This window comes from Zingiber officinale, chromosome 6B, assembly GCF_018446385.1.
Source record: "Zingiber officinale cultivar Zhangliang chromosome 6B, Zo_v1.1, whole genome shotgun sequence".
In the NCBI taxonomy this organism is placed as follows: Eukaryota; Viridiplantae; Streptophyta; class Magnoliopsida; order Zingiberales; family Zingiberaceae; genus Zingiber; species Zingiber officinale.
In genome coordinates this window covers 13168094-13238990 of record NC_055996.1, presented here as the reverse complement: position 1 = coordinate 13238990, position 70897 = coordinate 13168094, and the positions used below count along the sequence as shown (strand labels likewise).

General features: G+C 39.9%; 5 protein-coding genes and 1 long non-coding RNA gene across 10 annotated transcripts; 3 read left to right on the top strand and 3 right to left on the bottom strand.

Moving 5' to 3' along the window:
* Nucleotides 1-2339: 2339 nt before the first annotated feature.
* Nucleotides 2340-3168, bottom strand: LOC121990778 (uncharacterized protein ycf23-like). Its single transcript, XM_042544847.1, has 5 exons — nt 3088-3168; nt 2949-3008; nt 2768-2857; nt 2583-2690; nt 2340-2507 (listed from the first exon to the last, which is right to left on the bottom strand). The coding sequence occupies exons 1-5, from the start codon at nt 3166-3168 to the stop codon at nt 2340-2342; spliced, it is 507 nt and encodes a 168-aa protein (XP_042400781.1).
* A 34995-nt stretch (nt 3169-38163) lies between these two features.
* Nucleotides 38164-40837, top strand: LOC121992029 (4-coumarate--CoA ligase 2-like). Its single transcript, XM_042546141.1, has 8 exons — nt 38164-38313; nt 38414-38916; nt 38985-39570; nt 39653-39851; nt 40016-40161; nt 40233-40300; nt 40378-40480; nt 40574-40837. Exons 2-8 carry the CDS (start codon nt 38447-38449, stop codon nt 40685-40687), a joined length of 1686 nt encoding a protein of 561 aa, XP_042402075.1. The 5' UTR covers nt 38164-38313; nt 38414-38446; the 3' UTR covers nt 40688-40837.
* An 8618-nt stretch (nt 40838-49455) lies between these two features.
* LOC121992026 (TOM1-like protein 1) lies at nt 49456-53293 on the bottom strand. The gene is made up of 4 exons (XM_042546140.1): nt 53118-53293; nt 51736-52295; nt 50396-50638; nt 49456-50070 (listed from the first exon to the last, which is right to left on the bottom strand). The coding sequence occupies exons 2-4, from the start codon at nt 52252-52254 to the stop codon at nt 49660-49662; spliced, it is 1173 nt and encodes a 390-aa protein (XP_042402074.1). The 5' UTR covers nt 52255-52295; nt 53118-53293; the 3' UTR covers nt 49456-49659.
* A 489-nt stretch (nt 53294-53782) lies between these two features.
* LOC121992025 (inactive poly [ADP-ribose] polymerase RCD1-like) lies at nt 53783-59738 on the top strand. 2 transcript variants are annotated; one of them, XM_042546138.1, is made up of 7 exons: nt 53783-53956; nt 55124-56375; nt 56558-56799; nt 56891-56967; nt 57801-57980; nt 58066-58161; nt 59411-59738. In XM_042546138.1, exons 2-7 carry the CDS (start codon nt 55303-55305, stop codon nt 59477-59479), a joined length of 1737 nt encoding a protein of 578 aa, XP_042402072.1. In that variant the 5' UTR covers nt 53783-53956; nt 55124-55302; the 3' UTR covers nt 59480-59738. The 2 variants fall into 2 exon arrangements, with proteins under 2 accessions (XP_042402072.1, XP_042402073.1); XM_042546139.1 differs by having other exon boundaries at nt 53783-53975.
* On the top strand, nt 58161-59060 carry LOC121992027. Its single transcript, XR_006114802.1, has 2 exons — nt 58161-58293; nt 58356-59060. It is a non-coding gene; the product is annotated as an uncharacterized LOC121992027 (long non-coding RNA).
* A 424-nt stretch (nt 59739-60162) lies between the features above and the next one.
* Nucleotides 60163-66133, bottom strand: LOC121992024 (lysine-specific demethylase JMJ706-like). Of its 4 annotated transcripts, none has more exons than XM_042546135.1 (11): nt 65777-66133; nt 64539-64902; nt 63672-63828; nt 63379-63598; nt 63193-63246; nt 63036-63115; nt 62662-62939; nt 62141-62536; nt 61827-62051; nt 61585-61736; nt 60163-60782 (listed from the first exon to the last, which is right to left on the bottom strand). In XM_042546135.1, the coding sequence occupies exons 1-11, from the start codon at nt 65834-65836 to the stop codon at nt 60441-60443; spliced, it is 2328 nt and encodes a 775-aa protein (XP_042402069.1). In that variant the 5' UTR covers nt 65837-66133; the 3' UTR covers nt 60163-60440. The 4 variants fall into 4 exon arrangements, 3 of the variants coding, with proteins under 3 accessions (XP_042402069.1, XP_042402070.1, XP_042402071.1); XM_042546136.1 differs by having other exon boundaries at nt 65834-66133; XR_006114801.1 differs by having other exon boundaries at nt 60646-60782; nt 61385-61736.
* Between the last annotated feature and the right edge of the window lie 4764 nt (nt 66134-70897).

The window sequence follows — 70897 nt, the reverse complement described above, 5'->3', positions numbered from 1 at the left end:
CTCCGAGCTCCATTTGCTTTTCTTGAGAAGCTTGCCCTTGGAGTTTGTTGGAGCTTCGAAGCCTTCCATTAGAGCAAACCATTGCTCTATCTCCATCATAAGAAAATTTTCGATTCTTGATTTCCAAGAATCGAAGCTTGTAGATGTGTATGGTGGAGCCACCCTTGTGTCAAATCCAAGTCCATCTTGGAATTGCATCTTGAAGTTGAGCTTCTTAAATTCTTTGACTTTGATGAATTTGCTCCAACTTCTTCACCCTCTAGCTTTTCTTGTTGAGCTTGACCCTTCCGGCGATGATTCCGGTGAAGAGCGGCCTTGCTCTGATACCACTTGTTAGGACCAAAAGTAGCTAGTCGCGGTCGCTCGGTGCGCTTCGTTGCTTGCCGTTGCTTGTTTCTTCTTGGATGTGCAGCGGAAAATACAAAGAAAACAACACACAACGCTAACACGGTTGGTTTACTTGGTATCCACCTCACAAGAGGTGACTAGTCCAAGGATCCACACCACACACGCACCCTCCACTATGAAAACACTCCTTTATGGTAACTACCAAAGGCGGAGAAGCCCTACAACACTCTCAATACAAGAAGAAGAAAGGGAAATACAAGTTAAGCAAAAGCTTACAAGATGTGCAGTAAAAACCCTAACCCTAACTTCTTCCTCTTGCAATGGATCCGCCTCTTGACTTGGAAAGCCTCCAAGATCCTTCAAGAACTGGCGATCACGTGCTTGTAGAGAGCTGTGGAGAAGCTGGCGAAGAGCTGAAGTGAATCGGAGAAGTGATGCCGAAGGAATCGAGCGCCTATCGACGCCAACGGTCGGATCCGATCGATTCAAATGTTCCGAATCGATCGCTGCTGATCGATCCACGGATCGATCCGGCGCTTATCGGAATAGTCGGATCGATCCACGGATCGATCCGGCGCTTGTCGCGCGAAGCGGCATCGTCCCGATCGAACCGGGACCTGATCGATCCACGGATCGATCCGAGCTTTCATAGAGGTGCTCTGGATCGATCCACCGATCGATCCAAGCTGATCGATCCACGGATCGATCCGGATTTTGCCCAAAACCAAGTCCCAAACCTCCTAACCAACATCCGGTCAACCTTGACCTGTTGGTACATCATGCCTAGCATCCGGTCACTCCCTTGACTGCCAGACTCCCCACCAAGTGTCCGGTCAATCCTTTGACCCACTTGGACTTTACTCGTCGTGCAGTATCCGGTCACCCTTGACCTACTTGGACTTCCAACACCGATGTCCGATCATCCTTGATCCATCCGGTTTTCCTCCTGCCAAGTATCCGATCAATCCTTTGACCTACTTGGACTTCCCAACACCGATGTCCGATCATCCTTGATCCATCTGGATCCCGGCTTCACTCACCGGGACTTTCACCTAGCTTCACTCACTAGGGTTTCCATCTGCCTAGCTTCACTCACTAGGACTTTCACCTAGCTTCACTCACTAGGGTTTCCATCTGCCTAGCTTCACTCACTAGGACTTTCACCTGGCTTCACTCACCAGGATTTCCTTCTGCCTAGCTTCACTCACTAGGACTTTCACTCTGCCTAACATTCCAGTTAGGACTTCCCAGTCAAGTATCCGGTCAACCTTGACCTACTTGACTCTTCTTCATTCAATATCTTATTGTCAAACATCTAAACCCAAACCAAGACTCAGCTTGGTTAACCAGGTCAACCTTGACCTGAGGGATGTTGCACCAACAACCAGGGCATGCTTGGAGAAGATGACTTGTTTCAGAAGCTTTTTAGATCAAAGATACGAAGTGCATTGTTATAAAACTAGATGCACGAACACTTGCTTATACGGTTCTTGAAATAAATACATTCGTAACCGTCACTAGCCCAAGCTCAATAAGGAAAATTCACGGTAAATGTGCATAGTATACCTCAGATACTGCAGATGATAGGGAAGGCCAGAAGACAGTTTGACGCAAATATTGAGATTGCCCAAGCCAATCCATGGTACTAATCCTGACAGCTCCTCCAAATCGCACTGACTTGATTGTGTCCACCCATCCTTGTTCATCAGCTTGGAACCTTTGAAATGAAAGCTGCATTGGGTACATGGAAAAAACAACAAAAAGGGAGGATAAATGATAGCCACCAACCTAATTGTTCACAAATATCTGTATAAGTTATTAAGGGTGTTCATAGAAGTTGATCCTTTAGCCGTGTCTGTTAGATGGTCAAATCTAGGCGCCAACTCAAAAATGTTGGCGTCCAAGTGTTAGTGTTCAACTACTTCTGACAATGAAGTAGTAGCAGATAATCAAGAACACAAGAGAATCTGAAAGAGTCTATATTTCTTTCACTAGTAGCAGATAATGATTAGATTAGAAAGCAAAAGAACGCATACCACACCAGCTGCTCCTGCTGTTAAAGCCATAGGTGCAGTGACAGCGCTTAATCCAGATGAGCACATAACTGGAATCTGAACTGCTCGGGAAATGGAGTATGCAGCTGCTAGCGTTGGTGTGGCCTACATTTTAAAGAGGAAAAATATCACATTTTTCATCACAAGTGTGCTAAGATTTCTTATTCGTACTGTTGTTACCTTCTCGATCAAACCAAGGACACCAGGTTTTGATGGACTTGAGTATTTCCCTCCTTCAGTTTGGATTATATCAGCACCTTCCTGTTCCAGCAACTCTGCTAGCTTCACCTTTTTAAATTGAACAAAAAACAACGAGAGATTGTGTTAGTGACAAATCTCAGTTTACGAGGAAATAAATGAGCTACCTGATCAGGGAGACTAAGCATGTGTGGCATGGTTACAGACAGTGTAATGGATGGAAGAATCCTTCTAGTTTCTCTAGTGAGCTTTAGAATCTGACAATGGCACCACAGAATAGTGACGAGATAGAAATAGCTGAAAATACTCGAGGAACTGCAAGGAAAAGTACGATCATGATTCATATACCTGTTCAGGGGAAAACTGAATTCCCATCTCGTAGAAAGAATCATAATTTCCAATTTCCACCTGCATTTAGCACAAGGATTTTAATGTTTGGTATGACAGACAATCCGATCGAAACCAGTCAAGTTCATCGCATCCTAACCATTTGGGCACCTGCTTCCACTGCAGAAGGAAATGCCAAAGGGTCCACAGAGGAAACACAAATCTGCAAGAACAAGATCATCATAAGAAAGAAGAGCTGTGGAACTCTGAAAATGCGAGCTACTGAGGCAGCGAGCAATCTGCTTGAACAAGGTAATCATGCAGCGTTGGAACTCTGTCGTGAGCATCAAAGACCAAATATTACCAAATATTAAGATCACTGACAAACCAAATAATACCTTATTTTTAACAGCTATCTATAGGCTTTTGACTTGAAGCTGGTTCAAAGAAGACAAATCAAATATACAAATACTAAGATGAAAGCATAATGAAGTAGTTAACTTTTTCTACTTTACCTGATTATAAGATCTACGGCTTCTTGCTCAAGATTTTGCTGCACGAGTAATTATTAGAAAAACAAACCCAATAGTGGAACAAAAGCTAGATAAAGAAACTAGATAATTTACACTGACGGAACTTTATAATAACATATAATACATTGCTTTGTACTTGCATATTAATCCAGAAAACATCCTTTCACCTAAGTGACAATTTTTCCAAAACATCATCATTCACAAAACATCATCATTCACTAAAAATTTTCACAAGTTTTTAAACTTCAGTGACAACTTTTCTTTGGGGTCAACTGCTCAAGGTCGATCTGGTAACTATGCACTGCATCAAAAAAATTGGCATTAACTATGATTCCACCAAAAAAACCACCATTCCATGAACTTAAATCTAAATAGAATTATGGCAACTATCATTCCATACCTATTCATAAATATGATCTTGTATGCACTCCGCCAACTCGGACCGAACCTCATCAATTTGTTCACGAGAGTACCCTATTTTTGTGAACTGTGAGCATACACAATTTATGTTAATGGAAAAAATAATCAACACTGATCACTTTACAATTTTAAATAGTTTATGTCAAATAATTTGAGATAAGCTAAATAATGTTACTATTGATTGCAGCGAATCTCTCTCAATAGTCTCAACTTCTTCAATAATTTCTCTCATAAATCGCATCACAAAAAAATCACATTGTTTCGCATCCGGTTGTTGAGGAGCCTATATATAGTAATTAGAGTCAAATTGTTAATGAAAATTATACACATTACAATATATGTTAAACAAAAGTACACATACCTTAACTACTTCCCACTTAACATTTTTCCTACCTTTCCTTCCCTTGGTTGAATTAAACAATTTTAAGGCCCTTCATACGTTAAGAATATTTGTTAAATAAGATTTTTATTATAATAAATATTTACTAAAAGAAATCTGAACTCACATTTCCATTACGTATTTTGAATCATCATCGCGAATGCGGCAACTTAGGAAATCCAGCAGGTAAATAGCATCCTTGTAAGGTTCAATAACACTAAGATTCCAATGGAAACTAGGCAAATACATAGGATTAGATCATAAAATTGAATAAATTATCGAAAGGAAGCAATTGAAAGTGATGTTTTACTTCTTGCTTACCCGACATTACATGGCACTAACACTAGTTGATCTGTTGATGCACTTGTCAGCTTATCAGCTAAAAGAGTTGCCCTTTGATTCGGGGTTTCAAGCTTAACCGATTTGTCTTGTGCCGTTTTGCCAGATATGGGAGTTTGTGAGGATTCATAAATCTGAATTTCTTTGTCTTGGTATCTTTCACCATCTTTTTATATAGACACCTATCATTGCAAAGAAAAAAATATTTAGATACTAAATAATAAAATTTAGATACAAAACACTCATAATAAGTTGGAAAAATAATGATCACTCATAACACTAAGTTATGGCTGATGATAGTAACATCCATACATGAGAACTTACTATGAGCAGTCTTGCATATTAAACATACCGGAAATGTATACATGCAAATTCTTTTATTTCTTGAGGACAAGCACATTTAAGATACTTAAAAATATACAAGAAAAAGATATGAGCAAAGTACTTCATGTCTAGAAGAACAAATGGCAGAAGGCAAACATTAAGGGCCGGTTGAAAATGAATGAGCTATATTTATGTAAAGTGTACCACATCAATTGATATTAGTAAACCTCTCAATAGAAATGATGAACTATTAACTTAATGAGAATAACATGGTATGAGAAAATTACTAGAAGTTGAATTTTTCAAGAGTAAACTTGTTCACACAACAATATTAGTAAACTTCTTGCAGTTCAAATCAGGGATTTTCTGTCTTGCTAGATATTAGAATTTCCCAGCAAACATAAAGCAATGCAGTAATTTCCCAGCATAAGTAAAGCAATGCAGTTGCAACTGAGAAAATAATATTTAGATACTAAATAATAAAATTTAGATACAAAACAATCATGTGGATTAAAAAATAAACTCATAATAAGTTGGTGAAATTGTAACAATAAACCATAATAAGTTGCTAAAATTGGGAAGCAAACATGTGATGAAAAAGTTGCTGAAATTGCTTAAATAAACTTACTTACCATATGTAGGCAACGATCAAATTTCCTGAAATTGACTCCAAATGATACAAAGAATTGATGTCCTCAAGGTCAAGAAAAAGTTCACAATCTTCATCAAACACTTCATTATCTAAGCACATTGATATACATTTTCCTCCATCTAGAGCATGCTTACTGTAACAATATAACATATGTAATGCTCTTGGGACACTTGTTGACAAAGTAGGTTTTGATTTTTTTCGTTCAAACTTCTTCCTTCTAGGCTTCTAATAATTTCAAATATAAACAAGTTAGATATAGCTAGGTTGAATAATAATAAAGTGGCAATATAATTAGAAATATAATAATAAAGTGACAATATAATTAGAAATATAATATCTCATATACCTCATCTTGCTTCACAATCTGCTATTCAGGCCAAGCCACAACAGTTCCTATGGCATCACCAATTACTTCACATTCACTTGGAATTGGATATGGCAAAGGAGCGGATTTGTCCACTGCTTGATCAATGGAGACTCGAATGCAATTCTTGGGAAATGGAATACCATGAAGCATTTTTTCCATGCCATTGAAACAAACAATTGTACCATATGCAACAATATTTGAGCAAGATTCCAATGTCAATGCAACTGATTGACCCTAAAATATTAAAAAAAACATGTTGATTATATTTAGTTTATAATGCTATAATAATAATGAATATCACTATAACTTGTATTTTACCTGTAAAACTTCGTCTTTACCCACAATCTGTACGTCATCTTCTTCAATATTCTTCTGATGAAACTTCACCGAGCAACTGCCTTTGTCATCAATTGAATTGTCCCATGCACCCCAAATCCAAATGACAGAGTTGAAGGCTTTGCAGCAGTAGGAGCGGAGAACATAGATGCACTGGAGGGAGTTGATGTAGCAGCATTGGTAAACCCAAAGGAAGGTTGGGACACAGCAGATGTCGGAGTCGCAAAAGAAAAGCCAGTTGCCAAGGTGGACGTGGTAGTAACAGGTGAGGACGAAGTAGTACTACCAGACGACACGGCATCGAACGAACTCGGAGCAAAGGAACTGCCACTTCCAAAGGAGAAAGGAGAGGTCGAAATGCTGGTGATGGCAGGAGAGGAGGTAGCGGTAGCAGAAGAAGAGAATAGAGGGGACGCAGAGGAGGAGGCAGGAAACGGGGATACGAAGGATGGAGCTGGAGCAGACGTCGTCGGGACAGAAAAGGCGGGGGGAGATGAGGACGTAGCAAACGAAGGCACCGAAGGTGCGGCACTAGCTGACGAAGCAAACAGTGTCTGAGCCGAGGACAAGGCCGGCGCCGGCGCCGGAGGGGAAGCGGAAGTACCAAACAACGGAGAGGCAGCAGTGGAAGACGAACCGAAGCCGAAGTTGGGAGTCGAAGCCCCCAATCCAAAACCAAAATTAGGGCTTGAGGAAGCGGAAGGTGCGGCGGATGCTGAGGGAAAAGGGATGGGTTTGGGAGAAGAGACCGCCTGCGAGGAAAAGAGACCGGGGGTAGTAGAGGCGGAGGATGGAGCAGATGGCGAGAAAAGACTAGAGGTAGTAGAGGCGGAGGATGGAGCAGATGGCGGGAAAAGACTGAAGGTAGAAGCGGCGGAAGATGGAGCAGACGTCGAGAAAAGACTGGAGGTAGAAAAGGCTGAGGATGCGGCCGAGACCTAGTGAGAGCGTGAAGAGAGATAGGAACCGGAGGAAGAAGCTAGGGAGAGGATCGGTAGAAGAGAAGGAAGGGAGGCGGAAGGAAGAGAGAGAAAGGGGGAAAGGCGAGGTTTGGGATCTCGACGTGGAGGAGTTGGGCCGGCGTGAGGAGTTTTGCGTGAGGAGTTTGGGTCGAGATTAGGGTTCAGAGGAGATCACGCGGCAAGGAGAGGAGAAGGCGCTCGTGGAGAGGAGAAGGCGCTCGTGGAGAGGAGAAGGAGAGGAGAAGGCACTCGTGGAGAGGAGTGGAGAGGAGAACTCGTGGAGAGGAGTGGTGAGGAGAAGGCGCGCGCGCGTTGAGGGTTTAGAGTTTAGCAAAGCGAGGGCTGCGAATTTATTTTAAGTGAGTTTAGGGGAAACATACACAACACTTTAAAAAACGTTTTTTAAAAAAATGTTGTCTTTGACCATAAACAACAACACTAAAGACAACACTTCATTAAAAACCGTTGTCTTTAGTAAAAAGTAAATACCATAGACAACGCTTTTCACTAAAAGCGTTGTAAAACAAAGAACGACAACGTTTTTATTAAAAAGCGTTGTCTATTGGGTGTTGTTGAATGCAAAAATTCTTGTAGTGTCAAGTGCCGCTCGCCCGATAAGATCAAGAAAAATTCAGCTTTGTTACAGCCGACGACACCTATTGCTATAATGTGATGCCATTCGGGTTGAAGAACGCGGGAGCCACTTACCAACGCTTGATGAACAAAGTGTTCAAGGAGCAGATCGGGCGAAATCTGGAAGTATATGTGGACGACATTCTCATCAAGTCTGTCCGAACGGCCGATCTCTTGGAAGATATGGAGGAGACTTTCCGAGCACTAAGAAGGTATGGAGTTAAACTAAATCCCGTGAAATGTCTGTTCAGAGCAAAAGGAGGGTGTTTCCTGGGTTACATAGTGACCGAGCGGGGTATCGAAGCAAATCCCAGCAAGGTGAAAGCCTTACAAGATATGCCGCCTCCAAGAAATCTGAGGGAAGTGCAGCGCTTGACCTGTCGGATAACAGCATTATCTAGATTCATCTCGAAGACCGCCGATCGGAGTCTCCCATTTTTCAAAATCTTGTGCAAGGCCACCAAGTTTCACTGGGACGAAGAATGTGATCGGGTGTTCGAAGATCTGAAGACATATTTGAATTCTCTTCTGGTACTAGCCAAGCCAGCTGCGGGTGAGCCACTTTGTATCTACTTATCTTCAACTGAACAAGCCGTTGGCTCGGCATTAGTAAGGCCGAGCGGAGAAGAGCCTGTGTATTTTCTGAGCCATATTTTAAAAGATGCTGAATCTCGCTACACTGGGCTCGAGAAACTGGCTTTCGCTTTGGTCCTCGCCGCTCGGCGCCTCCGTCCTTATTTCTTGGCTCATGCTATCATCATCCGGACGAATAGCCCATTGGGAAGAGTGCTGTTGAATCCCGAAGCGTCTGGACTGCTCATTAAATGGACGACGAAGTTGAACGAATTCGACATCCAATACCAGCCCCGACTGGCGATAAAGGCGCAGTCCTTGGCGGATTTTGTCACCGAAGTACAAAGACCAGAACTCGAAGCCATGTGGAAGATATTTGTGGACGGATCGGCCACTCGGCTCGGGAGCGGTATTGGTATATTATTGCTTTCTCCCCAAGAAGAAAAGATGCATCTATCCGTCCGGCTTGATTATAGAGCTACGAATAATGAAGCAGAGTATGAAGCCCTTATAGCCGGTGATCCAGTGGTAAGAACAGGGGACCCCGTTCGGTGAGGTCAATGCCACGTGGGAGTCAAAGTAGAAGGATGCCCGTCCGGAGATGGGAGGTCCGAACGTCCGACCGGACGGCCGTCCGGCCGGTGTCGGGCTGATGGTTAAAGGCGCCCTGTAGGAAGTCAGGGTTCTGGCGCTCAGGGGGAAAGATCGCAGGGACGAGCGGACTGCACGCTCGGCCAATGCCATAAGGTAACATACTGCTAATGGTCTCCACAAAGCACGTGATGGAGAATCTCCCCAAGTAAATCACCTCATACGTCTGGCCAGATGTTGAAGGAGCTGGCCAACCGGACGATAGATCTGGAGCAAAGGGGAAAAGGTCAAGGGACGTCTTTTTCTGACAGCAGGTATGTTTCACACGCAAGCCATGCTCCAAATCTTATGACAGGAGATTTCGCTGTCCCATCGAGGACATGCTTGGACTGTAGCAGTATGAGTCAGGGAAGCTCACTGATAAGCCCTTACGGGGGTATGGGCCATGGACACGTGTACACCTCAGTAGGCGTACACCCACTTCTTCGCTGCCCTATATAAAGGCCCTCTTACTTCGCCGGAGGTACGCACGCTACTAGTTTAGGAGCTTCGCCTGACTTGAGCGTCGGAGGGTCGCCGCCGGGAACCCCTTCCCGGCCCGACTTCTGTGTAGGTTCGCCGGAGCTTTGGAGGCCTACGCTATCGACTAGGAGAGCGACACGTGCCCAGCGTCCTTTGGTTCTGCGATTCGGACAGGATCAATTTGGCGCCGTCTGTGGGAACGCTCCTGCATCCGATCGGAAACAATGGACGAGGCTGGACGACAACACGCGGTGACACTTTCGACTGAGGAACTCGACGCTCTGATCGAGATAAGGGCCGCCAAGCTTGTGGAGCAAAAACAAAAGGCATCAGCCGAGCGGCCGGAGCAGCAAGCAACTTCAGCGTCTGGCGGCCGAGCGGAAGCACCACCTGCCACCGTCGCATTTCATCGGGCTCTATTCCGCACCCCTGAAACCGTGGCAGCCCACCGGGATAGGGGATCTTCTTCGGATGAAATGCCTAGATGAGACAACAGAAAGGGGAAAGCCCCCCGAGTGGACGTATCGCCCGAGCGGATCAATCGCCAATTTTCGAAGGCTATCCTACGAGACCCTCTGCCAAAGCACTACGCGCCTCCGACGATCGGCGAGTACAATGGAACAACCGACCCGGATGATCATCTGGGTAAGTTCGATAACACAGCTACTCTCCATCAATACACAGATGGAGTAAAGTGCCGAGTTTTTCTTACCACTCTCTCGGGCTCGACTCAACGGTGGTTTCGGAGATTGCCGGACGGATCCATCACAAGCTTCAAAGATTTCCGAACGGCCTTCCTCCACCATTTTACAAGCAGATGCCGCTCGGACAGTGTCGACGTACCTTTCATTCCAAAAGTACCATAACTTCAACCACCTACCAGCAGAAGAAATGAAGGCATCAACAGTTTCCTGTCCGTTCGATCAATGGGGAATGGATATTGTTGGTCCATTCCCGATGGCGACCAGGCAGCGGAAATTTTTGCTCGTGGTGGTTGATTATTTCTCCAAGTGGGTGGAGGTCGAGCCGCTAGCCAAGATCACCGAACAGATGGTCAAAAAATTTATCTGGCAACACATCATCTGTCGGTTCAGCATCCCTCGCCACTTGGTCTCAGACAATGGGCGGCAATTCACAGGGAAGATGCTAGAGGATTGGTGCAAAAGCTACGGCATCGAGCAACACTTCACGTCCGTGGCTTATCCCCAAAGCAACGGTCAAGCCGAAGTGGCCAATCGGGAAATTCTTCATATTTTGCGCGCTCGGCTCGACCATTTGGGAGGAAGTTGGCCAGATGAAGTGTCGGGCGTCTTATGGGCCATCCGAACGGCTCCAAAGGAAGGGACGGGCGTCACGCCTTTCCACTTGGTGTATGGCGGTGAAGCGGTCATTCCTGTTGAAGTCGGAGTCGAACCCGCTCGGATCCAAGGTTATGACGAGGGCAACGTCGAGAGGAGGAACGTGGAGCTGGATCTGGTCGAAGAAGAAAGAGCCAAGGTGTCCGTCCGGCTGATGGCGTACCGACAACGGATGAAGCAAAATACAACCGCCGCGTAATCCCCAGATCATTCCAGGTCGGCGATCTCGTCTGGAAGAAAGTCAAGTCGGTCGGCGACGTCGGCAAACTGGAGGCACCGTGGGCAGGCCCCTTCAAGGTTATTGAAAAGCTCCACTCGGGCGCATATTACTTGGAGGATGAAGCCGAGCGGCAGCTGGATCGACCGTGGAGTGCAAATCATCTCCAGCCTTATCGAGCTGGATGAAAGGTGCACGAATGTAATTCATTTTTGTGTATGTGCTAGTCGCCTATGTACTTGTAATACAGGAAGCAAAAAGATGAAAACACATTGAGCATTCTCCGAAGACCGTTCGGCGTAAGCCGTTCGGTAGGGGCATATAAATATCTGAGCGAATGTTCGAGGCGAAGACCCGCTGCTGGCAGGGAATGTATCCAGCTGGGCTCGATATCGGCCCGAACCGTTAGCCAAGGTATATATGCGAGCCGCACGCCGATAACAAAGACCCTCGGCGTATATAATCGTTAAAGTTAGTCGTAAAGGCGTCGAGCTCCGACATTAAATATCGAGACGAGGCGTCTATAAACCCTCCGAGCGGAAAAGCTCCGGCATTAAATATCGAGGCGGCGTCTATAAACCCTCGGCGGAAGACCGTCGAGCTCGGACGTTAAATATCGAGAGACGAGCGGCGTCTATAAACCCTCCGAGGCCGTCGAGCTCCGACGTTAAATATCGAGAGACGGCGTCTATAAACCCTCCGGCGGAAGACCGTCGAGCTCCGACGTTAAATATCGAGACGAGCCGGCGCCTATAAACCCTCGGCGGAAGGCCGCCGAGCTCCGGCGCGCCGGCGTCTATAAACCCTCCCGGAAGACCGCCGAGCTCCGGCGTTAAATATCGAGAGGGGCGTCTATAAACCCTCCGGCGGAAGACCGCCGAGCTCCGGCGTTAAATATCGAGAGGCGGCGTCTATAAACCCTCCGGCGGAAGACCGTCGAGCTCTCGAGACGGGCGTCTATAAACCCTCCGGCGGAAGCCCGTCGAGCTCCGGCGTTAAATATCGAGAGAGTCGGCGTCTATAAACCCTCCGGCGGAAGACCGCCGAGCTCCGGCGTTAAATATCGAGAGGCGAGCCGTCGTCTAGCGGAAGGCCGCCGAGCTCGACGTTAAATATCAAGAGACGAGGGCGTCTATAAACCCTCCGGCGGAAGACCGTCGAGCTCCGGCGTTAAATATCGAGAGGCGAGCCGCCGCTATAAACCCTCCGAGCGGAAGATCGTCGAGCTCCGGCGTTAAATATCGAGAGACGAGCGGCGTCTAAACCCTCCGGGCGGAAGACCGCCGAGCTCCGGCGTTAAATATCGAGGCAGCCGGCGTCTATAAACCCTCCGAAGCGGAAGCCCGTCGAGCTCCGGCGTTAAATATCGAGACGAGGCGGCGTCTATAAACCCTCCGAGCGGAAGACCGTAAATATCGAGAGACGAGCCGGCGTCTATAAACCCTCCGAGCGGAAGACCGTCGAGCTCCGACGTTAAATATCGAGAGACGAGCCGGCGTCTATAAACGTCCGAGCGGAAGACCGTCGAGCTCCGACGTTAAATATCAAGAGACGAGCCGGCGTCTATAAACCCTCCGAGCGGAAGGCCGTCGAGCTCTGACGTTAAATATCGAGAGATGAGCCGACGTCTATAAACGCCCGATTGGAAGATCGTCGTGTGGGTGAGGCCAATAAGAAGGATGCAATTCCTCCGGAAACTCACCTTCAATATCGATAAAACCGACTCCACGTCCTGCTCGGCTCAGAGCACAAAGGTACTTGTCGGCTTCTAGTGAGCGATCTCTGCTATCTAAGCGGAAGGTTACGCACTCGAAATAAATAGCCGAGCGGAAAGGTAACTCTAAGTACTTCGCTACACTCCCTTTCGAATGCCAGAAAAGTGATAATAGGCGAGTGGACGACACACATGCTAACTTAAAAGGACAGCGTGCAAAAGGAAAACACTGCATTCAAATTAAAACTTTAGGCCGGGCAGCCTAAGTACAAAAGGGATCATATCTAGCCGAGTGGCCGAATTACAAAAGTTACTCTATGTAATCGTAAAGGGTCTTGGGAATGCTTTCCAGGAGCGCCACTTGATCGCCTGCCGGAATGGTAGTGGACTCTGGAAGAAGACCCTTGGACTTCAGATAGTTGGTGGTCGCGGTCATAGTCAAGTCGAAGGCTGTGTACATCCACTCGCAGATTTTCTCCGAGAATTCAGGCGAGCGGATGTAGCCCTGTCTTAAGGCAGCAACTCGACTCGGCTCGACATCTTGATATTCTTTGAAGGCCGCCTGGGAGCCAGTGAGGGCCTCATTCAGACTCTGAAGCTTTGCCGCGTTGGCCGAGAGGCCCACCTTCTCTCTGTCGAGCTGCTCCATCAGCTCTTTTACCTTAAGCTCCAGGCCCCGAGCCTCCACGTTCTTTTTCTCCAAATCGGAGATGGCCGTATTTTTTCGGGTGGTGGCCAGGGTTAATTTTGTGTCGAGCGACTTGACTTGTCGCTCGGACTCGGCCAGGGCGTGGGCCTGATCGGCCGTTTTCTTCTGCTCGTCCGCCAACAAATCTTGAGCTTTCTTCAGCTCCTTTTGCAGCTCGGAGTAAGACGGGCCCTGAGAGCTGGACGGACCACCTGCCGCCTTTAGTTGCCTCAGCTCCTCGTCCACCATAGCCAGGCGGTTGGAGACGGCTATCTCTTCCACCCATCGCTGATGCAAAAAGGTGAAATTGTCAAAGGCCGAGCGGAAAAATGCAAGTGAAGCTTAATAAAAGAAAACTTACCCCCGTGGACTCCTGCATATGGCTATTGGCCAAGTTCTGGAGGGGGATCATTGCAATGCGCGCCCGAGCGTCGGCCCACATCTCGGCCAGGGGCCCTTTCAAGGTGATGGTATGCTCGGGCGCGGTTGGCCGGTCGGCTTCTGGCAGCAATTCTTCAGTCGGGAGATGAAGGGTGACCCGTACTGTGCGGCCGTGACCAGGGATTGTCCGACCGGGATCAGAAGCCAGCGCAGAAAACTGTGAATGGATAGTTGAGCTCTTGACCGAGTGTCGAGCGGGTGGGCGGGTGCTGACCGGAATAGCCTCAATGGGGGCTTCCGGCTCGTCCCATTCAGAAGGAGTCCGGTCGGACGAAATGGCTTCAACCTCTGGCGCCTTGCCTCGAGCGGCGGTGGTTGCTCGCTCGGACGGTTGGACCGTTGACGTGGCCGAGCGCAGAGGAGTCTCCACTCGGCGCCTCTTTTGTAGAGGCTGCTCCTCCTCCCGAGCGGAACCTTCCTCGGGGGTGGTTGGCTTTTGTTGAGAGGCCTGAGCGGCCGACTCAGCCTGAGTCCCGCTCTCACCTTCATGGGATCTGACCGGATGGATACCCAAAGCTTCCATTTCTCTGGCCGCCGCGGCTTCCAGAGCGGCCGCCTTTCTCTTCAAAACGCCGGCCATCACCGAATCCATGACGATGTCCGCTGCAAAAGAAAGAAAGGAAATCAGTTAGCGATCAAAGCAAATGTCCAAGTAAAGTTCTTACCGAAGCTGGCCGGAAGAGGAGTCCGTATAGGACTCAGACCGAAGATATACATCACTCCTTCATGAAGGAGCTTATTGATGTCGAGTCGCAGACCGGCTAGTATGTTTGCAGCGTGGAGGTAGTCCGGTCGGGTCTTGAACTTCTTCAGCTCGGGAGTAGGGGGCAAGTTGACTTGCCACTTTGTCGGGAAGGTGGCCTGATCGGGCATGCGGATGTAGAAAAAATAATCCTTCCAATGTTTATTGGAAGAAGGGAGTTTGTTGAAAAAGACCAAGCCGGGTCGAGCTTGGAATATGAAGGTGCCTGGCTCGGCTTGCTTGGGTAATAGAAATAAAAGAAGACCTCCGGTCGGAGGGGGATGTTGTGAATCTTAAACAAAACGACAACACCGCAAAGGAGACGGAAGGTATTGGGTACTAGACTGCCGAAAAAATTACGGACATCTATGATGAAAGGATGTACAGGAAGGCGAAGACCGGCGGTAAACTGGTCCCGGGCCTATGGGGCCGAGCGGAAGGACCGACTAAATGAATTTCGAAATCCTCTGGGATTTCGAAATTATCTGTCAAAATATCAAAGTCCCGCTGTTCGAATCGGGACTGCATGGTGGTGTACCATGGGCCGAGCGACTGGTCTTCGGGATTTGAAGAACTAGCCATTGGCCGATCGGAAGGAATCAAAAGGCAAAAAGGCAGGAGAAAAACGACAGCAAACGAAAGGAGGTTTCAAGGATCGAAACTGAGGAAAAAATGCGGAGGAAACACCGGAAAGGAGGAAGGAAAGATATAAAATCTTACTGCGAGGAAAGGGATCGCGAAAAAGGCGTCGGAGAGCGTCGGAGAGCAGAAACAGGATCGCCGGAGCTCCAAAGCACTGGAGGCAGTGGTCGAGATCGCGGAAGCAAATGAGGGAGAGAAGGAAACGAAGGCTTTATAGGGCGGAGGCCGGCCGGCCTCCACCGTTGGATCCAGGTCACGGGAATCAAAGCGTGCATCTTGCCGTCCATTTCGAATCGCTTCAATCGCATCAAAACACCATGCCGCCGCCGCCGTAGGCTGATGGCATTGCGCCACGTGGCATTCTACCATTCGGAGCATTTAATGAAAGCATGCTCAACCTTAATGTCGAAGATTGGCGCAAAACCCGAGGAGATTCGGTGAATGCCATTGTTGATTTGTTCAAGGCCATCTCTGCGGTAGGTCGATCGGAGGATACTAGCACGGAGGAGCTGCCCGGTTAGATTCACAGTCCAGTCAGTCGGACAATTCGCCTCCTTCGACTAGACTTGAAGGAGAGGCAAGTGATCCGGTGGTAAGAACAGGGGACACCGTTCGGTGAGGTCAACGCCACGTGGGAGTCAAAGTGGAAGGATGCCCGTCCGGAGATGGGAGGTCCGAACGTCCGACCGGACGGCCGTCCGGCCGGTGTCGGGCTTATGGTTAAAGGCGCCCTGTAGGAAGTCAGGGTTCTGGCGCTCAGGGGGAAAGATCGCAGGGACGAGCGGACTGCACGCTCGGTCAATACCATAAGGTAACATACTGCTAATGGTCTCCACAAAGCACGTGATGGAGAATCTCCCCAAGTAAATCACCGCATACGTCCGGCCGGATGTTGAAGGAGCTGGCCGACCGGACGACAGATCTGGAGCAAAGGGGAAAAGGTCAAGGGACGTGTTTTTCTGACAGCAGGTATGTTTCACACGCAAGCCATGCTCCAAATCTTATGATAGGAGATTTCGCTGTCCCATCGAGGACATGCTTGGACTGTAGCAGTATGGGTCAGGGAAGCTCACTGACAAGCCCTTACGGGGGTATGAGCCATGGACACGTGTACACCTCGGTAGGCGTACACCCACTTCTTCGCTGCCCTATATAAAGGCCCTCTTACTTCGCCGGAGGTACGCACGCTACTAGTTTAGGAGTCCCTTTCTCTCTATTGAGCTTCGCCTGACTTGAGTGTCAGAGGGTCGCCGCCGGGAACCCCTTCCCGGCCCGACTTCTGTGCAGGTTCGCCGGAGCTTTGGAGGCCTACGCCATCGACTAGGAGAGCGACACGTGCCCAGCGTCCTTTGGTTCGGTGATTCGGACAGGATCAGCCGGCTTACAGGCTGCCCGGCATGTAGGAGCCGGACGGGTGACGCTACATTCAGACTCTCAATTGGCCGCTCAACAACTCTCAGGCTCCTTTGAAATCAACAATGCTCGGCTCAAGCTTTACACTCAAGCCTTCGAGAAACTCAAGACCGACTTCAGAGAGGTTATTATCCAAAAGATACCCCGAGCAGAGAACCATGCGACCGATGAGTTAGCCAAACTCGCAAGTTCAATCACGCCGGTCGTCATCCAGCAGCAGGTTGAACAAGTATCATTGGTGGCGCATGTCGACCGGATGGAGGGCCTCTCGTTCCCGAGTGACTAGCGGACACCCATCATGGAGTTTCTCCGCTCGGGTGCTATACCGTCTGATCGGGATGAGGCCCAGCTACTGAGGAGGAGAGCCGGTCGGTTCACGCTCATTGGAGACCAACTATACAAGAAGGCTTTCTCTCGCCCGCTGTTGAAATGCGTAAGCTCGGAAGACGCGGCGTACATCCTCCAAGAAGTGCATCAAGGATCGTGTGGGGGGCATCCTGGCGGACGATCGTTGGCTAAGAAGATCCTGTTGGCCGGATACTTTTGTCCAACTTTACAAGCAGACGCCGCTCGAGCCGTTGCGACGTGCCTTTCTTGCCAAAAGTATCACAATTTCTCTCACCAACCGGCGGAAGAAATGAAGGCAGCTACTGTGTCTTGTCTGTTCGACCAATGGGGAATGGATATTGTGGGTCCGTTTCCTATGGCGACCGGACAACGGAAATTTCTATTGGTGGCGGTTGATTATTTTTCCAAGTGGGTGGAGGCCGAGCCGCTAGCCAAGATCACCGAGCAGATGGTCAAGAAATTTATCTGGCAACATATCATCTACCAGTTCGGCATCCCTCGCCGACTTGTTTCCGACAACGGTCGGCAATTCACAGGAAAGTTGCTCGAAGATTGGTGCAAAAGCTATGGCATCGAATAGCACTTCACGTCTGTGGCGTACCCCCAAAGCAATGGTCAAGCCGAAGTAGCCAATCGGAGAATTCTTCGCATTTTGTGCGCTCGGCTCGACCATCTGGGAGGAAGTTGGGTCGATGAAGTGCCGGGCGTTCTGTGAGCCATCCGAACGACCCCAAAGGAAGGAACAGGCGTCACGCCTTTCCATCTGGTGTACGGCGGTGAAGCGGTGATTCCTGTTGAAGTAGGCGGTTAGAACAGGGGACCCTCATTTTGAAGGGTCAACGCCACGTGGAAGTCAAAGGGTCAGGTGGCCGACCGGAGAAGGATGGGCCGACCTCCCAGCCGGTCGACCGGTGAATAACCGATGGCAAAAGGTGCCCCGACAGGAGTCGGGGTTCCGGCGCTCGATTGAACAGTAACGAAGCGCCGAGTGGAAGTCATGCTCGGCCGTAGACATAAGGTAACATACTGCTAGTAGTCCCCACATAGCACCTTACCGAGGATCTCCCCAGCATACCGATGCATATGGAGGGCCTGACGTGAGATGAGTGTCGGCTGGCCGGACGGGAGATGAGTGCCGACCGGCTGGACGCCCCGGCATGGAGTAGGGAGAGAAGGACAAGGAACATCTTATGACAGTTGTCAAGTCCTATGACTAGGTCATACTCCAAATCTAGCGGCAAGGTGTTCTGCTGTCCCATCGAAGACGTGCCTGGACTGTAAGCTTTCTGACAAACACATACCGAGGTATGGGCTGAGGACACGTATGTGCCTCGGTAGGTGTGTGTAAGTTCTTTCACCGCTCTATATAAGGAGTCTTATACTTCGCCGGAGGTACGCGTTCTATAATTTTGGCAGCCACTTCTCCATTGTTAGCTTGCCTGACTTGAGCGTCGGAGGGTCGCCGCCGGGAACCCCTCCCGGCCCGACTTCTTTGCAGGATCGCCGGAAGTTCGCACCAGCATTCGAAGACCCACGTCAGCAACCGGAAAGCGCCACGTGCCCAGCGTCCGTTGATTCAACTTTCAGACAGGATCATACTCAAATAGTAAATCTATATATATCAAATAAATAGTAAAACTATAAGTCTATTGCCTTAGAATCTCCCTAAAAATATAATAATTTAACACCTTCGGAGAAGCCAAAATAAATAATAGAGAGTATCTTTAGACTCCTTACATCCTCATAAATTCATAGGACCTAAAATGGATTGTCATTCTTTCTCCACATTATTTCTAAACATTTAACATTTGAATAACAATAATAAAATATAAGGAGAAAAAAAACTAGATCTGAACAATCAACATATTATTAATGAGACTTTTGCATATGTTAAGAAAATGTTACAAAGACAAAGTTCTGACACTAAAATATTTGATCCAATTGACAACAAATAGTATAGCAAACCAAATGTTATTAGGCCGAGACCTTTTATGTAGCATGTGAGGCAAGTGCTTCACACCTCACAAATTTGAGAGACACCAAAATCTTTTTAAAAAATAACTAATATAGGCTATATAGCTATGTCCATGCACATCTCATCATGAATATTACTTAATGACCCATGAGTGAGATTGAAGCCCATTATTCCATTTATTTGTACATAAATTAAACTCTTTTAATCTCACTTTTAAACATCATTCGATAAAATTGGGAATACTAAAAAAGGAGCATTTGGGTGAGCACTTCTCTTTCAACTTCAAGCATATTTCATATTTGAAATTTATTTTTTCAATCTCCCAAAATTTTAAAATCAGGTATTTCTTCTCTATTTTCATTGTTTGCAAAAAATATTTAGATATTGTCAATGATAATGGTAGGTTGTGTGCTGTTAATTTGTTATGGTTGTATTGCAATCATTAATTAGAAAAAAATATTTCAAATGTAAAATAAAATAGAAATAAACAAAGGATCTTGGCTGAAACAAATTGAAAGCTTGCAAAAGTGGCAAAGGTTAACATAGTTGACTCTTTTGAGTTATAACCATTGTGATTGAATTTGTTTAGAAGTCTATAGTCTAGTTCAATTGAAGTGCACCTATACTTTAGCAATGATGTGGTACTTTCTCATTTTACACAAAATGACATCTGTACAAAATCTTCAAATTCTTTGTTTAAGCCCACCATAGTTTTTAAGATTAGATAAAAATATGATTATGATTTAGCATAATGGTATTTACATGTATTATGATTTGATAAATTTTTCCTACATTTAGATGTTGGAACTATTTTAATCTATGAACTGTCGGTGCATATTAACATTTAGGCTTTTAGCAAACATGCCTTCTATAAGAAAACAATTATCTAGAGTAGAAAAAAAAGAAGAAAAAAATAAAAGGAAGAAGCTTGAATTCAAAGACCAGCAAAAACTATTAATAAGTATTTCACTAGCAACCAAAGAGCATAGCAAACAGAAGTAGTAGAACAAGTGAATCAAGATGACACTGAAAATAAGTTGAATGATCAGGAACATAGTGAATTGAATGAACTTCATAATGAAGACCCAAAATAATTTGAAAATGATAAAGGTGAAATCAATATGCCTGAAAATGACAGTGATGAAGATATAAATCAAGAGATATTGTTTCCTTTAAATGTTGATGATCCAGATAATTGAGCTACAACAATATGACTTTCCACAGTGTGTCATCAACCACACATGTTTAGGGTGTGTCGTCAATAATAATTTTTACAGCGCTTCCAATTAAATGTACTACAGATAGTATAATATTTTTTACAAATAACAACATTTAAAAATAATATGTTGTCAAATATATTTTTTTATAGCATGCAATACGCGTTATTAAAATTAAATATTAAAGCATGTTTTTGCAAGTTAGTAAAAAGATATCTTTAAAAATTATTTTATTAACAATGGCATGAGAAAAAAAAAGCACGTTGTGAATACTGCCAATACGACAAGTTAATTTTCATAGTGAGTCTAACACATCTCGCAATGAAATTTTTTCGCTCGACCACTGAACTCTCAATCCTCAAATCTCATCGTCCTCCTCCCTCTCCCTCCTCCTCTTCGCCAACCTCCACTTCTCCTCCTCATCTTATTGTCATCCACTCCTCCGCCTCGCCTCGCCTCCCCTCCCCTCCTAGTCTCTGTTGATACCGTGTTGGAACCCTCAAATCCTACTCTACGACCCCCATGATCAAAGACAAGAACAAGGGGGAGGCGTCAAAGAATGGGGAGGGTTTCTACAAGGATGGAGTCACCCCAAAGGCAAACTTTTTTTTTTAAGTTAGTAGTATGTATTGGGTTTTTATTTTTTATTGGGCTTAAGCTCTAGGTAAATTATTTTGGCCTTTATTAACTTTCTTTTATCCCAATAAAACATAGGAAACTCAAATAACTAATTAGTTTTCTCTCTTTCTGTCATAATCTAAAATTGAATGGCTATTATTGTCAGGAAACATTGTTCTCCATTCGTGCAATAGTGAAATCTCAAAAATGATTGAAGTTTTTGTTTTTCACACCATAAGGTTCATTTTGATATCAAGTTTGGGATGTAAAGCATGAACCAATTTGAAACCAAAACCCTAGATTGTGCCTCCATTTCTACTGAGTTGTTCTTCTATTTTTCAAAGTATTTGCTAATATAATTTATTAGATCTGTCGCCTAGGGTCAATAGATTTTCTGGCTACGCCCCTAGGTTTCAATTCTAATAAAGTCATTGCAGAGAAGACAAGCACGGTCGAGGAAGCGGAGGACGGGGAGTTCCCCATGGAAGAGGAGTTTGAGATGAAGGAGTTTGATTGGTGGCGGTGCTTCATGGTGAAGGCAAGGATGCTCTTCTCCCTTCCCTCGGAGCACGTCAAGAAAGGGAGTGTGCGCTCCATGAAACTTCGCCAGGTGGGTCTCAATGGTTTGCCTACTTTCTTTGTCTGCACCATTCGATTCTTATACCTAGCAATACCCTTTCCTTAAATCTCATACAATCTTAAGCGAAAAAGGGAGAAATTCTACTGGTTCGGGTAATTCTTGTGATAGTCTGCTTAAGAGTTAAACAAAGAAGCGGAGAACTAAGAGGTTCTGATTATGATGATGATACCAACCTTGATGATAAACAAGCATGGATAAATGCTGAAAGACATTAATTATCAACTATTTCAGTAGATTCATAGACTAATATTTTTTCTATCATAAAGAAAAACAACTAATTTCTATTATCTTATGGTTTGTAAGTCGCGTCCCTTTTTATATTTTTAGGTGGGAACCAGATCCAGTAGAGGCAGACCCATCAAAAGTACTCGGAGAAGGAAGGTTGGCATCCTTGGAATGATAGTTGGCATAATTGGCTCAAAGGATTAGTTAGTTAATTAATGAACATGTTATGCTAGCAGAAAAGCTCCTTAAGAAATCTGAATATGATATTGACTCAAAGATATGTACTTTAGAGCTCCTTAAGGTGTGTGCAACCTTCCTAATCAAGTTATACAAAGTCTAGGAGATTATACTACATTGATCAATGCCATCTAATGTTCTAAAAGTTCAATTGATAAAAATCTTGATTGTTTTGTCATATGTTCTTATCCGATACACTTTGAGGAGGGTATAGCATGCATAAATGTGAAACAATGCTTAATGATCTAATTGATTCAAAACAAATAAATACTAATATTAAAGACACTGTACCGCCATCATCTTCTACCTGTATGCTGAAACTTTTAATAAACACGACCATTTTTTGCCTATTCATTAATGAGTATTTTGTATATTCTGAACCAGGAGCAACACATTTGTCTCTTGACATTTTGGATTCCACCATAATCTCTTCTAGTTTTTGGCCAACCATCCAGGTATACAATTAGTTGAGTATAAAGTTCTTTACTGAAGCTGTTTTCACTTCCTTTTTCTATGTATTTTCACTCCTTTTTTACTGCTTTCAAGATCAAGAAATCATAGAGAACTCAGCGACCATATGTTCATTGTGACAATACAACTTCTTAGAAACTAGAGCATAGGAGATAGGGTTGAAATTAGGATAAATCATTGTAGATTTGTAATTATTTGTCAAATTGAGTAGTTTACAATCCAACTTTATAGATGATAGGTTTATGCCTCTATTAGCAATAAAGATGTACTTAATATTTAGTTATGGGATCCTTAGATTTTTTTTCTTTATATTTCCACTATCTCCTGTAACTATGTAATTGTGTTGACCTTGACAAAATACAGATAGAATCTCTTAATCTCCCCAATTCTGTCGAATAACTACTATTAGAGTATGGGAAGAGGTTTCATGAGATCAAAACTCCTCGTAAGCTGCTATGGAAGAAAAATCTTGGGACGGTGAAGGTTAGAATGGTTGTAACTGGATCTTTCCTGAATGGTTGTATCAATTTGTGGCAATTGTATTCTAGTGAAACAACCTTAACCCGAAGATTTTTTTTTTAGAAAGACAACCACCTGGGTTTGAGAGTCTAGAATACCCTGATTATGTCTATAAATTGAAGAAAGTCTTATATGGACTTAAGCAAGCACCTAGGGCGTGGTATGAAAGATTAACTTCTTACCTAATCTCTAAAGGGTTTAACCAAGGTCAAATCGACCCAACCTTATTTGTCAAATTAATAAAAGAAGATATTTTATAGCACAAATTTACGTAGATGATATAATCTTTGGTTCAACAAATTCAAAATTTTTAGATGAATTTACAAGCTTAATGGAACACGAGTTTGAAATGAGTCTGGTAGGCAAATTAACCTATTTTTTAGGATTACAAATCAAACAGACAAATGAAGGTAATTACATTTATCAACAAAAATATACTAAGGAATTACTTAAAAAATTTGGAATGGAAAATACTAAAGAGATAAAAACACCTATGGCAGTAAACACAATCCTAGATGATGACCCCAATGAAAAACCAGTTGATTTAAAATACTATAGGAGTGTCATAGATAGCCTACTATACTTAACTCCAAGTCGATCAGATATCTTATTTGCAATTAGTATGTGTGCTAGATACCAAACCTGTGCTAAAGAATCTCATTTGACTCAAGTCAAAAGAATCTTTAGATACCTTAAAGGAACAACAAATGTAGGTATTTGGTATCCTAGGACTAATAATTTTGAATTAATAGGGTACTCTGACTCAGATTATGCTGGATGCAAATTAGACCACAAAAGCACAAGTGGCGGATGTCAATTACTGGGTCCATCACTTGTCAACTGGTTTAGTAGAAAGCAACACTGTGTTGCCCTATCCACAACTGAGTCAGAATATATAACTATAGGAGAGTGTGTTGCACAATTATTATGGATGATGCACACCCTAAAAGAGTTTAACTTGAACCTTACAAATGTAAAAGTCTTAATTGATAACATTAGCTCAATTAACCTAACAAAAAATCCAGTGCATCATTCCAGAACTAAACACATTGAAATTAGGCATCACTTTATCAGGGATCATGTTACTAAAGGTGATATTGAACTCAAATACATTGAGTCCAAGTCCAATTTAGCTGACATATTCACAAAACCACTCCCTGAAAGTGAATTTAGCAATCTGCGTAAAAAATTAGGGATGTGTTTAATAGACTAGGATTTTTCAAAATTCAAAACTGCTTTAAAATTGACCGCTTCAAATTCTTGGTTAAAATTGTTTTATTTTTTTTAAAACTTTCCTACTTTTAGAATTTCAAAACAATTTTAACCTTAGACTAGAAAAATCCCCTTAGAAATCATGTTCCCCTAGGACTAGCATTTGAGCATCTCACCAACACTTTAGGTTTACCTTGCTTGTGATTGACAAACATAGAAAGGGGTGAGATGTATAGGCCAATTGCCTAGACTTAAGATGCTTATGCCAGTGTATCAATATTGTTAGGACCTTCGGACGCGGCTAGAGAGGGGGGCTGTGAATAGTCGACCCCAAATTCACGTTTCTTCCTACAATTTGAGTTAGCGCAGCGGAAATAACAAGTAGAAACGAAAATGGAGAAGATCAAACCTCAAACGCGATGATATAACGAGGTTCGGAGATGATACTCCTACTCCTCGGTGTGTTCGTAAGGTGGACGAATCCTATCAATCCGTCGGTGGATGAGACCCCGGAAAACCGGCTAATAAATACTCCTTCTGGGTGGAGAAACCTCGCCACAATCTCTCTTGCAACAGCAAGATCAGAGTACAAGAAATACATCAAGAAGTCAAGAACAATATGAATGTAAAACACTAGTTTGCTTGCCTTCTCGTCGACTGTTGATGAAGTAGCAACTTCACGATGCCAACAACAGCAGCAATTGATCAGTTGGAGTCCAGCCGAGGGAAGCTCACACGAAGCTTCAGCAGTGGAGAGCTCAACAAAGCTCAGATCGCAAGGAGGAAGAAGAACTAACTTTTTCACTGTTGATGTAGAGGCCCTTTATATCCTTAACTTGCGAAGAAGACAAAGAAGAAGCAGAAATCTAGCCGTTGTGACTCAACGGCTAGACCTGGACCGATCAGGCTCCACCCTGATCGGTCCAGGGCGGATCTGATCGGTCTGGGGACCGATCAGGCCCTACGCTGATCGGTCCCCAGACCGATCCCAACTCTCACAGAGAGTTGGTTTCGATCCCTGATCGGTCTGTGGACCGATCAGCCTATAGGTCTGAATCATTATCGCCTTCTTACTGATCGGTCACCAGACCGATCAGATAACCCACAGAGAGCTACTGTGTGGTTACTGATCGGTCACGAGACCGATCAGATAACTCAGGTATCACTGGATCGGTCGACAGACCGATCCAGACAGCCAAAGTATCACTGGATCGGTCAACAGACCGATCCAATACCTCTGTTGATTTTAGAGCTTCCCAGCCCTAAACCCTAACGTCTTCCTAGTCTAGAGAACGAGCTACCGAGCTCTCTCTGACCTAGTCCGGAGAACGAGCTACCGAGCCCTCTCCGACTTCGTCCGGTCCAGAGAACGAGCTACCGAGCCCTCTCTGACCTAGTCCGGAGAACGAGCTACCGAGCCCTCTCCGACTCCATCCAGTCCAGAGAACGAGCTACCGAGCCCTCTCTGACCTAGTCCGGAGAACGAGCTACCGAGCCCTCTCTGACTCTATCCAGTCCAGAGAACGAGCTACCGAGCCCTCTCTGACCTAGTCTGGAGAACGAGCTACCGAGCCCTCTCCGACTTCGTCCGGTCCAGAGAACGAGCTACCGAGCCCTCTCTGACCTAGTCCAGAGAACGAGCTACCGAGCCCTCTCCGACCTCCTATGGCAAGCTTCCATACTTGTACTTTTCCCCGTGCCAAGCTCCCTGCTTGGACTTTTCCCGTGCCAAGCTCCCTGCTTAGACTTTTCCGTGCCAAGTCTCCATACTTGGACTTTTCCACGTGCCAAGCTCCCTGCTTGGACTTTTCCCGTGCCAAGCTCCCTGCTTGGACTTTTTCGTGCCAAGTCTCCATACTTGGACTTTTCCCGTGCCAAGCTCCCTGCTTGGACTTTTCCCGTGCCAAGCTCCCTGCTTGGACTTTTCCCGTGCCAAGTCTCCATACTTGGACTTTTCCCGAATCAGGTCAACTCAAGTCGGGTCAACCAGGTCAACCTTGACCAAAGGTTGCACCCACAATCCCCCAAGTTCCTATTCTTGTCAAACATCAAAATACAACTTCTCTATTCTTGTCAAACATCAAAATATACCTCGAGTCAGGTCAACTCGAGTTGGGTCACCCAGGTCAACTTTGACCTAAGGTTGCACCAACAAATATAAGTCTGGGCGTTAAAAACCAAACATACAGTGATCAAGTTAAGTTATTTAGTTTAGTCATCCGCTAACTGATTACAATAAACTTAACTTGACTAACCAAGTGAAAGTTGCTATCTTCTGATAGTCAGTGAATACCTAATTGGTTAGACAGCTATTTTAGATGTCAGGTTTAGGGGGAGGATTAAATCAACACTTAGCACCAAAATTATTTTCTCCACCTTAAACATAATATTTTTTCTAAAAAATTTTCCAGTTTTGAGATTGAATTTCGGTTTTCAAATTTGAAGTTTTTACAAACTTAGTCAGTATTGAAAAGTAGATTTTCAAACTTAGTTTTGAAATCTTTAATTTTGAAAACTTATGTTTCAAAATTTTTTCTAACCTATTTTTGAAAACTAGCTTTTATAAAACTAAATTCATCAATTAGATTTTATAAACTAAGATTTTGAATCTGTTGCAAACTTAGTTTTAATCAATTTTGAAAAGTAAATATCTTTTAAAACTCAGCTTTGAAATCTTTGATTTTTCAGGTTTGAAAAGTGTTTCAAAATTAAAACTTATGTTTGGAAATTTTCTTGATAAATCTAGTTTTGAAAACTTAGCCTTAAAATTTTGATTTTGAAAATTTATGTTTGAAAAATATTTCAAAATTGAAACATATTTTGAAAATTTAAAACTTGATCTTAAAATTTGAAACTTATACACTTACACTTGAAAATTAGCTTTTCAAATTTCTGATTGGAAAATTCTCTTTGAGTTTGCAAATTTATTTTTGAAAATTAAATTAATTTTGCAAAAATTTATCTTTAAAAATTACTCAAAATATACTAACTCATCACTAAGTTATCTTGCAACAATTAGCTACTATTTAAAAACTTAGGGAGCGTTTGGTACGCGCGTTTTCCATTTTCATTTTCTGGAAAATGTGCGTTTTCTGAAAAACGGTGTTTGGTTTGCGTTTTTCGCGCGCGTTTTCTAAAAAATTGGCTATCGTTTTCTAGAAAAACAGAGAATGACAAAAAGTCATTTTCTGTTTTCTAGAAAACGCGCGTTTTCCAGAAAATGAAAATGAAAACGGTGCAAACCAAACGCACCCTTAGCTATTTTCTAAAAGCTAAAAGCTAATGCTTTAAACAAGTCTTCAAAAGTTTAAACTCCCCCAAGTTAACTTGACATCATTTCTTACATTTTAACTTTGTCTGTATTCTGTATTTTTGAGTGTTTGACTTATGTCCTTGTTTGATGAATGCCAAAGGGGGAGGGATAGGTGGTTAAGTTAGAGAAACAAAATGTCAAAGTTAAAAACTAACTTAAACCTTAAAAATCATGCTGGTTTCTTTTACTCCCATATTCTTTCACTAACTTAACCAGGTTGTCATTCCATCAAAAATGGGGAGATTGTTGGTGCGGTTAGCACTAACGGTCTAACTCAGGTTTTGATGAATGAAAAATCATGTTAAGTTAGGTTTGTCGTGATCTAACACTCTGACCGAGTGTGCATGCGAAGTCCAGACAGGTCGACGGGCTGACCGGATGTCTGGCACGAAGTCCAAGTGGGTCGACGGGTTGACCGGACGCTTGGCACGAAGTCCAGCTAGGTCGACGGGCTGACCGGATAGCTGGCGAGAAGTCCAGACGGGTCGAAAGGTTGACCGGACGTTTGGCAGGTGAGTAAAGGTAAGTCACTGGAAGTGAGTGACTGTGAGGGCGTGTTCCCGGGAAGGGAACATTAGGCGTCGATCCGGCTTAGATCCATTTCAGATATCTAAGTCGAGATCGTGACTAGATTCCGGTCTCGGAAAGACGGAATCTAAGTCATACTCTTGATATTGAATTTATAAAACTGTGCTAACACTTTGTTTTGCAGGAAACATATTATATATTTGTCTCGGACTAACCTTGTCTTGCAGGAGAAGGAATCTCTGGAGAAAGGTGGTCAGGGCGCCCGGAGGGGATCCGAGTGCCCGGGAGGCAATTTTTATCCTATCGCGTCGTCGCCACGTGGAGCTCGCTGGTTGAACCTGCCACGTCTCACCAGGGCGCCCGGAAGGGATCCGGGGCGCTCCGAGCCTCATATAAAAGGAGGGTCAGGGGTGGAGCTCAAAACAACAACTGACAAGAAGATCTTCTACTGATTGCTCTGCTGCTCTGCGCTCCTGCGACGCTAACGAAGCTCCGACAACACACATTTCCTTTTCGATTTATTCCTTTGTCGGTATTGCTTTTATTTTCATTAGCATTTTCTGTACTTAGTTTGTAATAAATTTCGAATTGCTAGTGATTGCCCACCGAAAGCACTCAATGAGTGCGGGCCTTGGAGTAGGAGTCGACACAGGCTCCGAACCAAGTAAAATTGGTCTGTGTTAGCATTGCTTAATTTTTCCGCTGCGTTTAACTCTTATCGACGAATTTTTGTAATCGATATTCACCCCCCTCCCCCCTTCTATCGAAACGTCACGATCCAACAGGAAGAAGCTCCGACTACGGTATTGGACGGAGGAGCAAATTGCACGATCGAAGGCAAATGATAAGGTAATATCAATTTTAATAGATATGTTGCCTTCTAATGTGATGAGTTGTGTAGGCGAATATGAGAACACCCACGATTTGTGGAGCAAAATAAAGAAGGTTCCTTGGGAAGAACCTATGTTTACACAAGAAGAAGAAGAGCCCAAGGAAATGGGTCCAATTGCTCAAGGAGAGGAGGTGGAGCAATCGGAAGTTGATCCATGCTCAACATCCGAGGAGGAGAAGGAGGATGAGGAAGTGTTATCTACATCCTCAAGAATCGAAGAAGATTCCAAGACAAGTGAAGAAGAAGAAGTCTTGGAAACCAACCTGGTGAGCATCTCCACCGAAGTGAAGTCAAAAAACCACATCATTTGCTTCGGATGCAATGAGAAGGGACACTACAAGAGTAGATGTCCAATGGGTAAGAATAAGGTAACTCCTAAACCTACTCAAATTATTTTAGATACTAATGTGGGTTGTAGAAATGATGATGTCAATAAGAAGAAGGAGAAGAAGCACATTAGATGCTTCATATGTGGTGAAATAGAGCACTACCACACCAAATGCCCAAATAAGAAAGAGCTTAAGAAGTTGGCACATCTAAAGAAATGGGAGAAGAAGAAGAGGAGCTCAAATCAAGGGGGAGCTTCAAGGGTAAGGGAGGTATACCCTAATTTGAATCGCAATTCAATGTCAAATTCAAATTCTTATGTTCTCATGCATGCTAGGAGAAATAATTTTGATTATCATTGTATGCCCATGTAAAATTTTGATTTTAGATATCATGATAGGAATAGGGTTAATATAGATCAAAACCCTAGGAAACCCGTGCATGATAAACCTAGAAATGGTAGACCTTAGGAGAACTGAGGTATTAATCCCAAGAAGGGGAGACAAATGCCTAGGAAGGGTAGGTCTAGGAATATATGTCCATGGTGGACATGTTGACTCTAGGTTTAGGAACCTAGAAAGGGAAAATCAAGCTTTAAAGGCAAAGCTTGATAAGTTGGAGAAAATCCTAGAAAGATTCAATGTTGGATCTAAGGGTTTAGGTATGGTGTTGGGTAGCCAAAGATCCAACAACAATAGATCGGGTTTGGGATACCGATCTAATTTCTCCAAGGCTAAGGGAAAGTCATATGCTAGGGTCGCATATGACTATAGCAAGGAGAAACCAATAAATGGCAAGGGAAATCCATTTCAAGGTAAGGAGAAGTTAACCAAGGACAAGGTGTCCAAGGTTAAAAAGGTTATGTTTGTAGGCCAAGTATCATCGGAGGTGCACCAATGTGGTCTAGCAATTGTAGATGAGTCACCTAAGGAGGTGGCTAAGGTTAAGGGCTCTAGGGGGAGCTCAAAGAGTTAAATTGGGACCCATGGCCAATGGATCTTAGGCGGGTACTATTTGGGAGTCTAGAGAAGCCATGGAGTATGTCAAATGGTTTGAAGATAGACTTGAGTCTCAAACCTAGGGATTTGGCACACATGGTTTGTGTTTCAAGCAAGAAATGTGACATTTGGGGTCATATAGCATGATATTTGGTTTTGGATGTATAGATGTCATATAAACCAATGCTAGGGATGCATTATGCGTTGGTATGGGCAAATACATCAAGAGGAAGCCAAAATTAGAACTTTATGTCAAGGTTCAATTGAATCATTTAGCTAGTTTTGGATTTTGTATCAATCTTGGGATTGGTGATAGATACATTTTGTAATGTATTTTTCTCAAGTAGATATTAGTAAAATAGACCTCTCCACAAAATTTGGGAATTTTTGGAGGTCTGTGGAATTTCTGGTGCATTTCTGAAGTTGGTCTAAAAAGGTTTATTTTTGTAGAAATAGGATACCAGTCGACTAGTAACAATAGATTTCGAATACATAATGCTTCTGTGTGTTGATTTCAATAGGGGCAGTCGACTGGTATCAAGGGGCAGTCGACTGATACCAGCCTGATAGTGTTTTTCAGGGCTGTTCTTGATCATGTCAACTCATTTAGATGTATGGGATCCATGGGGGATAAATACATGAGTTTAGGGTCAGTTTGGACGATAAGTTTTCAACAATTAGGGTATTGTTGGAGAGCTTTTTGAATGTTAGGTAAAGGGGGAGAAGTAAGGTTTAGTTGGGAAAACCTTAAGTACCTTTGCATAGGGGGAGTCTTGTGATAGGTTCTTAAATATCCCTATAAGAAAATCCTAGCTCATTGGGGAGCTCAGGTGTAGAGGAGCCTTGGGATAGGTTCCAATGCATGTTGCATTTTGTTTCAATGGTGTAAGTCCAAGTGTATAACCTTGGGAATATAAGTCCATTCGGCGATGTAAGTCCAAGTGTGTAGCATTGGCAACGTAAGTTCATTTGGTGGTGTAAGTCCAAGTGTGTAGCCTTGCCAACATAAGTTCATTCGGCGGTGTAAGTCCAAGTGTGTAACCTTGGCAATGTAAGTCCATTGTTTCTTTTTAGCATGTTTATTTGTTATATGTTTTCCCTAACTTAAATGTATTGTCAAACATCAAAAATGGAGAGATTATTGGAGCAATCTCAATGCTCTGTGTGACCATGTGTTTTGGTGTTTTAGCAAAGGGTTTAAGTTAGGTTTACCCTTGTTATTTGATATGTGTGTGTGAGTGTGCAGGTTTGCAGGATACACATATGACTCAGCTTGATGGATTTGGGTCCAGTGAAGGATGGAGCATCCGAGGGGCCGTGGACAAGGCAGCAAAGATAAGGGCCAAGGGAAGCGACTTCGAGGCATACGCGAAGGATGGCATTAAGGATGAGTCGCGGACTTGAATGCATCCGAGGGATGAGAGCCAAAGGAAGTAGACTTGAAGGCAAGAGGTCAAAGCTGCAAAGAAGAGTCAAATGAGTCATGAGGGTCTGAGTGCGAGAGAAATGTACTCGGGATGGGAAACCCTAAATATAGGGTTGTGCCAATCGACTGGTACTGGGACCAGTCGACTGGTGGTGAGCACTGAGAGCTTCTGTGCCCGAACGGCCAGGCACCAGTCGACTGGTGCAAGGACCAGTTGACTGGTAAAGAGTCGTTGGAGTGCCATTAAGCTGGCACCAGTCGACTGGTGCAAGGACCAGTCAACTGATAACGGTAAAACAGCAGGGTTGTTTTCTCCCAAGTTCTATAAGAAGGAGATTGGGATGGCCGGCCAAGGTGATGAAATTAGACTTAGTTAAAACCTAATTAGTAGTCACTAAGTGCTCAAGGTTTCCCTTGTGTCCAAGTGTTCTTGGTGAGTGTTGTGGTGAGGTTTCTCCACCCACAAGGAGGTTTGAGCTAGCCGGAGCTTCCGGGGACTAATCCATCGACGGATTGAGAGATCATCCACCTTACGGACAGCCGTGGAGTAGGAGCAAGTTATCTCCGAACCACGTAAACAAATGTGTTAGCGGTTTGCATTTCTTTCTTATTTATATTTGTATTCATATTTGTATTTGTTATTGTATTTCCGCTTGCGCACTAACGAATACCTAGGAAACAATTGATTTGCGGGGCACGTCTATTCAATCCCCCTTCTAGCCGGCCGACCAATTCCCTACACCTTGGACCTCTCTGCCACGAAACCATGCGCCCCAGCTGTGCTACGCCTTGGGGACGAGAAGAGGGAGTGTATGATGGGAGAGATTAAGGAGAGAGAAAGTGTGATGATAGAATGAAGAGAGAGAAAGTATGATGAGCGAATAAGGAGAGAGAAATTGATATAAAAGATAAATTGAATAAATATATTAAGGGTATTTTTATCCAAAACTTATTTCTCATTCTCATTCCCATCAAAACCCAAGGGAGGAGGTGAGTTTCATTAATACCTACGGTTTTTGGATTTCATTTCAAAATTTCAATTTCATTCCCATTAACTAAACACAAGGTTTGAGAATGAATTCATTTGCTCATTCCTAAACCCCTAAACTAAACATCACCTTAATCTTAATGATAATGGATAGGGTTGACTTTTCTTTTTGGGTTTGGGAGATGACTTGCTCCGCAAGTCATGTAGAAGTATATAAATACCCTCTATAAGGAGAAGAGAGTAGTGATTTTTTATTTTTTTGAGAGAAAACTCTAATTGGATTAGGATTTCTTCTCATTCTCTTCTCTCTCTCCCTCTCTCTAGCCACTACCCAAGATCTTACCTAGCAAGAGTTATCATCGGCCATCTCCCGCCATCGAATTCGGTGTCGACAAATTTGATGTCGATGTATTCAGTGCTGACAAATTCAGTGTCGAGGAATACAATGCTGATGATTTCGGTGCCAAGGAATTAAGTGCTGACGATTTTGGTGTCCTGCCGCTCTCCAAATCGTGCCATGGGAGTTCCCTCGGATTACTTCATCTTCATGCTTGGCTAGTACAGATCGGAGATGAATGACTCATAGCTTCGTGAAGTCGTCTCAACAACAATTCAGCGTGGATACAAGTAGAGGCAAACTCTGTTAGGTTTACTAGTTGATGTCATTTCCATTGCACATTATCCGTCAGGTATACCTAGCGTAAATTTACTTTTCATAAATTTTATATTGCGATCATGTTTGCATGATATGTATCCTTGTATACGTATGGTGCGTGTACTGTAATTATTAAGAATTATTATTTTATCTTCTGTTATGGATATTTATGAAATGTGTTTTGGCATGTAATCACATCGGGCATTACCTATTACCTTACAATATCAATTTGAATCAGATCTGTGAAGCTCTAAGTTTCACATTTAAATTTTGCCTACTACTCTACATCCCAATTAATAGACTTCTTGGATTGAATTTTTATACTTCAAAACCTTGTTACTTGCATTAAAGCATACTTAGAGATTATCATGCCCCAGGGGTATGGTTCCCGGTACCCCACTCGGTGGCAGTATAATAAAAAAAATCCTAAGAACCATCTAAATAGAATAACCAAGACATGTATCAAACTATGTATATATATATATATATATATATATATATATATATATATATATATATATTTATATATATATATAACCACAAAACTATACAGATAAATATCTGAAATAAAATTACAAAATACAAATACAATGAAACAAAAGTAAAACAAACCAGGAATAAATACGTTGAGATCTCTGAGCAACTCTATGTAAAGCTAGGACCAACTATAATATCAAAAAGGATCCCTGTGTCTGCAAAACTAGAGGCCAAGGAATATAGAAAGTTAGTCAAATGGCTAAGTGGATACTCAAGAAAGATGTGCATGAATTAAATCTTGTTTAAGAAGTCAAAGAAATAGAATAAATCACAATCTTTTGTTACAACTTTAAGTTATTCTTAAAGTGTGTGTGTGTGTATCACAATCTTTTGTTACAACTTTAAGTTATTCTTAATATATATATATATATATATATATAATCATCTTCGGTTATCATTATCTATAATCAGGTTATGTTTTTATATTAGAGTTTAAGATCTTCACCTTATCATTTATTATCATCAATTAAAATCAATTGTCCAATCTTATTATTTAATCAATCGGTATACAAGTTATCATGGTAATATCAACATGTATATCAATGGTCTAAATATGATAAATCAACAAAAAAGTGAATCATTGGAGCCAATATCATCAGTGTAATACTATATGGATAGGCTAAAAGCTTTCTTAGAGTATAAGACTGTCGCATACGTTATCTGACGTACGGGCTATCAGCTCTCACCGATGAAATACATAATAAATACTGAACGAGGGCTACATCACGCCACCACGCCTCGAGTGTACGGTCAGGTACTCTGGACCATGGGCCGCCGCGCCACCACAATAACATGTGGGTGGTCCAATACTTTAATAAAAAACTTTAGTATAAAGCTAGGCTCATGGCCTTCACTTTTTAATATTCTTCATTTACCATCTTTCTTATTTCACTTTAATGGTTCCATTTTATCCATTTATCATAATTATTCTCTTTTCATATCAAATGGTCAATCAAGTTAGCATTTTCATATTAAGTCTTTTAATTTATCATCCTAGGGTTTGTATATAAAAAGATACAAGTATCAACAGATAGAATATCAAAAGCATAGAGTGTATATAGAAGGTCAAGCAAGTCCAAAAAGATAGGTATCAACAGAAGAGTAATTCAGAATATTTATTTAATTTTTAAAACAACCCTTCCCATATTAATCCTGAAGCCACATGTGAACAAGAAATAATATCAATTATTTACCTTCCAAGATTTTATTATTTTAACCCATGTCGCTACTTCTAATATCATTTTAATTCCCTTTTGAAAATAATTATACAAATATATATAATTTCATCATTTCTTTATTCATGCACAAGGATAATTATATGAGTTAAAAGAGATTTACCCACTTTATATATAGCAAAATCTCCAAGTGTCGGCAGGTCACCGTGCTCCACTCGAGCTCGGGTCTACAAACATAATACCAAACATAACTCAAATAATCAAAACACTATCTAATAAGAATCATGACATGAACAACTAAATTTTTATCCTTTTAACATTATGGAAAGGCTATCAAGACAAAGAAAACAAAATGATATCAGATTCACCTTGAGGAAAAACTGATTGCTCCTGTTCGTTGCTGGAAATCAAGAAAAGAAGTCACTACTAAAAACCTAAGAGAGAATGAAAGCAACAAGGGTTTACTATTGTTGGCAGAGAGAGCAGGACAAACCAAAGGGGGAAATGTTTGAGCAATCTCAATGGTCCGTGCGACCATGTGTTTTGGTGTTTGGACAAAGGGTTTAAGTTAGGTTCACCCTTGTATTTGATATGTGTACTTGAGTTGTGCAGGACTGCAGGATACACATGTGACTCAGGTTGATGGCTCCAGGTTCGGTGAAGGATGGCATTGGGGACGAGCCGTGGGATTGTATGTATCCGAAAGACCGTGGGCAAGTCAACAAGGACAAGGGTCGAGGGAAGCGACTTCGAGGCATACGCGAAGGATGACATTGGGGACGAGCCGCGGGCTTGTATGCATCCGAGGGACGAGAGCCAAAGGAAGTAGGCTTGAAGGCAAGAGGTCAAGGTTGCAAAGAAGCGTCAAGTGAGTCTAAGGATGAGGGTCCAAGTGCTGAGAGATTGTACTCGGGGTAAAATCCTATGTTTAGGGTTGTACTGTAGCAGTTACTATAGCAGTACTGTAGCAATTACTATAGCAGTTACTGTAGCAGTCGGTTGATGTTTTCATCAGTCGACTGGTGCAGTCGACCGGGCAGCCGACTAGGAGTGAACAGAATGCTTCTGTTCGTTTGACCAGTGTGGAGCAGTAGATTGCTAGTTTTAGCAGTCGACTGGTATCGAACCGTTGGGATATAACGGTCGAATTTCCACAGAGGACAGTCGACTGCATGTTTTAGCAGTTAACTGGTAGGCAGGGTTTTCAACCCGCGACCTATATAACCAAGGTTTGGAAGCTTAGTTATCTCTAACGAAATTGGACTTGGTTAAAGTCAAATTAGTAGTCTACAAGTGCTCAAGAGTTTCCCATGTGTCCAAGAGGTCTTGGTGAATTTGTGGTGAGGTTTCTGTACCCGCAAGGAGGTTTGAGCTAGCTGGAGTTTGTCGGGGATTAATCCACCGATGGATTGAGGGATCGTCCATCTTACAGACAATCGTGGAGTATGAGCAAGGTATCTCCGAACCACGTTACATCGACGTGTCAATTGGTTTGCTTGTCTTTCTTATTCTTTGTCTTTAGCTTTCATATTCGTAGTTAGTATTAGATTTCCGCTGCGAATACTAACACGTGTAGGAAGAAAGTGATTATTTAGGGGTGTCGTCTATCCAACCCCCTTCAAGCCGGCCACCGATCCCTTACATGAAATAGCTGAAATGTTGAAAGAACAAGGAAGGAGAACCTTTTCCTTTTCGTCGGTGGCCTCAACTAACTCCGATAGAAGCTCTGGTGGCTGTGGTGAGTTGGAAAAACAACAAAAAAAGCAGGGAGGAGGGATACTGCCCTTGTCGTTGGGAGTGAACAGCAGCTATCGTTGCTTTCAGGAGAAGAGAAATCAGAAGAAAAGGGGTTGTTGTGCTTGAGAAGTAGAACGGGGAGAAATCTGTCGTTCGTCGCCGCTAGAGAAGAGAAAGAAGAAGATGAGAAGGGGTTGCAAGCTTTGGTGGGGAAGAGAAGAAAAGAGGGAGAAAAAGGAGAAGGTATGGGAGTGTGCACGTGAGTGGTATGATGGTTGTCATTTTCTTTTTTTGTTTTTTTTTCATACTTAACAGAGATGGTTAGTACATAACGAGTTATATTGACTAAGAGTACAAATTGTTATTGTAGTTATTATTATTATTATTATTATTATTATTATTATTATTTAGTTGCTATCGTGGTTATAGTAGTTATAATATGAAGTTATTTTGTACAATAACACTCATGTTGTAATAAGTTATATTTAACTAAGTTTGAAGGCCAAGATCGATACTTTAACTAGTTAGCTTTCATGTACACTAACACAACTAACACTCAAATAGTTAATTTTACGGAACGGTCTCTAAGAAATTTTTTGGAGCGCCCAAAATTAATCCAGGTATTTTGAATTTTTTTAAAAAAAAGTTTTGGTTGAGACGTGTGGATTTAATCCAGGCAGCTCGATTCTTTGTTTTTTATTTTTTTATTTTTAAAAGTAAAAAAATTCTTAAAATCGTAAATCTAAAATATATAATTACATATATTATATCGCGTGAACATCTAAAATTATTTATCTTGAACACTATAACCTAAAAGGGAAGTCTAAACCCTAGAAAAAAATCGTATTAATTTAAACTCATTATAACTCAATCCCTAAATTCTAAAATCTTAACCCTAAATACATATAAAATATCTCATGAACATTTAAAATTTTTAATTTGGAACGGTATAATCTAAAAGAGAAGTTTGAATCATAGAGGAAAAATTTTATTGACTCACACCCGTTATAATCCAACTTCTAAATCTTAAAATTATTTTGAACCCAAAATACATATAATATATCCCAAAATAAAAACTATATATATATAGATAAATCAAAAAATATTCATAACATGTGATCCATTAATCCAGCTGATATTCTTAAATCAACTGCCATTAAAATTCATACACACTTGTATATATTCTTTGCACTATATACACAATTGATCAAATTAGTTACTATTTTCATACAAATTAGGTTTCATGACAATGTAAGGTAGGTAGGACCAGGAGAAATGAGTGACAGAAAGAAGGGAAGATGATCCAGCTCTTATTGCTCCTAACTACCCCGTTTCATTACCTACCCCTCTTCCCCGCCTTCCCCCCTCCCCCTTCGTCCTCAAGCCAGCTGGCTCTTTAATTGCTTCCCATCCATTTCCCAATCCAATCTCGCCTTCTTCTCAGATTTATGCTCTGTTTCCCTGCAAGGAAGAAAATAGAGAACAAAAGAGACGCAGTTTGGGTGAGAGAATAAACATTGAGTTACTCTTCTCTATTTTATATTCCTTCAAAGTAAACAGCATCGTCTACTTTAACTATTTTCTCGTCTTTCATGCACAAAGCCGCCGAGTAGCTCCGGCCTTTAGAGATCGACCATGATTTCCGTCGCTTCTCATGAGTCCGAGCCGCCGGTGGAAGTATCCGCCGCGATCCACCCGCCGGAGACGGTCGTTTTCAAGTCGAGGCTGCCCGACATCGACCTTATCAACTACCTCCCCCTCCACACCTACTGCTTCCAGCGGCTCTCGGAGTTCGCCGATTTCGCCTGCCTCATCTCCGCCGCCGACGGGAAGGTTTACTCCTTCGCGGAGACCCATCGGCTGTGCCGTAAGGCCGCCGCCGGGCTGGCCAAGCTCGGCGTCAGGAAGGGTGACGTCATTATGGTGCTGCTCCAGAACTCCCCTGAATTCATATTCACCTTCATGGGCGGCTCCATGCTCGGCGCCGCCGCCACCACCGCCAATCCCTTCACCACGCCAGCGGAGATCTATAAGCAGTTCGAGGCCGCCGGCGCGAAGCTCGTCGTCACGCAGTCCGTCTACGTCGACAAGCTCCGTAACGAAGAGTAATAATTCTAACTAATTACTATTTCCGTTTCCGTTGAGTTTGTGATTTCGTACGAGTGAAAAGCAGGATTTTTCCGAGAATCGGTGAGGGTTTGACGGTGGTGACGACTGACGAGGTGGCTCCGGCGGGCTGCACGAGCTTCTGGGAGGTGGTGGGGGCGGCGGAGGAGATGGAGGAGGAGGCCGCGGTGGAGGCGGATGATCTGGTGGCGCTGCCGTTCTCGTCAGGGACGACGGGGCTGCCGAAGGGGGTGATGCTGACGCACAAGAACCTGGTGTCGAGCATCGCGCAGCAGGTGGACGGCGACAACCCGAATCTGCACCTGAAGGCCGGCGAGGACGTGGTCCTCTGCGTGCTGCCGCTCTTCCACATCTTCGCGCTCAACTCGGTGCTTCTGTGCTCTCTGAGGGCCGGCGCCGCCACCGTGCTGATGCCCAAGTTCGAGATGGGGGTGATGCTGCAGGTGATCGAGCGCCACCGAGTGTCGATGGCGGCGGTGGTGCCGCCGCTGGTCCTGGCGCTGGCAAAGAACCCCGAGGTGGAGAAGTACGACCTCAGCTCCATCAGGATCATACTCTCCGGGGCGGCGCCGCTGGGAAAGGAGCTGGAGGACGCGCTCCGGAACAGAGTACCCCAAGCTATACTCGGCCAGGTTCATCACTACTATCCAATCCAATCCAATCCATTCCAGTCGACTCGACCCAAAATCGTAACTTACGATCCATTGGGTTCAGGGTTACGGCATGACCGAGGCTGGGCCAGTGCTGTCGATGTGCCCTGCCTTTGCTAAGCATCCGACTCCGGTTAAATCCGGCTCATGTGGTTCGGTCGTGAGGAATGCCGAGATGAAAGTGGTCGACCCGGACACGGGCTTCTCCCTCGGTCGGAATAAATCCGGAGAGATCTGCATCCGGGGTCCTCAAATCATGAAAGGTAACCAAGTCGAATGTTACCAGTAATTTAGTTTCACATATAGCTAGCAAAGAGCAAGCTTCGGGTAAAATAAGATAAGACTATGTACAAATATTTATATTGAATTGTTCTTTATATATATATATATATATATATATATAACTCACTCAAGAATAAAATTTTAGGCTATCTTAACGATATCGATGCCACATCGAAGACGATCGACATTGAGGGATGGCTGCACACAGGAGATATTGGATACGTCGACGATGATGATGAGGTGTTCATAGTGGATAGAGTGAAGGAGCTTATCAAATACAAAGGTTTTCAGGTACCAAGTCTCATATTCATCCATGGCTACCAAATTATAACCTTATTGATTCTCCCATAAACTCAACACAGGTGCCGCCGGCCGAGCTTGAATCTTTGCTAATTAGCCACCCGGAGATTGTCGATGCGGCTGTGGTCCCGTAAGCTCAACAATAATTCCTAACCCCTAAAACAAAGGGAATTCAACATTGAACTTTTTCAATATGTTTTATTACAGGCAAAAAGATGTCACAGCCGGGGAAGTCCCGGCAGCTTTTGTGGTTCGAGCTATCAATTCCGACATCAACGAAGAAGCCATAAAAGAATTCATATCCAAACAGGTGAACCGATATCGCAATGTCAATACAAAAGAATTTGCAAGAAGAGAGAGTTGTTTTGCGAGGCCTTGATTTTGATAGCTCTACATGTTTCAGGTGGTGTTCTACAAGAGATTGCAGAGGGTTTACTTCATCCATTCCATTCCTAAATCAGCAACAGGGAAGATACTGAGGAAGGAGTTGAGAGCCAAGCTCGCAAGTGCTTCTTAATGAGTTGAATCAATTGGGACTTTCTCTATTCCTTGTTTACTTCCGCATGCAGACGTGTCTTTGCTTTGCTTGAATTGTTGCACTTGTTTGGTTCAGAAAACTATTGTTGGAGACATTATCGATAAATAGTAAACATATGATTATGATTTACCCTTGGCGTTGCTTTTGGATTTACTTCTACACTCACTCTTATGTTTACTTCGGCAGAGATTTTTTTTGTAGAAAATGGTGTACTCGGGTTCGGTAGAGCTGATAGAGAGATCAATCATGAATCATTGAATATCTTCTCCGTTTACTTTGTGCGATCGTTCACAAGTAAACATATCTGAGCAATATATTTCGATAAAAAAAATTCTTTTATGCTTGCCATGTTCTAGTCCTATATTAAATATGAGTATATTCTCAATTTAAAAGCCAGCTTATATATTTATATATATAAGTCTCCTTTAAGTATGGTTTCACATTCATTCTTATTTCTTCTTATTATATTATTTAATATTAATATTTATGATATTTTATCACTTACCTTTTGTAATGTATTCCTCTAATTTTTTTTTTTTTTGTCCAAGAACACATGTTAATTAAATAAATACTTTAATTTTCATTTTCAAATAGCAATTGTCTTCCATTTTGGAACATTTTAAAATGATTTTAGTTGTTTATTTTGGTTAGTGCCAAATATTATTATTATTATTATTATTATTATTATTATTATTATTATTATTATTATTATTATTATTATTATTATTATTATTATTATTTAAAATTGATCAATGATTCCTTGGCTTACAATGATGTATGAGTAGTTAACAATTAATATATCCCTTCCAATGGGCACCAGTGGCAGTGGTCCATCTTATATGAATAATAAACGCCATTAGGGAAATTGCCTTTTTTCACAATTAAAGATTTCAAATATTAAATCTGGTCACCAGTGGTCCATCTTATATGAATAATAAAGGTCATCAAGCAAACTTCTTTTTGCACAATTAAAATTTTCAAATATATATATATATATATATATATATATATATATATATATATATATATATATATATATATATATATATATATATATATATATATATATATATATTTTGTCTGATGTCTCTTACGCCGACTGTGAGTGATGTATTTACGTGGTATTGCCAACTCAATTCTTTTATAGTATTAAATTTTTTTTATTTTCTCTCATTCTGTCCTCTATTCAAAATCTCGCCCTCAACTTTTAATCTCTTGGCTTTTTCAAATTTAAATTTTCCTCGCTCTCACTCCATCCTTTGTCATCGTCTTCTGCTCCATCTTGCTCCTGCCGACAAGCAAAGCAATAGCGCTACAAGCTAAATAGTAGCATGTTTATTCTCAATCTAGCTGAAAGCTCTCTAAAATGTCACTAGAAATATAGCCAACGCTGCTTTGTTTAACACCCCTCTCCATTCTTGATCATAAACCTTTCCACTCCATTGTCTATTTTTCAGCTATATACAATATTTTTTATTAAGATTTATCATAAAATGCACAAGTTCTTATTGCTACAACGTGTAGCAGTTACTTGGACAATCCAAACAATATTTATTTTTACCATTTTTTAGTTATATAATTTGCAGGGAATTTATCAAACATCATTTCCTACGTTTCATAATCAATGGTAAGTCATTTCATTTTAAGTTGTAATTCCCTATAATCATACTATATTATTAGAATTTAAGTTGTAATTCTCTAATCCTAATATATTATTAGGATTTAGTTGCTACAACATGTAGCAACTACTTCGACATTTAGTTGCTACACATTATAGCAGCTACTTGAATATTTAGCTACTAAAATGTGTAGCAACTATTTCGACAATTAGTTGTTATATGTTGTAACAGTTACTTGGACATTTAGCTGTTATAATGTATATCAGCTACTTGATAAGTCGTTTCATTTTAAGTTTTAATTCTCTCTAATTCTAATATATTTTTATACATTATTCTAAATGATCTATTTAATTAATACACTAGAAAATATATGCTATCTTTATTGGATGTCAGCCGGGTGTTTATAATATCTAGATAGAAGCATCTATACGTTTTAAGGGCGTTATACACCAGTCATTCGAGAGTAAACAAGATGCAACAAGAATTTTTGAAACCTACAACATACAATCTTATAAGGTTAATAATCTTTTTTTTGATAAAATTTAATTTTTTTGTTATATAATTTGCAACAAACTTGCAAATTTAAGTCGTTTCAATTTTCCACATTTCATTCGATGGTAAGTTGTTTCCATTGAAGTTGTCATTCCCTCTAATCCTAATATATATCATTCGAATTTATGCTACAACATAAAATTCCTAGTTGCTACAACGTGTAGCAGCTATTTCGATAACTAGTTACTACACGTTGTAGCAGCTACTTTGACAGTTAACTGCTACACATTGTAGCAGCTAGTTGGATATTTCAAACAACCTTTTCTTATCTTTTTTGGTTATATAATTTACAGGAAACTTGTCCAACATCATTTCCCATAATTCATTCGATGGTAAGTCATTTTAATTTTGTAATTTCCTCTAATCCTAATATATATTATCATGCACAACGTGAAAGTAAAATTATATTGTGCAATTACCATTTTGCCCTCATGGTTCCAACAAAAGTTTTAACCCCTAAATCAAGTGAGAGACAAATATTTCGAAAGATTCTCATTGAAAGTAGATCGGTGGCCTACGGTGTTTTAGCTTCATCTATCAACCTTATTGTGACGACTCATTTTCTCTTTTGAAGCTTCGCCTCCATCGTAAGCATTTCGTTAGGACTTAGTATTTTGATTCTTCTCCTCTTGTTTAGAGTTTTGATTTTTTTTAGAATTTTGATTCTTCTCCTATCTGATTCAATAGTGTTGAATGATTATAGGACTTCGGATTAAAGATTTACCTCTGAATGTGGTGTTGTGATTCATTCTTATGTGGAGTTATGTGGTTGATTTGCTTTTGCATTGGTGCTTCATTTTTCTCGTAGTTGTTGTTAGCAAAATTTATTCAAACACTGAGGACTTGACGTGGGTTAACCAAATTAATACACCCACTTTAAATAAAGTCATTCACCAATTAATCTATCCTTAACAACCCAAATACGGTGATGCTTGCAAGGTATTTGATGGAATGTTTTCTTTAAGTAATTAGACTTTAGTTTGATAATTCCTTTAGTTAGTTGTTTGCATTGTTTGTTAGTTTTAAATCCATTATGTTTGTGCCCTTCCTTTGAATGTAATTAGGATAGATTAACTTAGGTTACATTACATGCTCTAGGTTTGTTGCTTTGATTTAAATCTATGTCGCTGCTTTTGTCGCACTATATTGATTGTTTTTTTACTCAATAGATAGTGGTAATGGTATGCTTCTAAAAGGAGAAAAACAAGGTTCGCGTTTAAACGCAATTCTTCACAAGGTTTTAATTAATTTCATATATTCATATAAATATCATTGCCTGTCTCTCTACAACCGACCTTCAAAAATAAAGATTTATGTTATTTCAATTAATCACAGCAGTCATTCCTGATACGGTTAGTAAAAAACTTATCATGTTAATGACTTCAAAATAGTATATTCAAGATTTTCTTAAGGTGAGGACAAAAATCTGATGATGAATATGCTTTATAAACTATTAACATTTAAATTGGTATTCTATGCATTAGCTTGATAATGTAATAGGTCTTGTGATTCCAAGAGAAAATAATAGACTTGTTTCTTAGATAAAAATCTCCATGAAAATTCCTGTTCTTGGTATAAGCTTGTACGTGTGTTTTTGTTACATCTTTTTCCTTGTAGTTACAAAGCAATAGAGATTCATATCATATGATTTATGATATTATGTATATATGAAATTTACTATGTTTATATTGATAAATTTGTGAAGATGGAAATGGCGAGGCACATCATAGTGGACTCAAAGTTAGATTATTCAGCTACCTGTAATGTAATGGTAATTCAAGTTTACTTTATTTTTTTTTCCAATGCTATGCATAAACTATCACTAATTATATGTTTCTTTTCTTTAGGAAACACTTCTCATTCACTAGGATTAATCATGCAACGACGATTTCCATAAGCTTGTTTTGGAACTTAAACATAAAGGTACTTTGTTTCTCCATCGGACTACCCTACTAAACCAAAACCATTTTATGTAATTTTAGGATTATTATATGCATATTTTATGTAGTCCTGGTGAAATGAGTTGGAGAATTAATGTTGTGATGGATTGTTACATGTATATTTTTTTCATTTACATTGTATATTTTACATTCAAGAAGTTTTGAGAGATATATTGATTATATTTGCAAATTGGAATACTGGAATAAGATATGTGCAAGGAATTAATGAAATCTCAGCAAGGAATGAATAAAATACTTAATATAGATTTCTTGCTTTCTAATTTTTTCTACTTTTCTGCAAAAATAAACACACTTAAGTACCTTGAAAACATTTGTGTAGTTTGCTCGATATTTATATTTCCATCAGCTCATTTGATGTGTCTATGTCCATTTTCTAAGTTAATGTTGCTACATACATTTTATATGAAGTTTATGTTTCATCACTCTTAAGTATTTTTAAAGTTTATGTTCCTTTTATTGAGGGACTTTCTGTAGTTGCTACTTAGATTTTCTAAACTAGTAATCCTTTAATGATGTTTGTAGTTATTAGATTTATAATCTTATTTATGGTTTTATATTTTTCATGCCATGTGTTGAAACCAAAGATGGGTTAAAATGAATTTGCGAAACTTAAGAGGTTACACCAGCAAGACTTTACATCAATCTGTTAGGTATACAATTATAATTTCTAATTTGCAATATATATATTTATTTGAGCAGGAGTTCTCAAGGATACTGGAAAGAACATCGAAAAGTTAAAAAAAATGAGGCTTCAACATATTAAGAAGCAATAAGAGTTACAGTGTTGCCTCTTCATCAACATCTAATCAAAAAATCTCATATTGATATGTTGCTCTACCTTTGTTTTATTAGTGTTGTTACTTGTTATTATGTTGGTTGCTTATAAATTTTTTTCATAATGTTGTAAATATTATTTTGGAATGTTGAAAACTTTTATATTAAATTTTAATTTTAAATTTTATATTTAAATAATTTATAATACTAGAAAATTTTATATTAATTTTTTTATTTTTATCTAAAAAAAGATAATGGTTTTTCACCTTTGTAAAACTATTGTCTATACTTTTAAAGACAATGATTTTTAACTGTTACCTTTGAGCATCCCCTTTAACAACATGATCTTTAACAATAGTTCTAAAGGGGCTACAACAACAGTAAAAAATTATTGTTAGGATTTTTTTCTTATAGTGATACAACTTAAATCATAATACATTAAAATGTATTAATCATGCAAACTATAATACTGGATATAAAAAATAACAACATGACATATATAAATGTCTATTAACTAATTTGTAGCAACTAAGTAGCTAACTGTCTAAGTAGCTACTACATGTTATAGCAACTAAATGTCGAAATAACTGCTACACGTTGTGATAGCTAGGGCTTGTACGTTGTAGCATAAATCATAATAATATATATTAGAATTAGAGAGAATTACAACTTAAATTGAAATGACTTACTATCAAATAAATTTAGGAAAATGATGTTTGATAAGTTTCCTACAAATTATATAACTAAAAAATGGTAAGAAAAGGTTGTTTAGAGTGTCCAAGTAGTTGCTACAACGTATAGCAGCTAGCTGTCGAAGTAGCTGCTACATGTTGTAGCAGCTACTGTTGAAATAACTACTACACATTGTAGCAATTAGGGATTGTACGTTGTAGCATAAATCCTAATAATATATATTAGAATCAGAGGGAATGACAACTTAAATTGAAACGACTTACCATTGAATGAAATGTGAAAATTGAAACAACATAAATTTACATATTTGTTGTAAATTATATAACCAAAAAATTAAATTTTATCAAAAAAAAATTATTAACATTGTAAGATTGTATATTATAGGCTTTAAAAGCTCTTATTGCATCATGTTTACTCTCGAAGGACTAGTGTATAGTATCCTCAAACGATTAACTTGTGTAGATGATTCTATCCGCGTGTCATAAATACCTGGCTGACACGCAATAAAGACAACATATATTTTTCCCTATATTAATTAAATAGACCATTTAAAATCACGTATAAACAATATATTAGGATTAAAGAGAATTATAAATTAAAATAAAACGACTTAACAAGTAGCTGTTACACATTATAGCAGCTAAATGTCCAACTAGCTGCTACAACGCGTGGCAGCTAAACGTCGAAGTAGATGCTACACATTGTAACAGCTAAATGTCTAAGTAGCTACTACAACTGTAGCAGCTAAATGTCAAAATAGCTGATACATGTTGTAGCAACTACTTGAACATTTAGCTACTACAATGTGTAACAACTAAATGTCAAAGTAGTTGTTACACGTTGTAACAACTAAATGTCGAAGTAGTTGTTACACGTTATAGCAGCTAAATGTCCAAGTAACTGTTACAATGTATAGCAGCTATTTGGACAATTAGCTACTACATGTTATAGTAGCTAAATCCTAATAATATATTAAAATTAAGGGAATTACAACTTAAATCCTAATAATATAGTAAGATTAGAGGGAATTACAACTTAAAATGAAACGACTTACCATTGATTATGAAATATGGGCAGTGATGTTTGATAAGTTCCCTGCGAATTATATAAATAAAAAATGATAAGAAAATATTGTTTGGACTGTCTAAGTAGCTACTACAATATGTAGTAGCTAAGGCTTGTACGTTGTAGGATAAATCCTAATAAAAAATATTATACAGAGTTAAAAAAATAAATAGTGGAGTGGAAAGACTTATGATCGATAATGGAGAGGAGTGCTAAGCAAAGCAGCGTCGACTATATTTACAGTGGCAGTTTAGGGAGTTTCCAGCCAGCTCGAGAACACACATACGACTACTTAGGTTGCAGCGCCTTTGCTTTGATTGTCGGTAGGAGCAAGATAGAGCAGAAGATGATGGCGAAGGAAGGAGCGAGAGCGAGGAAAATTTAAATTTAGGAAAGCCAAGAGATTAAAAGTCGAGGGCTAGGTTTTGAATAGAGGGCGAAAGGGGAGAGAGAATAAAATGAATTTAATAATACAAAGAAATCAAGCTATCAACGCTACATAAGTGTGTCGCTCACGGTTGCGTAGGAGGCATCGGGCAACATATCATTTATGATCTCATCCGAAAGAGGTGGAGAGTGGATTGTTGATGATGTGGCGTGGCTGACATAGCTGAAGAACTCCGAGAATTGCTTGGTTGGAAAACTCCAGGAATCGCCTGTAGACAGTAGTAAAGGGAGGAATGAAATCGTCAGTAAGCGGACTAGGGTTCCCTAGTGCAACTACTCTGAAGATTAAGTCAGAAAATAGTCGTGGCACAAAAATAGAAGAAAGGGCACGTGTGTGGATATGTGTGCATGTATCTACACCAGCGAAAAAGAACCCCCTTTTATAATACCCCTCACAATCCCTGCATTTAATTAGACATTATCCTATTGTCAAACAACTTGTCACATCACCATGCTTACATTATATCCAATAGTTACATCACAGGTATCGGGAGGGTATGCTACGTATCTATCTATCCACGGATACAATCCTCTGCCTTTCTGACAAGCTCACATATTGTATTAATGATGAGATGAGTTCACGAGCTGGGAGGCCTATTAGGTTGTTAACCAGAAGATAAGCCATTTGCAAAGAGCTCATTCTTTTATGAGGCTTAAATGGGCTACAACGATATTCCCCGAGGAGGGCGTAAAGTCTAAGGATGACCCAGCGAGCTAGTGTGGGGTCCTTTACGGTCAATCTAACGGGCAGAGCGACAAGGAGAAAATGGGAAGCAGAGTCTCATAGGGGTCCAACAAAGCCAGAAGTGGGGTCCCTAAAGAGTCTGTCCGATCCACTGAATCGATCGGGAGAAGATGGATCCGATAGAGCTAAGAGTGGGGAATTTAGAGAGCTTGTCCAATTGACAGAACCGATCGAGAGAAGACGAGTCGAGCCAAGAGTGTGATCCTTAGAGAGCTTGTCTGATTGACAAAATCGATCGAGAGAAGACAAGTCCAACAAAATCGAGGGGGGACCCGTAGAGAGTCTATCCGATCGGCATAATCGATCGAAAGAAAACACTCCTAGGTCAGCAACTAGGCCATCTTAGACTTTGATTAGCACTCATACTAACATGTTGGCCTCTTAGGCCCCACTGAGAAGCCCTTCCATATTCACCTCATCAAAAAAATAAAATAATATATATATATATATATATATATATGACAACTAGAGGTGTAATCAAATCGAGTCGAACTCTTAAATGTTTGAATTTGACTTGTTTATAATCGAACTGAATTTGAACGTTATTTAACGAATATATTCATGACTCACGAGCTTATTCAAACTTTTATCGAGCATAAAAAAAACTTAATAAATATAAATTATAAATTTAAATATTCATTAAAATTAAATTATATATTTTAAAAAAATATAATATTCTTATTAAAATTTACAATTTTATTCTAATAAATAAATTTAATATATTTATCTATATTTTTCATAAATAGAATATAAAATCTATAATTTTAATATCAAAATTATTATTATTTTATTTAAAAATTGATGCATGAGTTTATTAACGAATATGTTCACGAACTAAGAAATCGAGTATTATAAAATTTGAACTTAGTTTGTTTATCTTAACGAACCTCATTAAACGAGTTCAAACGAATTTTTATTAAATCGAACTTCGAATAACTCATAAACGACTTGGTTCATTTATACCCCCTAATCACAACCAAAGTAAAATAGGATAAGTTAGAACACATTTCTTTTTTCCTTAGTTTTCTAAAATAAAGCAACACAAGACACCATCAGAAGTAGACTTGTACCTGTAAACAACAGGAAGATAGATACTTAGAAGGTGATCAGATTATCCTTCTGTTGCTTCTTTTTGGGATCTTGATCCTCGGATGTGCTGCCTCCCTTGGTGCCAAAGATCATCTCGTCAAGGTTCTTCAGGGCGTCATCGTCGCTGCTTGACTTGGTCCTTGAACCAACAGGTTTTCGGACGAGGGCATCTTCTCTACTGACACGAGGAGAATCTTCGGGTTCCACAGCGACCGGTATCATTGCTGGTTCAGGTTCGGATTGTACCAGCGGAGGCTTCTTCAGCTCTTCATACTTAGAGAGGACCTTCTGGAGCTCATCGTTGATGTTCAAGGCCTCGAATAGAACTACTTCATTGTCAGCTGCGGTCTCGATGATTCTCTGGACAGTGTATTGGCTTTGTTGGCATTGTAGGAAGAGGGTTTTTGTCAAGTCGTCCTGCCCATAAACAAAGTATCAGTGGAGAACAACAGAGTGAAAGGGCCTTCCTGCCATTAGTGGAAAATAATAGAAGGAAGAGGGTATTTAGGAGAGCTTGAAGGCTCCAACAATGCAACACCATTGAATGATCAGACCGTGTCTCAAATATCAGACGACAAACTAAACTAAACTAAACAGCCTATATACTACTTATAGAAAAAAACTGACAAGTGGATGAACAATTTATGGAAGCAAGATAGTCAAAACGTTACACAACCTACACACTGTAAAAAGATAAAGAGAAAGTGTAAGGAAATATGCATATACTACCAAACTAACTCACCTGAAGAGCTTCTTGATGAGGTGAGGAAGAGAGAACTGTTGACAGAAGTTCAAGACTGTTGTGAGCAACATCAAATGTTTCCTTTATCTGTTCAGCTGTTAAACTAAATGTGGGTACATCGTCATAAGTCTGTTGTGACAAACTGTCATCTGCTTCGGTCTCTGTAACTGAACGTGGAGTAAAAATTGGACCTAAACTTTCGTTATCTCGTCCTGGAAAATGGATACCTCTAGATTTCAAGCTCTACGAGAAATTAAAAAAAGAAAAGAAAAGACAGAATCAGACATCCAGGACCATTCAATCTAACATGAAATGAAGGAATGCTCAGTAATCAAACATCTAAAAACTCAACAAATCAATTTGTGAATGATTAGACAGCATTAGCCAGATGGCTAGAGAAGGAATATACTACAAGATTGTTCATAAAATTCTTTTATCAATTACAAAAAGCATTGAAAAAGGATGCTCTAAAGAGAGATACCAAGGATGAGCTCTCTTGGTTTTCATCAAAATCAAGCATTTGTTGGAAGACGGATGAACCAAAGTTCAGGAGCAAAGGTAGTCCATATTACCAGAAACACCATGGTAACTGTCAGCACTATAAACTCGATCTAGAGATTACGAGAGTGAATCTTTGCAATGCAGGAAGGGAATGTATCACTGCTTTGAAAAAAAGAATAATGATCAAAGCTGTGTCCTGTTGAATGTTGTTCGGGGGATAACATAAGGAAACTTACAAACTCCACCAATTTGGAGATAAAGGCCAGGCAGAAGGTGTTTGAAAGGGTACTGTAGAGACAAGTGCAATATGACCATTTTTGAAGCAAGAAATAGCACATCTAATTTTCAGTAAACAAGTAACAGAAAATAATTTGGATAATAGCCGTAAACAAGTAACAGAAAATAATTTGGATAATAGCCGCAGTGCTTTGAAAAAAAGAATAATGATCAAAGCTGTGTCCTGTTGAATGTTGTTCGGGGGATAACATAAGGAAACTTACAAACTCCACCAATTTGGAGATAAAGGCCAGGCAGAAGGTGTTTAAAAGGGTACTGTAGAGACAAGTGCAATATGACCATTTTTGAAGCAAGAAATAGCACATCTAATTTTCAGTAAACAAGTAACAGAAAATAATTTGGATAATAGCCGCAGTGAACAGACTCTTGAATAATGGTGTCATGGGCAAATGATAGACTTTGTAGCACCCAACTTGCAATATAGGAAACTACAAATGCTGCATTACAAATGGAAGATCAGAAAACTAGTAAGCATAATATTGTACCACAATGTACAATATCTAACAAAATAACTAGATGTATTTCTTAAAGAATTTTAATACCTTGTAGGTTTCCTCATAGACTGGTAAATACCGGAGCTCATCCCCAGACTCTCCCCATGCTTCAATCATGATAAGAGCTTTATTCCTGTTATTTACAACAGTCTGAGGATCATCAATAAGTTTGACCATCTCATCAAGGATGCGCTCTGCAGCAACCTCTGAGAAAGCCTTCTCACAATTTTTTACACAGGTCTCAAGAAGGACTAAAGCAAGGTATTGAACCCTGGGATCCTTCAATATGATCCGTTTCTTTATGCCACGGATAAAGTCAATACTGTTGAAATTTTCACTGTTAATCATGTCACAGATCTCAAGGTTAGCAGACCAGTCAGGACCATCTAAGTTCTCCGATGTTGCCTCTTCCACGATCTTCTCAGCTTGGTTCTGACCTTGGAATAACTCCTTCATCTTGAAACTCATGGAGCTCATGCTGTCTTTCATTTTCCTGCTCACCTCAGCACCACCAATTTTCAAACGTTCCCCAAAGGAACTGACTTTATCCATCAAATTGTCACTCATTTTGGTACTCCAAGCTAAACTTAAAAGTCAGTGATTGAAGCCTAGGATTAAAACAAAGGCAACAGAGAACTCGACGTCATACATTCTTAGCTTCATACAACAATAAAGAGACACTAAAAATTGAGTGACGCAGAAATAAAACATTTACCAACTGATTTGATAAAAAGAAAAAAAAGTTACCATAATCAACTAAACGATTTTTGTAATCCTATAGTTTAATACAAGAAAATTTCCAATATGCATTGAGTACTTGGAGAATAAAGCGGGGAAAAAAGACAAAAAAAAAACAAACTTAATCACGAAGAAAGAACAAATTCGCGATATCCATGATATATAAAAAGGAAGGAATCCAGATCCATTTTAAATGCCACAAATTTGACGTGACGCCACTCTGATTTGCTGGATTCCCTTATGTACACGGGAGTAAAGAGCCAAAATAATAAACAGGAACAACAAATGGAAAGAGTATAGGCTGTATAGCCGCATTTGCCACTTGCACGCCAACGGCACATCATCTAGGGTTTATGAGGCATTAAAATGCTGATTCCGGGGGGAAAACTTAATCTTTCCCCTCAATAAGCAAGCAATCAAGATTCTAAAGAGGGTGGGCCACTGATGGACGAAAACAAAGTCCAGATTCAAAAGGGACGAGAACCCACAGACTCGAGATTAAAACCCACAAATCGCATGCCATGCGGAGAGGTCGATTAACAAAAACAAAGCTAACAAAAATCAGTCCTTTCGAACCCTCCACAAGGAACGAACTAATATCAACAGAAGCTCCGGTAGTTCAAACGATCGGAATGTTTGCTCGCTGGAAATTAAAGCAACAAACCAGATCTGCCGAAACAAACATAAGTTACCTGGAGATCGAGCGGCAACGCAAATGAACAAAGAAGTTGGGAGCAAAGAGAAGACGGCAGACGTCGTTGCTTCTCCTTCCTCTCTTCCGCCGCGGCCTCTCTCTTTCCGCCGTGGAGTTGGAAGACTTCGACGCAAATCTCTCTTTCCTAATCATTTTTCAACAACTTATTCTGCACGGTCTCCAAATTACCGTACACTGCATCAACGGTGACTTTAGGTGGGGCCAACTAGATCTTTCAATGGAAGGTTGGGTATCCCGATAGGTATATAAAGCTGATGTCTGAATAGAGAGACATGTGGACGTGAAAGTTGGTTAAGCGGCAGATATGGGCCGTTGGACATGGTCCTAATAGGCGATAAATGGGCCGGGCCAAATCTAAGTCGGTTACGCTCTGGTAGAAGTCTTCTCCACCTGCTTCACATGGTCAACCGTCGGTTTAGGTCATTTCCAACCAGACACGTGGCCGATCCAACGCTGCATGACCGTGGAAGATATCCTGCCTGGCTACACAAAATGGACTCGATCAACGGTCCGTGCTCAATCTCGTGCCTTTCTGACCTTCATCAAATCGATCTGATCCGTCCGATCGCAGTACGTCGGCGGGGTAAAGTTCGCTTGCGTTTGGCGCAAGAAAGCGGGGGCCGACCGTCCACCGTCCGATATATGAACGCGATCTCCGTCGACGTCACGCGCTCGGTCATCTCTCTTCGATTTCTCCCAAATCGAGAAGGGCTGGAACCCTGAAGCCACACGCCGCCTTCGAGATCGGATGCGAGAGAGAACCCTTCTGCCGCCGAAGATGTGTCACCTAACTGTGTATCTTTTTTGCTTGTCCTGGTATCGATCCAACTCTTAGGTCTGTTTCTTCAATTTGTGGTTTTTATTTCTTCTTTTGGGGAAGGGGATTCGAATCGCTGCAGTTCTATGCTTTATTCGTGGTTGATCCTGTGACTTTGGATTTTTAACAAATTGATTCGGATTCTGTTGAGAGTCACGTGGATGCATGAGTTAGAGTTAATTTCTTGAGGCTATTTGCAAGGGAAAAGCTACGATCTGGTTGGAAGCAGATTGAAATATAGTGATCTGGCGAGGAAGCGAATATTGGTTTTATGATCTTGATGCATGTTGCTTGAGAGGTCAATTTTTATTGGGAAATTCACATGAATGATCCTTGACCGCCCGAATTGCTTAACTTTTTGGTTTATTTTAGTATCATCTGTTCGATTTCTCTCAATATCATTATTTTCTACCTTTCTTGGAAAAGTTATTTTGTTTACCTTACTTTTTGTTTGATTGATTTTCAATATTTTAGGCTTCTGTCTTTTTTCTTTAATTCTCTTTAATTTTATAGGTAGGTAAGTAGTTTTCGGATTTGTGTTTTTTGTTGTTTCAAGTATAGTTGCTTTTTGGTGGAGATAAAGAATGAACTTCCACTATGTTGTATGCTAAATTTCTATCTAGTGACTGGTCTCATTCCATTTATATTTATGATTTTGAGTTTAACCTTTTTTTTCTGTTTTTTCTGACGCTTCTAGCTGCTGCCTCCTACATGGTAGGAATATATGTTTGATTAAGATATGAATTGTTTTTATTCTCTATCACGTGCAGTGGACATGAATTCGATAATACTCAGATCTGTTGAAACTTGTGAGAAACTAGATGCGGTATATCTTTGATGGCGACAATTTATGCCACATCTAGCTGTCTTTAGATCGTGTTATGACCTGATAATTATAGATTAAAGCATATTTTTGCCTTACTGGGCATGGGGTTGAGATATTACAGTTGGAGAAGAATTTGGCTGTATGCTGATTTTTTGTGAACTCCTAGTTATTTGATATCTTTATCATGTAAAACTAGATTGCTTTCATCTTTACAGCTACTTTGGTTGCTACTGAGGCGTAACATTATTTTAAATATTTCTTTTTATGCAGTTTCATTTAACTTTTGATGCCTTATTAATTTAACACATAATAATAATAAGATCAATGTTGTGGATTGCAGGGTAGCCTCTGGTGACAACTCTGCTGACTTCAATAGCTTCGATGATGAGATTTTTAGTCCTGGTCTTGGTCAGAAGTTGTAAAAATTCTGTTCATTAAATTGCTAAACAGACTACGTGGATACAAGTACGCCAGAGAGTATTATTAGTCAGGTGTTTGCTGCTTTTTCTGTCAGTAAAAATGGAACACCAGAACGGAAAGGTATTGGTTAAAGGGAAAAGGCATGATCTCAAGAGGAAGAGAGATTATTCTGTTGCTTTCAATGCTGATGGCCATGGGCCTATTGCAGGCCAATTCTCTGCAAGAGCTTGCATGACATCTGAGAGCAAAGCTAGCATAGGCTGCTGCCTGGGCAATCACATTCTTAAGAGTTATTGCAATTTCACCAAGAGTGTGTTACCACAGCGTGTGCTGCTTTATGAGAATGATGAATGGAAAGATTTTCCAGCAAAAGTCGTTAATTTGGTTAAGGAAAATTTCAAATTGAAGAAGACAATTACTGAAGCAAACTACCAGAGCCAGCAAATTTTGTTAGATTTCATTCACTTGGTTTTTATCAACCTGCAATCTGGTTTGACGAAACCTATAGCTTGGATTGACGAGTGTGGAAAATGCTGTTTCCCAGAATTATACACTAATCAGTACACCTCAAATAGGTGCTATAAAACTAGCAAAGAAGATCTTGCTCATACTTGTTCTAAACCAAATGAAGCACATGTAAAAAATTTTAATCTCCATATGTCCATTAGTGCAGCTGAAAGCTCAAGTTCAGTTGCTGATGATGAGGTTTTGCAAAATTTCAAGCGGGTTAAAAGTGAACAAATTTCTGCCACTTACCAGGATAATTTTGCTGAAGCAGTGGGTGAAAATGAAATGGGCTGTGCCTTCCATGTAGATATCCCTGATTTTGGAACTCATCTTCAGGTCCCTGTCGGTGTGCGTCAACTTAATAGAGCTGTGCAGGAAATGTTACTGCAAGGATTAGGCAAATTAATTGACGAAAAAGACATTGTTGAAATCTATAGGACTCCATTGACAAATGTTTTAGGCCAAGTTCGATTTAACCTCTTCAAAGCACACGTTGAAACCACAAAAAAGATTCGTGGCAATGCAAATGTCCGTTACGCATGGCTTGCTTCCTCCAAGGATGTGGTGGACGAGATGATGTCTCATGGGATTCTGAAGCAACCTGTGCAGAAACGACTTTATGGAAATGGACTTCATCTTGCCCCTGCGAATTGCTCTGATATCTGGTAAGGCTTCATATGCGACTACACTCTTCATGTATCTGTATCTTGAGGATTACCACTAATTTCCCTTTGTAAAAGCTGCCAACTGTTTCTTAGGTGTATCACCAAGTGCTTTCTCAATTTAGATTTTTTCTTTAATAATAGCCCATTATGAACAATAGCTCACTTGTGTATGCTGTCTACAGCGCTAGTTTTGCAGACGCCGATGAAAATGGTCTTATCCATCTTATGTTGTGCCGCATAATTATGGGGAACGTGGAACTCATTCATCCTGGATCTGAACAGTCTCTTTCCACTAATGATAATTTTGATACTGGCATAGATAATCTTCACAAGCCAAAGCATTATATCATATGGGATACTAATATGAATACCCATATCTATGCAGAATACATAGTGACATTTAAAATGACCGACAAACTTAAAGGTATTCACATAACTAGGAAATGATTGTGAAATATTTTTCCTTGATCTTCTTTTGGTGAACCTGTAATGTTTGAATGTTAATGTGATTTCAGCATTTTTGAATTGGAAAGAAAGTGAATCTCATGCTTTTGCCATCCAGAATTCTAGTTCATCCGACTGCTTATTACAGGTACCTCTCAATGATTATGTAGGATGTTTAGTAGAAGATCAATGTTGAGGAATTTTTATACATGATCACATGATAATTACACACTTTATGATATCTATAGTATATCTGTATCTCTGTATGATATTGTCAATATTGGTTACTTTGTTGTGACATCCATCGTTTATACACTGGTCATACTTTACAGACACTGCACAGGAAATTTTGTTTTTGTTTTTTTTTATCGTTGACTTTCACATGGTACTTCTACATATTTAATTTGTATATGTAATACAATTTAGGATAATAGATGAATACTAATTGTTACTTTTTTTTGTAAAATCCATTGTTTATGCTTATAGCATAATGTTATAATTGATACTTGTCTTCTTTTGATTGTGGAGTTGCATGCAACCACCTTTATCTATTGTATTCTATATGATCTCAAATTTTAAGTACAATGTGATAGATGTTTTTTTATCTAATAAGTAGGAGCTAGGAGAATTAATTAATTAATTATTCTTTATTGGGTTATGAAAACATATTCTAAAACTATGGACATATATTGAACTAGTGTCTGTATCTTTTCACCTGTATATTCATATTGGCTATTTATATTTATCATTTTATCTGTTTGCTGGTTTTGAGGATGGTGGAAATCTATTTTATGTTTTTCTAGATCATACTTTTTGGGGGCACTTGCAGTAACAGCTGATATTATATCAAAATGAATTAGAATGCCTGATTAATGACCCAACCAGTTTCCATATTTTAGTCATGCTGCCACTTTTTCTCTCTTTTTGCTAGTACGCGCGTTGCTACTTATTTGTATTGGTTGTTATTTCTTTGAACTTCAGGACAAGGCTTTCCAATCAGCTCCAGATTTTGGAAATCAATCTCAGGTTCCAGTGGCGGGCAGAATTCCAAAAGTTCCAACTTCTCCATGGATGCCCTTTTCAGTGTTGTTTGCAGCAATCTCGACAAAAGTGCCTCCTGAAGACATGGATTTAGTTCACACACATTATGATGATTTTAAGGTCTGACGGTAGTCAGTTGACAAGGATATTTGTTCTTAATTTACTCAAACTTGATATGTAATTTTGTTTCTTCTGCTTTCTTCAGAAGAGAAATATAAGCCGAATTGACTTGGTTAAAAAGCTAAGGCAGATAATTGGAGACAAATTATTGGTTTCGACTATTGTGAGACTGCAACACAAGGTTAGGCATTTTCTCTTTATTGAAGCACTGCAACATGAAGGGCAGCCTTGGCGCCTGGCGCAACAGTAAAGTTGCTGCCATGTGACCTTGGGTTCGAGTGAGTCGCAGAAATAGCCTCTTGCAAAATGCAAGGTAAGACTACATATAATAAACCTAATGTGGTCTGACCCTTTACCGGGCTCCCGCATCGGCAGGAGCTTCGTGCACCGGGCTACCCTTTGAAGCACTGCAACAATTGTTGGTATCCCAGATTTAAATTGTTTTCTTTATTGAAGCTTTAAGTAGGATTGGTTGTGCCTTAAACTGATTGAATCATTTGTATTTTGGTTTGCCTAGTTTCTCATTTATTTTTATCCAAATCGCTTCATTTGCATATATATATATATATATATATATATAATATAGATTGTCTGGATTGATCAGTTTGGGGCATGCCAAGCTTGAGGCTTGCTTGAATCTCAAGCATCTCTCGCTTGAAATTAGGCATATAATCTGTTATCAATATGATGCAATGTATTTATCCTGATAAGAATTTTTTTTGCCATTGTTAATGTGTATCCTTCCATTTGTGCTCTAATTTAGTTTTATAACTTTCCCAAACTTAATTGTCTCGATCTGCCACTACAAGAGACTCAGTTGGACATGAGTTACTTGAATAGGAAAACTGAAAATATTCATCCTTTAGAAAATGGCAAACCTGCAGGTTATTTTTGTTTTTTGTGTGTTTCTATGGAACTAAGTGTCACCTTTATGGGCAATATCTTTGTGGTTTCTTTTCACTGATCCCTAGATTACTACTGGCACACTCCTAAATATATAAGTGTGCATGTATGTTGATTTTGTGTTCGAAGGAATAGATCTGACTTTAATTAAGCACTATGAATCCTTTGTGGCAACCACCCAAAATCGGAAACCAGATTTTTGAGGATGGGTATCTGGTTCTTTTATGGAGTCGTAGTGCAGAAAATTCTGATTATGGTCACCTATCATATTGTTCAAGTCCTTATGAAACTCTAATTTCCAAATAGGTGTTGTTTTAAATTGATAACATTTATAGCAATTCAGGCCTAAAATAAAATTAATTTCTGTAAAAAATTGTGTTTACCTCTTTCTCCAATTGTCATGGTAAATGATATTTCCGGGAATGTCATCAAACACTTATCAAAACTATGAAAGAGTAGCTAAACTGCCACTACCATTTTTCAATACTCGATCTAATACAACTTGCTTTTCTGTGTCTAATCTGCAGCCACCACCTATGGCTAAAGACAGATCCTGGTCACGAAAGTTACAACCTCAGTCTCAAGATGGATCATGATGTGATAAAATTCCAGCCTTTTCTTTTCGCAAGCTATCACAAACACTTGTTTGAACCATGTATCGGTAGTTCCTGTGCACCATTACTGTAACATGTTACCTTAAGGAATTTTATGTTGTGGTCTGCTAAGAACAATGGCAACTTCCGCATGATTTCTGGTCTTCTCTCAATTGTATCCGTCTGTTTTCTTTCCATCCACTTTACTGCCCTTGTCGTAGAGTGACAATACTTTTTCGTGCTACAATGAGCTTGTTCAATATTTTGTGAGTTTGAATGGTTACTTTCAGGTGCCACTGGTAGGACTTCTCAAGCCGGTGGGCAGAGATAGGTAATAATAGGTAGTATTTCATAGATACATCAACCCTTCACCAAGAGCACTTACATGCAGCTTATATGTCTCATATTCATAACAAATTTTCTCTATGCGTATTCACAGCGCGCATATGCATCAAAATGGATCAGGTTCTTGGAGCACCAGCTGAATTTTGACTTCAATATCAACACGCTACAATAGTTTAATTGGGGTATCCATTGGAGTCTTTAAATACTTAATCCATTCACTAGCTTTTTGGAATCGAAAACCATTCAGGCTATCAAAAATATTGATTTATCAATAATCTTCAGCGAGTCTATCAACAAAAAATTACACAGGTCAGATGTATCCTGGGGACTGTTAAGTCACATAAAAGAATCAAAGTAGATGGGAATATTAGCAAATGATAGTTTTTGACTCTTAACACAAAATACAATTGTGGTTGAGAATAATCAAAATTAATCGTGCAATCACCTTCCTTTGGAGGTCTGCACAAAAAAAATCAATCATGTGAATTGATCTTGCTCCAGGGTGTTAGTAGATTCATATGTTGGTTGACTCTTTGCTCTCTTTGCTGGAGCAAAAGCTTTGATTAGAATCTTAAGTTAGATATGCTCTAGGTTTGAACTCGTTATTGCACTGATTTAGCTATGGCTTTCTTCGCTGCAATACTTCAGAAGGCATGCGGCTGGTAGCGGTGTCTTTGCTATTGGCTCCATTAGCAGCAGGTGACATTCTAACTTTCAATCGTGGTGCGTGAAGTTCATTGTTTTGGTTCAGTTTCAGCTTCAATTTTCTGATGTGAAGTGATGAGAATTTGGAGGATTCTGATAGCACCAATCCACGAGAAGCCTGGCTTGAAGAAGGCTTGTGTTTTGTTACATGACTTGCTGATGTAGGATCATCTAGTGTTATCGATCGATTAGATCCTGATGGTACTGCAGGGAGTTGTCTTACTGTTGGGCAAAGCTTCTTCAACCGTTGAAACCCCTGCAAGTTCAAATGTCCATGGAAACTGCAACTTACAACTTGGGAAAACAAGATTAGCTACGAAAAACTGAATTGCGGATCAGAATAGCACAAGTAACCAAAAGCAGAAAGTTGATCATGTAACAGAACAAAGAGGCAATTAGATCACTTAAAAATAAATTCATTCATTTTCTACCAACTTTAAATCGTCCCCACACACACTTATACAAGAAATTGTCCCCACAAAACCAACCTAAAAACTTATAGGACGATGGAAAAACGTCTAAAAAAGGGCAAGGTAGATTCTAAACACGAACAAAGAATAATTTGTTCTTACATGGCTAGCTGACTTAAAATCATCACTTGTAATAGAAAGAATAGGTCAGGCTAGTAAAAATCATCACTTTGGAAGATTTCTTTCATTTAAATTTCATAGCACGCACGACTTGCATTTCTAAGACTGATTGCTTGTTTTGAGGTTTCTTCTACTACCATCATAAGAATCTAAACAAAAAATTTTAATATGCACTGCAGAGAAAAGTTGTTACATAAATGTCTTACTTAAGCGATAAAGGTACAAAGGAGACAGCACAACAATAATTAACAACCAAAATGGTACATACAGCTAGATATGTTACTCTTTAAAAGAGTGCTGGAGAAATCTTTCCAATATCTTATTTCATTCTGTCTTCTTCCTCGTAGGAAACACAGAAATTAACAATGGCAACCCGAGGAAGGAGCAGATTAACTTACTGCATTGATTGTGTTTCATGTGAAACTGAGGAAGAAAAAAGGAATCAAATATCAAGAAAATAACGCAAACCTGGTGTCCCTGGTAACCTGAGCAAAGTGTATCGCCAATGGATCTTTTCTGTGATTGATTTGAAGGCCGGCGCTTGACTCTGAATATTCCAGAGTCAGAATCATCATCATCATGGATAGCAGAAGTATCAGTAGAAGCTGGTTGATAATTAACTGCATAGAAATTTAGAATCATTGCTGCAAATTGGCACAAACTGTGTGGGTTGATGGAATATATTTTTTGAATATTAATTTAACATGTACCGTCAACTTTTATATCACAATAAGGAAAGTATCCGTCCTCTTCAGCGTCATAGAATGACCGTGACCATAAATAACGGTGGTCGTCTTGCTGATTCAGACTTTGAATTTCCTTAGCAATAGCATTCTCCTGTTCAAAAGTTCTTGCTAGGGCTTCCAATTCCAGAATGTCTCCCCTCATATGTACTATGCGGTTGTTGTTGCAACAACAGCTTCTGAGCTCTCTCTCTTGACAAAAAAATGGTTAGATGAATAAATTATACTGTACTATACCACAAAAAATAACAACAAGTTTTCTTATCGGATCAATATCATACCGTGGCGCAAACAAATAGGATCATTGCTGCAATTACATATAACATGAGAAACATAGCAGTCCCGTCTGCATATGCTACACAATACATTCTGTAACTTGATGCATGTGCGGGATCCTAATTTCATCAGTGTCCACCGGCAAAAATGCTGGAACCGCATTAAGTATATAAAAGAAAGTTTGACATTTTGCTGGGATGTGGATTCTTCAGTTGAAGGGACGTGGATTTTAGGATCTGAAGTTGACAATTTGTTGGAAAGAAATTGTGCCTCCCTACATAGAAGTTCTTCATGAGGGAGCAATGGCATTCGATTGAGAAGTGCATACCGTTGGCTAGCCATATTACCGAAAGGAAACCAATCACCAATTGCAAAGTTCACTGCTTCACCACAATTGAATCCTAGAGATGGAAAAAAAGGGGAAAGAATATATTTCAATGATTCTTTGACAATAATAATGACATACAAAAGAAGAATGTAAATATAAAAACGAAACCCAAAATGGAGAAAGGAGCAAACTCCTCACCGTGACTGAATCCACTGTGATAAGCTCTAGGAAAGGTGATAATGTATTCTCCAGGTTTCTGTACAGCTTTATAAACAGGAACATTCCTTTCTAGTAGAATAATGGGTGGAAACATAGTGGTCTTCCTAAGAAGTACATCAAAAGCAGCATCTTCTCTTTCACTCTGCAAAATATCAGAATCATATACATGATTCTGGGCCACCTTTTCAAAGTCTGGAGCAGCATGGCCAGGGATACCGTACCATGTTTTGGAAGCTCCGCAATGATGATAACTAACACTGGAAGAATAGAACAGACCACAGCATAAGTCATAGAACTATTGATTCGATAAGAAACAAACAAAAAAACTAGCAAGGGTAGCACAATTCCGCTACCTATACAGATAGTGATCTTCTACATGCCAAGCAAACATACTGAAAAGCATCCCAATGTAAAGCATGGGATCTGTTACACCCTATCACGGACCAGAAACAGTTTAAGAAACTAAGAGCACATAGAAGAAACAAACTGCAATAAAAGGTAAATGCTTACTGGAATAGGAGCCACAAGATGTCGCAGAATAGACTTTGATAGCCGTGAAATTTTCTGGAAGTGAAGAATATAATAAGGTAATTGGTTGAGCAAATCCAGATTACACAAGTAATGTATCCTGGTAGATTTAGTTTAAAGTCATGATTGGATTAGATGTCTACATAAAAGGGCAAGATAGATCAACACCTTCAAGTTCCAATTGCTCTGTCCAAGTTGATCTTTAGGGGATGACGAGAAGGCACTTCCCTCAATATCACAAGCATACTCAACCATATCTGTTTTACCAAATGCAATTTCATGCCAAAATTGCTCTTCAATAAACTTAGCTGGGAGACATCCAGTACTAGAAAATTTTCGAGAGAATTCCTTGTTTGCCATTTTCTCAAAATCCCGAAATGTATACTTCCTGAAACTCATCAACCATTACCATACATGCAAGACAGAAAAATTGATGAGCCCAATATGATTAGACTACTGACCTTCCACTCATGTAGAAGGTGACCATGTCATCTGCAGCCCACTCAGCAAGACGAAGAGGCTGCACCTTAGTAGTAAACTTAAACCCAGTTAGCTCTTTCATCAAGACAACACCAGCAGGAACTGAAACACTTAATGGTGAAATGATCTTACAGATACCTGCATGATATCAATGAATTGAGATCCAAGCAATAAGTTTAACTTTATCAAATCCATGAGACATAGTAATTTTCATTTTTTGTTTTTACATATTATCAAATCCAAGGAACCTATGTTTATGATACATTAGCTCAAAAGATGAATCCATCATACAAATTCGAGAGATATGTTGTCTAAGTCTTGTTTTTTGTTTTAAAGGTACCAAAAGAGGCCTAAGGTATAGAAATGTATATGCTCTCTAAGAATCATAAGAATTAGTTATGGAGCATATAGTCTATACACTGCAGGGATGCAAATTGAAAACTGCACCTCGCACCACTGCACTGCTCCATTGTCATCCATAAATTTCACAATAGAAAATTCATCAATATAATCAAATTCTACTTGTACACTCGGAGCCTAGAATATTTACATACAAATAAGCCAACCTATGCAAAATTACAATTTTCCATAAAAAAGTTGCATTATCCAATCTTTTGTGTGAGATTATACAATTAAAACACATGAAAAGCCTTTAGTTAGAAAAGTATAAAACAATAATTCTTTTTCCAATATGCACTGCTAAAGAAGACAAGTAACATTTCACCTCAGCAACCATCAAAAGACAGTGACAAATTATGACCCAAGTTTCAGAGAGTGCAGCAATCAACAAATTATAATGCATTCAGTTCTTTAAATACAATGGCTCAAAGAAAATCATCACATTGTACCATATTTTGAAGCAATAGAAGAAATGCGTTGAAGATAATCAAGTGGATTCTCAAACTCCTCAACTGAGGGGCAAAAGACAGGACATTCTGGGATGTTTTCAATCCATTGCAAGTCTGACGATTCAAATTTTTTCACTGGGTGCTTAGAAAAAGCATCCTTTGAAGATCCACTGACATGAGAAAATACATCGACATTCCCATGAAGTCTAGAACCACAAGATGCTGGAGTTCTTAAAGCATCACCTCCACTTCTAGACATTGAAGCAATAGCATTGATATTTTCTTTTACAGTGTCAGCCCTTTTCTGCTTTAATATTCCCAACTGATCATTTGCTACTATAGACAAGCAAGACCTTCCTTCCACCTGTTGAACATCCAAATATACAAATGGCATAAAACAAAAATCCTAGAATAACTGTAATAACATACCAAAAACAACAAATATTTGGCAGGTAAGAAACTAATCCTTGTCAAATGTCACATCAAATGATTTTCACTTTGGAAGGTTAACATAATAGACATAAATCATCTTACATACTAAATTATATATCTTACACCAGCTGAAGGGGAGAACAACCAATTAACTCTGAAGCAAATCCAATATACCACCTTAGACCTTCATTTGCCAACAAGGGCGCCACAACAAAACTAAGGAAATACAAATGTGTGAAACTATTTAAATTAGAGTGCAAATATAAACTGTCAGATCATAATATCCCAGTTCAAGGTGCCGGCAATAACTTAAGCAGGTACAGAATGAGACTTGAAAGGAAAATGACTAGTGTTAAAAAGCCACCCCAATAAAATTCCTCATCAAGATCTCAACTTCCCATCCCCTTTACAACCTCTAGCATCCTGAAACGGTTTAAAATAAAGCCCTTTCTCTCCTATTCCTCGCAATTTCATAGCATTTAATTTTATTAATCTTGCATAACTTCATGATTGCGATCTAATTCTACAAGAACAACCCACAACCAACAAGTCAGACACAAAAGCAGAAAGTACAAGCACAATGTACTAAATCTATTTGAAGAGACCAACCCTTCATATTCCCTAAGATCCAGGTCCATGTTAGGTTAGGTTAGGTTAGGTTCGTAAATGGCGCATCAAATTAAACAGTAACCAAACAAGCAGAAAAAAAAATAAAAAACTGCTCATGTAAAAAAACCGAGTCGAGATCCCAAATAATTCTCATGCGGAAACAAAAGGAAAAAAGAGGGGATGAATCCAAAACTCGCCGTCTGATTCAAAGAGGATGGGGGCAAACGAAGGACCCCAAGATCTTCTCCATTTACCATCTCATACTAATCTGATTCTGGTCTAGAACCCTTCACAATCCGCCAACGAATCAAACAACCAAATGCCGAAACCCAGACGGCGCAGCGCCAAGCGAAGCCCTTTCTCTCGGAAAGGCGAGAACAGGGAAGGGCCGAAAACGAGGCACGGCAGGAGGCCGACCTCCGCCGGCGAGGAGGGGGTTTTCCGGCGAGCGGAGAAGACGAGGAGGAGGGAACGGCCGAGAGAAGGAAGAAGTTGTTAGGAAACGGAGAGAACAAGTAAACGATACGCTTGTTTCTAGTAAAAATAATAATACTTTCCCTAAAAGGCAATTCTATATTTTTGCTTAAATACGAAAAGCAGAGTCGTTGGTGGTGGTTCGGCTGAATTGGGCGGTCAAAATTTAATGGGCCGGACCGGGTTGTCTTTATTTGGTCTAATTGGATTATTTATTAATATAAGATTATCATGTTTGGATAAATAACTTAATTAAGAGTTTGTTTCATGATAAATAATTTGGTATGAAAAGGGGTAAAAATGCCCAACGTTGAAAAAAATATTAAAAGGACAATTAATATCTTTTTTATTTTAAAAATATTTTTATTCTAGTATTGTTATATCATTATAAGGGCATCCACAGTCTTTAAATCTATTAAAGAGGTTTATGCTCTGCCACATCATTATCATATCAAAAAATAAAAATCTTATTTCTTTTAAAAATCACTCTCTATTATCATAAAAACCTCTCTCTTTTAAAAACTCCACTTCTTTTAAAATTTTCTCTCTATCATTTTTTCACTATTTTTTTTATACCGCCCAAGATTTTGATATAGATTTATAAAAAAAAATTATAAACCTCACCTATGTAGTGAAGGAAGAGTTTATATTAAAAAATTTATAATATAAATTACATGCTATAAATTTCTCAATGTAAATGTCCTAAGTAATTTTGATTAAATTATTTTATGCCATTTTAGTCATATCAAGGTTGCTATAATAGTTGTAGAGTAATTTTTACTAAGTTGAAAAAAATATTTGACTTTATTTATTTCATAAATTTATTATTAATCTTCAAAAAAAGACTAATAAAATTAAATTTTATTAGATAGTGGTTAAAGAAAAAGTTGTTAAACTCTTTTTCCTTTTTTCCAATGAAAAGTATAAATGGATCTAGTTATAAATTAAGCCACTATGGCTTCACTTTACTAGTTGACTTTTGTTGACCACCATGCAGCCATTTTGACTTCTCTCCTTGTCCACATTAGGGCATGTGCGTTGACTAATGAACCTACTCCAAACTTGGATATGGTTCTTGTCCTGTTAATTTGGATAGAATCTAGAGACGCCATGTTACTTGTGAAGAAGGCAGGTGGCAATTAATGGAAGGTCTCTCGCAAAACAAAAGAACAAAAAGGAAAGCTTCATTTCCATGCAAACAAAAGGTTTTTTTTCTTTTTAAAGTTGACATTAATTGGGCTTATCGTCTATTAATTTTAAAGTGATCCGTTGGATCCATCTAATTTACCATTAGAATAAATCAAAAAATATTTATAGCTCCATCTAATATTTCTATATCAATTATTTATTAAAAAAATCATCTATTAATTTATCAAAATTAAGATTTAATTATTAGATGTTTAGAAAATTACGAAGGCATACTATGTTGGGACACTTCGGAGCTAGAGGGAGTGAATACCTCGATGCGCTTGTTCGCTTGCTTCATATTTGTTAATTTGCGGCGGATAGAATCGAAGTCAAACTCTCAAATGGCAATAAGTAAATTTACTTGGTATCCATCTCAAAAAAAGATGACTAATCCAATAATCCACATACGACGTACTCTCCACTATGAACTCCTTCTTGGAACAACCGAAGGCGGAGAAGCTTCGTACAACACAATAATAAGAATACAACTCTAAACAAGGAGTAAATGTAAAAATACAACTCAAGACCTCTTCTTGCTTGATCTCTTGTTGCTTGTGGATGCCTCTGGACAAGTTGGAAAGTGCTACAACACTTGTCTTCCAAAGCTTAAGATCCGACGAAATGTGTAGAGAATAATCGTGTAAGCGCTACTTAGAACAGTGCTCGAAAATGTTGGATTGGGTCGCACTTGAGAGGGGGTGAATCATGTAGTTTTCAAAAATCGGTCTTTTCAATGTTCAAATCAAAGTATGAACGTAGCATAGAATAAGCGACAAAACCATACAAACACAAGCGGTTTACTTGGTTCGGAGCCTTCTATAACTCCTACTCCAAGACCCAGGTCTCGCAGATCTATCAATGGGTAATCCACTAAAATACCTCTTCCGGTACCTTCGGAAGAGGAAATCGAGTACAAGAAAAGTTAAAACAAGTGCAACACACTGCACTCATTCTTTTACAATAATTAAGTACAAGGAAATAATTCCGTTACCAACACTTAGATGTGAGAGAGTTGGTGTGTCGATATGCTGGTCGCAATCAGAAATCCTTGAAGTAGTAGTCGGGCGCAGCAGCTTCATAGCAGAGTCGTAGCAGGAGCCCGGAGTAGTCGGAAAGCCGTTTGGATGCGTAGAAGCTCGTATGAGTGTTGTGTTTGAAGATTTGGGCAAACATCCTTATAAAGAGCTTGGAAGGCGCCTTCTATAGCCATAGAAGGCGCCTCAACCCGAGAAATCTAATCCCAAACAACCCGGCTATCTACGATGATGTCTGTGTTAGAGTGTATACTAAAAGCCTAGCTTTTGTAAACATTTATTTTTGAAATAAAAGAATCACATTGGTCAATATCTACATTTATTTGTTAAATGTAATTGTTCAATTAATTTATATAGTAGACAACATGGTGTGTGGTGTCACACACAGAAGATCATGTTGATGGTTCTTTATAAATTATAAACAGTTGCTCATGACTAAGATGGAAAGGAACAAACCATCGGAATAGTCGTAGTGTAATTAAGTATTAGTTTATCTTGATTAATAAATTACACTGGTACACTCTAAGTGTATTGAGTAGGACCATTTAGGTAAGTTTTTTTTGTACTGACTTAGTAAAAGAACTAGACCTTAGTTATTATGGAAGTGTGTGCTCTTAATCCTAATATAATAACAAGCACATATATTTAATATTTATTTCTTTGACTTATCAAAGGGTGAGGTTTAGCTCGATAAATCAATATGCCCGATAAGTTGGGAAATGATATTACTTATAGTGTGTATTGTTGATTATAGAAGGAATCTGTGTCCTAGTTATCTAGGTTGAGAATGTCCCCAAGAGGAGCTCATAAGGATTGTCATGTTAAACCCTGCAGGTGGACTTAGCCCGACATGACAATGAAGTTGAGTGGTACTACTCTTGGAGCTAGATATTAATTAAGTGAATTGTCAGTAACTTACTTAATTAGTGGACATTTGTTATCTTAAACACAGGGAGACTAACACACTCATGATAAGAAGGAGCTCATAATGTAATTTGGGATTGGTGCGGTAGTGAGATAATAACTCTCTAGTGGAATGAGTTATTATCGATGAACTTGAGTTGTGTGTTCAGGGCAAACACGGGATACTCAAGCTCATCGGAAGGCCAAAACCAATTTCTCCTCTAGGTCCCTGTCGTAGCCTCATTATAGCCTCAAATCCATCCAAATATAAGTCCATCTTGGTGTCCAAGAAGGGGCTGGTCCAATGCTTGGTGACCAAGTAAGGGCCGGCCACATCCTCTTCTATAGGGGTCGGCCCTATTGCTTGGTGACCAAGCTAGTAGGGGTCGGCCACAATAATTCAAATAAGGAGGGTTGTTTTGAATTTTTAAAATCTTCTCTTTATAGAAAACTATAAGTTTTAAAAGAGAGATTTTAATTTTTAAAGCTTTCCTTATTTGAATTAGACCACATGTTTTAATAGAGAGTTTTAAAAATTTTAAAACTTTCCTTTTTTAACCATCCTCATGGTTTAGAAAAAAAAGGTAGATAAGTTTTAAAATTTAAATTTTCTATCATCATGTTAAAAAAGGAAATTTTATAAGAGAAGTTTTAAATTTTAAAACATAGTTTTAATTTTTAGAACTTTCCTTTTTTAACTTCTACTTTAGGAAAGAGAGCTTGTAAAATTTTATAAGAGTTTTTCTTCTTGTAAACTTTTATAAAAAATAAAATTCTTTTTCTCTTATGGGGGTCGGCCACCCTTGCTTGGTGCCCAAGCAAGGTGGCCGGCCATATTATAAAAAAATAAAATCATCAAATTAATTTTTGGTGATTGATTCAATCAAGAGGAAAGAAAAGGAAAATAAAAAGGGAAAAGGAAAAACTAGAGGAAGATTTTAATTTTTGTAAAAAGTCTTTCCTTATTTGTCTTGGGCAAGTATTATAAAAGAAGGGGTGAGGAGGCTTCATGAGACACAACTCTTATTCTCTTGCTTGGAGATCTCTTGGTGGCCGACCCTCTCTCTTCTCCCTTTCCCTTTGCTCTCTTCTCCTTTGTGGTGGTGGTGGCCGGATTTTAGAGGAAAAGAAAGGAAGCTTTTGGGTGGTGTTAATCTTGGAGGATCGTCGCCCACACGACGTCTAAGGAGAGGCGAGGAATACGCAGAAGATCTCGAGGTCATTAGTTTACAAAGAGAAGGTATAATTAGCAATTGTTTTCCGCATCATGCTAGTTATTTCTTTTTGTAAGAATTCCAAACACAAGAGGCATTAGATCTAGTTTTTCGAATTAGTTTTTCGAGTTTGTGTTTTCTTCTTTTTCGAATTTGTAATTCGATTGTTCTTTTTGGTTAACCTAGAGTTATTTAAGGAAATTAAATATTAGCTTTCCTTAAAAGGCTTTATCTAGGCGATGGTGGTTGCTCCCATATCCAAGAAGGTCATGTGCCTCGCCATGCAGTCCTGGAAGCTAATTTTAGAAATTAATATTTAATGGAATTAATAACATAGGTGGATTTGAATCAATAGTATTAAGTTCCGCTTGCGATTCAAATCTAAACCATTAAGAACAAATAAGTTAAATTTGGAATCAATGATGTTAAGTTCCGTCTGCGATTCCCAATTTAACTTCTAAAGAACACAATAGGTTATTTAAGGAAAGGTTCGACACTTATACAA

Excerpts from the sequence above, each read along its gene's own strand:
- LOC121992025 (XM_042546138.1), top strand. The coding sequence starts at position 55,303 with ATGGAACACCAGAACGGAAAGGTATTGGTTAAAGGGAAAAGGCATGAT. Across the intron at positions 57,981-58,065 it reads CACATTATGATGATTTTAAG|AAGAGAAATATAAGCCGAAT; the intron begins GTCTGACGGTAG and ends TGCTTTCTTCAG. Across the intron at positions 58,162-59,410 it reads TTGTGAGACTGCAACACAAG|CCACCACCTATGGCTAAAGA; the intron begins GTTAGGCATTTT and ends TCTAATCTGCAG.
- LOC121992029 (XM_042546141.1), top strand. The coding sequence starts at position 38,447 with ATGATTTCCGTCGCTTCTCATGAGTCCGAGCCGCCGGTGGAAGTATCC. Across the intron at positions 38,917-38,984 it reads GACAAGCTCCGTAACGAAGA|GATTTTTCCGAGAATCGGTG; the intron begins GTAATAATTCTA and ends AGTGAAAAGCAG. Across the intron at positions 40,162-40,232 it reads TCAAATACAAAGGTTTTCAG|GTGCCGCCGGCCGAGCTTGA; the intron begins GTACCAAGTCTC and ends AACTCAACACAG.
- LOC121992024 (XM_042546135.1), bottom strand. The coding sequence starts at position 65,836 with ATGGTAAATGGAGAAGATCTTGGGGTCCTTCGTTTGCCCCCATCCTCT. Across the intron at positions 64,903-65,776 it reads CATCCTCTTTGAATCAGACG|GTGGAAGGAAGGTCTTGCTT; the intron begins GCGAGTTTTGGA and ends GATGTTCAACAG. Across the intron at positions 62,052-62,140 it reads TCCTATTTGTTTGCGCCACG|AGAGAGAGCTCAGAAGCTGT; the intron begins GTATGATATTGA and ends TTTTTTGTCAAG.
- LOC121990778 (XM_042544847.1), bottom strand. The coding sequence starts at position 3,168 with ATGATCTTGTTCTTGCAGATTTGTGTTTCCTCTGTGGACCCTTTGGCA. Across the intron at positions 2,691-2,767 it reads TGCTTAGTCTCCCTGATCAG|GTGAAGCTAGCAGAGTTGCT; the intron begins GTAGCTCATTTA and ends CAATTTAAAAAG. Across the intron at positions 2,508-2,582 it reads TCCTTGGTTTGATCGAGAAG|GCCACACCAACGCTAGCAGC; the intron begins GTAACAACAGTA and ends TTTAAAATGTAG.
- LOC121992026 (XM_042546140.1), bottom strand. The coding sequence starts at position 52,254 with ATGAGTGACAATTTGATGGATAAAGTCAGTTCCTTTGGGGAACGTTTG. Across the intron at positions 50,639-51,735 it reads TCTATGAGGAAACCTACAAG|AGCTTGAAATCTAGAGGTAT; the intron begins GTATTAAAATTC and ends AATTTCTCGTAG. Across the intron at positions 50,071-50,395 it reads CTCATCAAGAAGCTCTTCAG|GACGACTTGACAAAAACCCT; the intron begins GTGAGTTAGTTT and ends GTTTATGGGCAG.